The sequence below is a fragment of the Ornithorhynchus anatinus genome, chromosome 18, assembly GCF_004115215.2.
Source record: "Ornithorhynchus anatinus isolate Pmale09 chromosome 18, mOrnAna1.pri.v4, whole genome shotgun sequence".
NCBI classification, from domain to species: Eukaryota; Metazoa; Chordata; class Mammalia; order Monotremata; family Ornithorhynchidae; genus Ornithorhynchus; species Ornithorhynchus anatinus.
In genome coordinates, this window is record NC_041745.1 from 34,404,315 (window position 1) to 34,476,403 (window position 72,089).

Genomic DNA, 72,089 nt, shown 5'->3' on the forward strand with positions numbered 1-72,089 from the left:
TTGAATGCACTTTCCCAATAATTGCTATTGTCAGAACCATACATTTTTATTGTCCCTGGGGTGATTTAACTAATAGTGGGCAGGGAACTTGTCTACCAACTCTCTTGTCTGTTGGGGGGAGAGAGACAGGCTGGAAAGAGCAGGGGAACAAAGAGGGGAGGAGCGGAGGAAGGAGAAGAGAGTGCTTTCACATACTCAAAGTCAGGTCACAGAGGTGCTATATCTCTGAAGAGCTTCTAGGATGACAGCAGTAGCGAGTGCTTAAAGATTTGCTGGTACCCATATAAACACAATTCAATAAATGTGCCCAGCAACTAGTTCCCTGATTTTCAGGAATTTCTGCTGTTCCCATCAATGACACAAAGAGACTTGACCCGTTTTGGGGGTGGAGGGAGAGGGAAAGGACTGGCCACAAGTCAACACATTCCTGTCTAAGCTCAGACAGCCTTTCTATGGCTCACCCCAATGTCGGTTCAGAGCCTTCAACCCAAGGTGTAAGACACCACCAGGCCAGAATCATCCAGGAGGTATGTCCTCTGAGAGTTTCATCTCTGGAGAAGTAGGGGTCTGTTCAACTCTAAAAGCATATGGATCCTGCCTGACAACATGGCAGAGCTCACTTTCATAGCCACTATACAGGCAGTCAACTACAAACGATGCTAGCTCTTCAAGTATAAAACCAGTAGAGCATGCAAGAGTGAAAATGGTCACTAACCCAACAGACCCCTAAATCTTCCTCACACATCCCATTGGACCCCCCTAAAACTTGGGGAAGAAAAACCAGCCAAATCAATTCTCAATATTTCTTTCAACTATTTTTTAAACCCTGCCAAGGAAATCCAGCATTAAGAATCACCTAAACCCAGTCCTTGGAAATAAAGAATTTGAGGGAGCAAAAAGATGCTTACTAGAAAAAAGAATATTCCCAGGCATCAAAGAGTGGGACATTAATTACATTTACAAAAGGCAGGGTGCATAATATTTGTGGGATCACTTGAAACATGAATTACAGTCAAGGCGGAGGTTTTGCATGTGCAGAAGGCTGGGTTAATTATCAGCCTCAGAGAGTTAAATGACAGATGCGAACTTGAGAAATCCAGCCCCTTATCCTTGTGCCACTGATTCGCTGGGTGGCCTTTGACAACCCACATAACCTTTCTGAGCATTAGCTTCCTCCTGTGAAAATGATAGGATTAACAGTGATCTCTCAAAGATGTTTGGGGAAAGAATGAACCAAATCAGATCATATCCTATACAGAACTTTACCGATACTTATAGAGACACACACTTTCCTTTTACCAAAAAGGAAATATTTCCAAAGAGAATAATTTGAAGAAAGTCAAGTCACTATCTTTCCCTTTACTCCTCTCTTTGCTAGGTTCTATAACTAGTGCCTCCAAAAATCTGAAAATAAATGGTTTTGATGAATCTCCTTCTCAGGGTGCCATTAACATTTCCGCATCTCATCTCGAAAGGGTAATAGTTTGGAATCTTAAAATAACAGCAGCTGTGCCTGCCGCAGCAGAGTTGAATCTCTCCCCTAAGAAAATATCACCTTGGTGGGAAGGCAAAGAGTGACCGTTCCTCTCCAGGAAAATTGCTTTTTCTTAATTGGGTCCATCTAGAAAGGCCTGGAACCACACGGACTCTCTTTACCAAGTAAAATCTTTGTCCTTATTATTTGCAAGACAATGCATCTGATTCCTCAGCTCCTACACTCCATGGAACCGTCCTTGACATCAATGAGCATTATGCATGTGAACGGGCTGTAGGAGAGGGCTCATTATCTCTATCCCAAGTGGAGAGAAATGCAATAATAGTTCTTTTCTTTTCTTCAAGTTTTAACCACAATGGGAAACGCAAAGAACTAAGCCCTTGGCATGGAAAAGGCAAACCTTTCTTAATTAGCCAAGGTGGCACCAAGGTTTTGGGGGAGGGGAAGGAAAAGTGGTCCACACTGTTGACCATCCCTTTCTCCTGGAAACATTATCCAACCTTGACTTCACCTACGTTTTCCTCTCCTGATTCTCCTCCTGTCTCTGTCTCGGTATCATTTTGGGGTTCCTCCTCTACTCCCCAGCCCCTGTGGGTGTCCTTCGAGGTTCAGTTTTGGGTCCTCTTCTATTCTCCATCTGCACCCACTCCCTTGAAGAACTCATTCACTTCCATGGCTTCAATTACCACCTCTATGTAGATGATTGTCAAATCTACATCTCCAGTCCTGATCTCTCTCTCACTTCCGCCTGCCTTCAAGACACATCTACTTGGATGTCCTGCCATCACCTCAAACATGTCCAAATCTGAACTCCTTACCTTCCCATCCAAACCCTGTCCCCCCTCTGTCTCTCCCATTATATTAGCCAGTACTACCATCTTTCCTGTATCACAAGCCCATAATTGTGCCATTTTCCTTGACCCCTTTCTCTCTTATCCAATCCACATATTCAATCACTAAATCCTGTCAGCTCCATTGCACGTCACTAAAATCTGCCCTTTCCTCTCCATCCAAACTGCTACATGTTAATCCAAGTACTTATCCTATCCTACTTTGATTACTGTACCAACCTCCTTGCTGACCTCCCAGCCTCCTGCCTCTCCCCATTCTAGTCCATACTTGACTCTGCTGCCCAGACCATTTTTCTACATATGTTCAGTTGATGTTTCCCCACTCCTCAAGAACCTCCAGTGGTTGCCCACCCACCTCCGCATCCATCAGAAACTCTTCACTATGTCTTTAAAGCACTCAATCACCTTGCCCCCTCCTACCTCACCTCACTACCTTTCTACAACCCAGCCCACACATTTCGCTCCTCTAATGTCCACCTACTCATTGTATCGTGATCTTGTCTATCTCACCATGGACCTCTCACATGTCCTGCCTATGGCCTGGAATGCACTACCTTTTCATATGCAACAGACAATTACGCTTCCCCTCTTCACAGTCTTACTGGAGGCACATTTCCTCAAAAAGGCCTTTCCCAGCTAAGCTCACACTTCCTCTTTCCCCATTCCCTTCTGTGTTACCTCGACTTGCTCCCTTTACTCACTATCACCCCCACCAGCCCCACAGCACTTGTGTGTAGATCTGTAATTTAACATCTGTCTCCCCATCTCCTCTAGACTGTAAGCTCATTATGGGCAGAGAATGTAAGCTCCCAGTAAGGACTCGATAAATACCACTGATGGAAATAGCAATGATTGATCACCAATAGCTCCTGGAAATGTCTTGCTCCACAGTCACTGGAAAGAATACCAGCATAATACAATCTAGTACAGCCATGAATCTGAATCCTCTACTCAGCCCTACTCCAGTTTAATGTCAATGCAGACTATTAGAAAGTGGAAATTCCTTTTGGGTATAGAAAGATAAGTGACCCTTTGTGTTTCCTAGGATGATGGTAGGCTGGCATGGAGATTGGGTGTGATTGTTGCCTCTGAGAATGGAAAAACATACACAACCCTTTCTATAATTTATGCATGTCCAAATCACTGGAAGAATGAAATTGAAACTTCTGGTAGCAGAGTCATGAGAGATCCCTCTACATATTTGTGTTAAAGACTTCAGCTACCTGGTAACCAAATTGTTATCTCTCTCTTATCTGCCAATGCCGTCTAAGTAAAAAGGCAAAATAACACAAGACCACTTGTCTTTCACCATCATCATCCTGCACAGGACAAGTCCTTTTAAACCTAGCACTTGTTTCTTTAAGGACTATTACAACGATATAGGTGGGCAAGGCACTTTTTCAAAAGTCTCCCATTATATAAAAGTTCTGGGGCAAATCCAGCCAAACTATAATTCTCCCTACTGGGTATTATCAGTCTTACTACCTGAGCAATGAGCATGGTGCCCAGATAGCCTGGGAGTTTCAAACCTTAGAGCAGATAAAGTCAACTTGACCATAGGTATTGACAATCCAGTTATGTCAGATGCTCTGTTAGGAGGTTAAGGGGTTATCAGCAAGCACCCCAGTACTATAAGATTGGCTGCTGGCAGGACTCAAGATTATCTCCCTTCAACCTCTTCTCCCAAATCAGGGTCAAAGTCAATCAAGTTTACTCACACCAACTATGGACTGAGCCCCTTTTGGGACAGGTACTGTGTCCTCCAATGTGATTACCTTTCATCTTCTCAAGTACACATAATAAGCACTTATATCTTGATTATTATACGAGGAGTTTGCCATTTCAATTTCCACTTCCCATTCTCCTTGGTCCATTCCTCCAGGCAACAGGACCTGTGTGCTTAGATAACCCCCCACCCTCCATTACTTCAGACAGAACACAGTACTAGCAATTACGTCCTTCATAGGATCTCCCCAAAAGCTTCACTCACCTGAAGCTTGGACTGTCAGTTGGGTTCTTCCACAGGATGGAGTAGTAGCTGGGCCGTATTAGGAAGGCAGGCAGTCTAGTCCTCTGTTTTGTGAGATGATTCTTTGGCAGATAAGCCTGTTACACCTCTGGGCACATCAAGGGTGGTTTTCAAGGCTCAGTGAGCACTCAATAAATACCACTGATGGAACAGGGTAGTGATTTCCTTTAATCTCAGTGATTCCTGTGGAGAGAAGAGGAGCGGCCAAACAGTTCACAAACTATAGCTGGTTAATCAATGCTTCCCAAATTCATATTAAGATAAGAAAATTACCTAGTTCTATATTCTACCAGCCATTAATTTCATATCTCTTTCAGTTTCTTGGAGGAATTGGTAGGATAAGGCCTGCAGAATACACTATCTCAAAAATTCCAAATGAGCTTCAAATGGTAGGTAAAAAGAATTTAATGGCCCAAACTTCATTCTAATTAAAGATCAAAATGAACTTCATTAATGTGTCACAGACCAGGAGACAGGAAAAGTGCTTGATTTGTTCTATACAATGTAACTGCCCCTAGACTGTAAGCTCATTATGGGCAAGGAACGTGTCTGCTAATTCTGTTATACTGTAACAATAATAATAATAATAATGATGGTATTTAAGCATGTACTATGTGTCAAGCACTGTTCTAAGCGCTAGGGTAGATACAAGATAATCAGCTTGTCCCACGAAGGGCTCACAGTCTTAACCCCCATTTTACAGATGAGTTAACTGAGGCACAGAAAAGTTAAGTGACTGGTCCAAAGTCATAGGGGGAATTAGAGCCCACGACCTCTGACTCCCAGGCCCGGAACCTCTCCATTACTCTCCCAAGCACTTAGCACAGTGCTCTGCACATAGTAACCTCTTAATAAGCATGACTGATAGGTCAAGGTGTGCTCCTCCCAAGTCTCCCTGGGCAAGTGAAATGTAGGTTGCTGAATAAATATGACTCAACAGAAGAACATAATCTGGACCTCTTTAGAGTTCCTAGAAGACCCTCATCAAAATGGGTCTTTTGGGAGCAAGGCACACCGCTCCAGTTCAATCATATTTATTGAGCGCTTACTGTGTGCAGAGCACTGTACTAAGTGCTTGGAATGTACAATTCGGAAATGGATAGAGACAATTCCTGCCCAAAAACAGGCTCACAGTCTATACAATCACTCCTGTGATACTGTGGGGACTGGTAAGGTAAAGCAGCGTGGCCTAGTGCATAGTCAATGAACTTGGGAGGCAGAGAATCTGGGTTCTCATCCCTGATCTATTACTTGTCTGTTGTGTGACCTTGGGAAAATCACCTAACTGCTATGTGCCTCAGCTATCTCATCTGCAAAATGGGAATAAGACTGTGGTATTGTGTCCAAACTGATTAGCTTGTATCTATCCCAACACATAGTAAGCATTTAACAGATACCATAAAAACATCTTCTTAGGATAGTAGAGACTTGAAAGCAGTTTTCTAGATGACAGAATCCTCCAAAATTCCATTTGACCCACAAAATTTCTATTGGTTGTCCACATTTTTCCTAACTTCACCCTACTCCTCTTCCTTCTCCTTAGGAGACCTGGTTTCTAATCCTAGCTCCATCACTTGCCTGCTGTGTTACCTTGGGCAAGTCACCTATCATCTGTGCTTAGTTCACTCACCTGTAAAATGGTGATTAATAATTCCTGTTTTCCCTCCTACTTGGACCATGAGCTGAATGTGGAACATAGGACAAGGACTGTACCCAACCTGATTATCTTGTACATATTTCAGAGCTTGGCACATAAAAGGTGCTTAACAAATGCTACGATAATAATAGTATATTATTACTATTATTATTATTATACCTGTGGGCCACCACTGCAAGATGAACTTGGAATTGCTTGCGAAGAAATTTGGTGGTGGAAAGGTGATGTAATCTTTGGGTCCAAGGATTTCATGACCAGAAAACACTTGAAACCCAAGAATCTTCCTGAAGTCAAAAACCCTCAGAGTTCCCCCTCAGACATAGGTCCTCAAAGAAACCAACAAAAGGAAATGAAAAGAGTCACAAAATCACAAACATCATGTTAGTTTGCTGCCTGCTTTTCATGAAGTCATCCAGATTCCTTTAAATCCCTGATTTCATAGTTGGGGCATATTTTCAGACTTCCCTTTTTGGAGTGGCTCTATGTAAAAAGTTCTTTGTGAATGTTCAACAGCATTGCGTTTTTGCTCTTAGTAGAGAACAGTCTGTCTCTGACCCAGGAAATTTTTTCTAAATGACTTCTAAGGAGTAGGAGACTAATTCTATCAATCAACCATATTAATTGAGACCTTACTATGTGCAGAGCACTGTACTGAGTGCTTGGGAGAATACAACAGAATCATCAGACACTTTCTATGCCCATAATGAGCTTACGGTCTGTATGTCAACCATAAACAATTAATAAATCCACAACTGAGCCTGGAGAGAATGATATTTCTAGATCTATAATTTTCTTCCATGATAGATGCAAAGAGGTTTCAGTGGTGTGTTTTTTTCCCCAGTTCAATTCTGAAATATTTACCAAGTAGACAGGAAAGCAAAAGGCCTAGTGGAAAAAGCACAAGGCCTGGAAGTCAGGCAACCTGGGTTCTAATCCTGCCTTTGTTGCGTGTCTGCTGTGTGACCTTGGGCAAGTCACCTAACTTCTCAGATTCCTCATCAATAAAATGGGGATCAAATGCCTGTTCTCCCTCCCTCTTAGACTGTGAATCACTTGTGGGACAGGGACTCTGCCAATCGGATAATCTTGTATCTACTCAAAGGTCATAGGTTCTAGTCCTGGCACTGCCATTCGTCTGCTGGGTAGCCTTGGGCAAGTAGCTTCACTTAAGTGGGCCTTGGTTACCTCATCTGTAAAATGGAAATTAAGACTGTGAGCCCTATGCAGATCAGGGACTGTGTTCAACCCAATTTGCTTGTGGCCACCCCAGCACTTAGTACAGTGCCTGGCACATAGTAAGTACTTAAATACTATAATTATTATTATTAATGTAGTGTTTGGTAAATAAGCCCTTGGCACACTGCACATAATAATTACTATTATCATCCCAAGAAAAGCAAATAAAGCATCTGACCCTGAAAATCAGGCAGGAGGTAATCTGGGAATATGCCAATGAGGTATCCAGGCAGAGCCAGCAAGGATTCCTGAGAAAGAAAGCTTATCCCGGCCTGTTTGTTTTGCCTTCCTGAAAGATATGATTGTGTTTTCCAAGAGACGCTCAGCAGTTCATGGAACCTGTCAGCTTCTCACGGTGATTACTCATTCTCTCACAATTAGCCCTCACAGTGATAGCTCCTTGACAAAACAAGGTCAAATTTCCTTTTCTGCAATAGCTACGGCAGAGTTTCTTTTAGTGACAGGGAAAGTCGTCCCGGTGACTTTTAGAACAGCTTCTACAGAGGGGGGCCACTGGTGGTAGCCAGAATACCACCCACTGCTCACTAACAGTGAAGGTGATGATGTCATAGCTGTGGCTCAGTGGAAAGAGCCCGGGCTTGGGAGTTGGAGGTCATGGGTTCGAATCCCAGCTCTTCCACTTGTCAGCTGTGTGACTGTGGGCAAGTCACTCAACTTCTCTGTGCCTGTTACCTCAACTGGAAAATGGGGATGAAGACGGTGAGCCTCACAAGGGACAACATGATTACCCTGTATCTACCCCAGCACTTAGAACAGTGCTCTGCACATAGTAAGCGCTTAACAAATACCAACATTATTATATCCACATTCTGCACAGTAGTAGAACCCAGGGAAGCAGGGTGGCCTAAAGGATAAAGCATAGGTCTGGGAATCAGAGGACCGGGGTTCTAATCCCAGCTCCACCACTTGCCTGCTTTATAACCTTGGGCAAGTCACTTCACTTCACCTACGTTTCCTCAACTACAAAATGGGGATTTGATACCTGTTCTTCCTTCTATGTAGAATATGAGCCCCATGCGGGACAGGGATTGTATCCAGCCTGATTAAGTTGCATCTATCACAGCACTTAGAATAATGTTTGACCAGAGTAAGCACTTAAAAACCATTAGGAAAAAAAAACAAAACAAAACACTTGCTCCTGGTGAAACAACTTACCGCCTACTTGCTCCAGGTCTAAATGAACTCTGGCCCTGTTGAGTCTTGGAACCCAGTGGCAAGAGCGATGCTGAATATTTTAAACACAGACTTGTAAGATTCTGGAACATTTCCAGAAAAGAGAAAAGACCAGATAAAAATGCATTTGACTGCATGCCCTTTAACATTTTGATACCCCACTCACCCCAGCCTGACAGCACTTATGTAAATCAATAGTAATTAGATTGTAAGCCACACTTATGTAAATCAATCAATAGTAATTAGACTGTAAGCTCATTGTGGACAGGGAATGTGCCTACTTATTGTATCGCAATCTGCCAAGCACTTAGTTCAGGGCTCTATACTCACAGAAAGCACTCAGTACGTTCTTGGGAGAGCACACCGTAGCAAACACAATATTGTTATACTCTATTTCCCCTATCCATAATCTCTTTTCACGTCTGCATCTCCCTGAAGAATGTAAGCTCCTTGTAGGTAGGGAAATAACACCTACCAACTCTTGTTGCCTTGTACTTTCCCAAATGCTTAGTACAGTGCTCTGCACATACTCAGCATCCAATAAATACCATTGATGGATTTAAAAACTGGACTATACAGGGTCAAACTGGACAGCTGGCCACCCAATCTGTACATCCAGAATGTGCCAGAGAGGCTAGAATATAGGTGATAGTAGGCAAAGACTGGTTTTCAATAACTCAGCCCGACTTTAAATGCAGTATCTTAAAACACAATTGACCGTGTCTACAGCTTTAATAGGTTAGCTCATGCCGGAGCCTGCTCAGGGCAGACATATTTTACAACACATTTGAGGAATTTGGACAGGAATTAGAGGAGGGAGATTGGGTAATTGATGGAAGGTGCAGTGGGATCCACAGACACTTTATATAGAGGAGATCTGAGCACACTGGAAGGCACTTGCAAAAAGCGAAGGTGATGCTTACAGGGAATAAGAGTGACACAAAGGGTTTTTAGGATATGAAAGGGGATGAAGTCGGATGCACAGACCGAGGGCCTCCAGAGAGCAGGAAAATTTGGAGGAGGGGTGAGGACAAGATGGAGCTTTCTCTTGGTTGCACAAATGGAGAGAGATGAGGCAAAACACGAGGTTGTTCGGTCCATGTTTTCCCACTCCTTAAGAACCTCCAGTGGTTGTCTCCACATCAAACAGAAACTCCTTACCATCTGCTTTAAAGCACTCAGTCACCTTGCTCCCTACCTTACCTTGCTGCTCTTCTACTACAACCCAACTCTCACACTTTGCTCTTCTAACGCCAACCCATTCACTGTAGCTCAAGCTCGTCTGTCTCACTGCTGACCTCTTGCCACTTGCCTGCTGGGTGACCCTAGGCAAGTCACTTCACTTCTCTGTGCCTCTGTTACCTCATCAGAATGAGATTGTGAATCCCATGTGGGATATGGACTCATGTTCAACCTGATTAGCTTATATCTACCCCAGCGCTTAATACTGAGCCTGGCACATAGTAAGGACATAAATACCATAAAAAAGTTACTCAGGGACCAAGTTCCTTTTGATTTTCCATCATATAAGCACCTCTTTATGGCCTCCAACACCTGCTGCCTACCCCTCTGCCCACTGATATGGCCCAGGATAAGAGACAGTGTTGGGAGATCCTGGCATAGTAGCATGGTCATAGTATCTCCTGCCAATGGAATGCTACACAAGCAATATGGGCACCTCCCACAGGCTCCCCACTCATACACCCTCCATGTCATGGTATGGTGTATGTATGGGAACAGAATAAGCAAAATCTGTCCCAATGCCCACAATATTTTGTGTGCGATATTACTGAATGTGACTTTTACATATATCATTGAATGCTGCAGAATGCATCCACACGGTGTATACTCTGTAAATAACTATTACAACATAATACCAGCCAAATGCCTGCATAATAATGTTGGTATTTGTTAAGCACTCACTATGTGCAGAGCACTGTTCTAAATGCTGGGTTAGATACAGGGTAATCAGGTTGTCCCACATGAGGCTCACAGTTAATCCCCATTTTACAGATGAGGTAACTGAGGCACAGAGAAGTTAAGTGACTTGCCCACAGTCATACAGCTGACAAGTGGCAGAGCCAGGATTCAAACCCATGACTTCTGACTCCCAAGCCCGGGCTCTTTCCACTGAGCCACACTGCCTGCATGATTAGGTTGTCAAAAGATACAGTGGTAATGCCCAGTCCATAAGGAAATCTACTAAATGCTGTGTGTACATTTAATTCTTGTACTAATGGATTAAAGATTCATATGGAAGTAACCAGCATTTCCCCAGATGAAAAATCACAAAAATAAAAATGAAAAAGGAAACAAGTAATAATTATATTAAGGTTGGTATTTGTTAAATGCTTACTATGTGCCAAGCACTGTTCTAAGTGCTGGGGTAGATACAAGGTAGTCAGGTTGTCCCACGTAGGCTCACAGTCTTCATCCCCACTTTGCAGATGAAGTAACTGAGGCAACAGAGAAGTTAAGTGACTTGCCCAAGGTCACTCAGCTGAGTAGAGATTAGAACCCATGACCTCTGACTACCAAGCCCATGATCCTTCCACTAAGCCATGCCGCTTCTCTAAAGATCAATGGCCTGCACGGGAATCAAACCCACAACTTTGGCATTATCAGTACCATGCTCTCACCAACTAAGCTAAGTATCCACAGATCTGTGAATGTCAGGCTGGGTGCAGGTATTGAGCACTGCAGGAGGCAAAGAAACTTACTGGGAGTCTTATTAAAGGTTAGCAAATCTCTCTCTCTAACTTTCCATCTCTTTCTCCCTCACAAAATCTTCCAGACCTCTCTCATGAAAATGAACTACGGGTACAGGATTAGAAAACAATAGCAACCATCCCCTTGGAAGGCAAGCTTAACTCAAAAATTATATCCGCCAAATTATATAAAGACAAACCATTATTTTCGCCAAGAAATCATCAGTAAAGCTGTCCAAACAAGCCAGTGGATTTTCATTTTACATAATTCTTATTTGAAAACACCTTCATAAATATACTTAGCATATTTATTAAAAGAGATAAGAGCCGTTAAGAACCTCGAATCACAGCAACATTGGTTTAAGGGTATTTCTCTGTCACTCAGGGAGTTTTAAGTGCTTCCTGACAAAACTTTTCCTGCATTTGGAGCCCGTTTAAGGAAAAATGGAATAGCTCCAGTGATCCTCACTGGTGACAAACTCTACCATCAGCAAAAAGAAATAAAACACAGGCAAAATCAGCATAGAAATGAAATTCCATTACCCACTGATCCTATCACCAAATGGCCCTATTAATAGTTTCCAATAAAAAGCCTAGGACAGGGCCGCTGGCACAGCTTCTGTAAGGCAGTGAAAATAGTTCACCTAGGCCCAGAAACCATCTGAACTCTATTCAGGAGATTAGATTGAAACCAATTTTGTGCTTAAACAGAAGGTCCAACATCAGATCTTATCTGAGCTGACAAGATAGAGAGATAAATGGTATCAGAGGTGTCTAATAAGTCTAGGAGGACTAGGAACTTAGGACAGTCATCACACTAGGCTGTATACCTAGGAAATGACTGACAATGCTGAGATGGCCTTCCCTGGCGCTGGGATTCATTCACATATTTCAGTCATGAGTCTATGAACTCAAGGAGCTAGTCAGCTCACTCTGAAGCAGCCCCAAACTTCTCAAAATTCATTCCTCGGCCAGAAACTTGCAGTTAGTTTCAGAAGAGAACATTTTACCCCAAATAGTGTTTATGTATGAGTACATATCACATGAAAAAAAAAAATCTAACCTTGGCTTCACTGACACTGTCTTCTGGTTGTCCTCCTATGTCTCTGCCCACTCCTTAATCTCTTTCACAGTCTTCTCCTCTCCCTCCCTCTTTTTGGAGTCTCTCAAATTATGGAAGTCTCACAGCTCAGTTCTGGGTCCCCTTCTAATCTCCATCTCCCTTGGAGAACTCATTTGCTCACAGTATATGATTTTCAAATCTACCTCTCCAGTCCTGATTTCTCTCCTTTTCTGCAGTCCTGCATTTCCTCATGCCTTCAGGACATCTTTACTTGAATGTCCCTCAAACTTAACACGTCCAAAACTCTTCATGTTTCCACCCAAACCCTATCCTCCCTTGTCTTTTCCATCACTATAGATAGAACCACTTTCCTCCCAGTTTCACATGCCCAGAATCTTGCCATTATCCTCTTCTCACCTCCCATTCACTTGTCACCAAATTCTGTTGGTTCTACCTTCAAAATCTTTCTAAAATCCACCCTCTCCTCCCTAGAGCAAACTGCTACCATGCTGATTCAAGCACTTATATCCCATCTCAACTACTCCATCAGCCTCCTTGCTGAGCTCCCTGCCTGCTGCCTTTATTTTTACTTCAGATCATTTTCCTTAAAAAAAAAAAAAAAGTTAGTCCACATTTCCCAAATCCTCAAGGACCGCAAGTGTTGCCCAGTGGTTGTCCATCCACCTCTACTGAAAACTTCTTACCATTGGCTTAAAGCCCTCATCAACTCTCCCTGTCTTACCTCCCTGATTTCAAACTGCAGCCCAACCTGCACAGTTTGCTTCTCTGATGTCAACCTACTCGCTGTACATCAATTTCGTCTATCTCACCGATCCTTTGCTGGTGAGACATATGAACATATCTGCAATTTATTTGAATGTATTTCTCCCCCTCTAGACTGCAAACTCAGAGCAGGTAGGGAACGTGTCCAACTCTGTTGCACTGTACTCTCCCAAATGCTCAATACAGGGCTCTCCACACATTAATCCTCAATAAATACCACTGCTACACTATAAATTTCAATCCCAAAATGCTCCAAGAGTCCATTCTTAGCTGATCGAGCAAATTACCAGCTTGTCTCACCTGTTCATTTTCTCACTTTTTAGTCCGGTACTCTGCACACAGTAAGCTTTAATCGATAATGATGGTATTTTTTAAGAGTTTACTATGCTCCAGGTATTATATTAAGCACTGGGGTGGTTACAAGCAAATCGAGTTGGACACAGTCCCTGTCCCATGTGGGGCTCACAGTCTCAATTCCCATTTTACAGATGAGGTAACAGGTCCAGAGAAATAAAATGACTTACCCAAGGTCACACAGCAGACAAGTGTCAGACCTGGGATTAGAACCCATGACCTGACTCGCAGGCCTGTGTTCTATCCACTATGCCATGATGCCTATTACTACCACTGTAGAGAAAAAGTTGCAGGCACAGAAGGGCAAGACACCTGCTAATATTTACAATCGTTTAGAGATTTTCACTAGAGAGGTTATATTCATCTCTTAGCAATAAGTTCTGAGTCCTGGCATTCTCTCATCCATTGGCTGAGATGGCAGCCCGAAATATTCGCTCTGCTCATCTGAGCTGGGAGGCCAGCCACTCCAGAGAGATGCAGACATGACATTTTATCTCCATAACAAGGTTCCATGAGGCATGAAGTGGCTTAATCTCTCTCCTGGGATGCTTCCAAACCTCTTCCCACTGGCTCTGTGTGTGTGCTGATATCAATGCTACTCCCCTCCAATTTAGGCCAGTAGCTCCTTGGCAAGGAGGATGCTGCCATTTTCCTTTGCTCTTGCAGTTCTTTTGCTCGGAGCTATTTTAAAACAAAAAGCTCTGCTTCCAATTCCCGGTGTGAGACCCATTTGTCCTATGACACATTACCTGGCACCAGCAAACATCACGATACCTCCTCTGTGACAATTTCGAGCAACCACCCTGGGCTCCATATGAAGCCGGCAGCTGATTTAGGAACTCTTAGATTTCATCGGTATGTCTCCTTTCATAGGTGGTTATTGTTTAAGTAAACGTTTACCTTATCGTATTCCCCACCCCACCCCCATCCAATTTCAACGTATTTTGATTTGGGGGTAAAAGGAAAGAAAATTGCTGTATTAAAAGACTAGTATTTTCAGATCTTGTGATGTAAATTGCTAATCTAAAACCCAAAATATTGTTAGAGTGCCTTTATTTAATAGCTGGTGATTGCCCGCTGTAATTTGCAAGCTGTAGTTGCAGATGGTAATGTTTTCTCTCCTCTTTCAGCAGTGTAGTACAGTATTTCCTGCAGATTTGTGCAGACGTTCAACTACCAACTGTGAAGGGAAATACTCTGGAGAAGATTAATAATGTAGTTCTGGAACATAAAACCATTTTGGCAATGCACTAAAGTTTCAACCAAGGTAAGCCACTCCCTCTCCCACTAACACCACACCAATAGTAGTTGTAATAATAGTATTTATTAAGCTCTTACAGTGTGCAGAACACCATACTAAGAATCTGGGAAATAATGCACAATTGGAAAGTAAACCTAGTCCATTTCTCTGGGAGCCTCCTCAATGAGAGTGGTTAGAGAATCTGTCAATGGTCATGTCGGCTTAATCAGAGAATACAGTAGCGGCTGCAACTTCTGGGTGGTTTGTAAGAGAAGGAGGAAATGAGAACCAGAATCATTAGCAGGGGAACTGGGAGGCAGAGACAAATATATTAAACTGGCAAGATATGAGGAGCAGCGTGACCTGGTGGAAAGAGCACGGGCCCGGGTGCCAGAGGACCTGGGTTCTAATCCCAGCTCTGCCACTAGCCGCTGTGGGACTTTGGTCAAGTCACTTAACTCCTCTGTGTCTCAGTTTCCTCATCTGTAAAATTGGGATCAAATACCTGTCTGTTCTCCCTTGCCCTATAGTCTGTGAGCCCCCTTTGGGATAGGGACAGGGCCTTGTCTAACTGCATCTTTCCTGGCACTAAGCACAGAGTAATGATTAACCAATGACACAATTATTATTATCCAGCTCCTCACAGAACAATAACAGCAGCATCCCCAAGCAACTGCCATATGGCGTACTGGAAGGGGGTATAGGCGAACAGAGAGTCAGAACAGCAGCAGGCCTTAGGGAAACATCACCATGGCAGGCAGAGGAAGCTGGCAAGTGGCAATTGAGAGAGGGGTTGATTGAATGAAGGCTTCGGAAAGAAAGGGAGAGCAGGAAGCAGATTGGAAAACAGCAGAAAGCTCTATGGATGCAAACCACAACTAAGAACTCTCTTTATAGGTTCACAGAGCGGGGTAGGTAAGGTGTCAGTCATGAAATGATCCATGTAACCACAGCCATGATCATGGAGTCTCCCCATCAGCATCACCCTCAAATACCCCTAGTTCACCTATGTTCTATCAGTGAGGACTTGTGTGCAATGCACTGTAGAGGAAAACTCACAGTTTTTATCAATTCATGGACACAACTGGTTCTTCCAAGAACACGTCCCACGCCTTGTCAGAACATTCCCGAATCCTGCCGACTGTCTAAAATGTGTAACCAGAACGTGTTACGGCAGAATCGAGCACAGAAAGGCAGATGCAAAGTCCAAAGCCTTAGCTGCCTTACATAGCCTAATCCAGTCCTGAAAGGAAATCCATTGACCTGCTAAGGCTGCAGGTAACTTCATCGCCTGCCCTGACCTATTTCCAAAAGTCAGCTTTTAAACTGGGAGGGGGCAATAGGTCAATCATATTTATTAAGCACTTACTGTGTACAGAGCACTGTACTAAGCACTTGGGAGAGTGCAATATAGCAATTGGTAGACACCTTCGCTGCCCACAGGGAGTTTACGGTCTAGAGGTGGGGGGCAGGGAGGGAGCAAGATAGACTTTAATATAAATTATGGATACAGATAGAGAAGCAGTGTGGCTCAGTGGAAAGAGCCCGGGCTTGGGAGTCAGAGGTCATGGGTTCGAATCCCAACTCTGCCACTTGTCAGCTGTGTGACTGTGGGCAAGTCACTTGACTTCTCTGGGCCTCAGTTCCCTCATCTTTAACATGGGGATGAAGACTGTGAGCCTCACGTGGGACAACCTGATTACCCTGTATCTACCCCAGCGCTTAGAACAGTGCTCTGCACATAGTAAGCTCTTAAATACCAACATTATTATATGTGCTTAAGTAGTATGAGGCTGAGGAAGTGGGGAAAACACAAGTGCAAGGGTCACAAAGAAGAGAGTGGGAGAAGAGGAAGTGAGGGCTTAGAGAAGGCCTCTTGGAGGAGACGTACTTTTAATACCACTTTGAAGGCAGGCAGAGTTATCGTCTGTTACATACGGGCAGGGACTGTCTCTGTTACCGATTTGTACATTTCAAGTGCTTAGTACAGTGCTCTGCACATAGTAAGCCTTCAATAAATACTATTGAATGAATATGAAGAGGAAGGGCTCTCCAGGCTAGAGACAGGATATGGGCAAGAGGTCAACGGTGAGACAGGTGAGATCAATCTACAGTGAATACATTGGCACTAGTGGAGAGAAATGTGCAAGCTGGGTTGTAGTAGGAAATCAGGGAGGTAAGGTATGAAGGACAAAGGTGACAGTGCTATAAAGTCCAAGGTAAGGAGTTTCTCTCCGATATGTAGGTAGATGGGCAACTATTGAAGGTTCTTGAGAGTAATACGGACAAAGATTTTGTAGAAAAATGATCTGGGCAACGGAGTGAAATATGGACTGGTGTGAGGTAAGACAGGAAGCGGGAAGGTCTGCAAGGAGGCTGAAAACAGTAAATCAAGGAAGAATAGGATAAGTGTTTGGATTAACGTGGTAGCAGTTTGGATGGAGAAGAAAGGGCACGTTTCAGCGGTGTCACAGAGGTTGAATCGATAGGATTTGGTGACAGATCAAATATGTTTGGTGAATGAGAGAGATGAGGCGAGGATAACGGCAAGGTTATGGGCTTGTGAGACAGGTAGGATGGTGGTGCCCTCTACAGTGATGAGGAGAGTCATGGGGAGGTCTAGGGTTTGGGTGGGAAGATAAGAGACTCAGTTTTGGACATAATTGAGGTGGTGGGACATCCAATTAGAGATGGGCCTGAAGTCAGGATGAAATGTGAAGAGAAGGGGAGAGATCAGCGTTGGAGATGTAGATTTGAGAATCATCAGTTCTTGAACAGTGCTTGGCACATAGTAAGCACTTCAGAGATACCATAGCTATCCATATAGGGACGTTAAAGCCATGGGAGTGAATGAGTTCTCCAAGGGAGTGGGTGTAGATGGAGAATAGAAGGAGTCACAGAACTCCCACAGTTAGGAGATGGGAGACAGAGGAAGGACCATGAAAGTGACAGACCGAGCCACCAGAGAAACAGGAGGAGAATCAGGAGAGGGCAGTATGGGTGAAGCCAAGATTGAATAGCATTTCCAGGAGAAGGGGGGTGGTCAACAGTGTCAAAGACAGTTGAGAGGTTGTGGAGGACTAGAATGGAGTAGAGACTGTTGGATTTGCTGAGGAGAACACTGGTGACCTTTGAGAGGGCAGTTTCTGTGGAATGAAGGGAGCGGAAGCCAGATTGGAGGGGGTCAAGGAGAGAACCAGAGGAGAGGAAGTGGAGACAGCCGGTATAGAAAACTCGCTGAGCTTTGGGCCGTGGGGCAGATGCCTTAATGTCTCCAGTCACAAAATCCATTCAGAAATCATGGGCTGCTCCCACTGCCCCTCACAATCGCCGAGGTAGATGGGGAGGAGCAGATCAATCAGTGGCACCTATTTAGCACTTACTAGATGTAGAGCTCTGTACTAAGCGCTTGGGAGTATCCAATATAACAGAGTTGGTAGCCACATTCCATGCCCACGCCAAGCTTATGCCATAATAATAATAATAGTAGTAATAATTGTATTTGTTAAGGGCTTACTATGTGCCAGGCACAGTAGTGAGCGCTGGAGTAGACACAAGGTCGTAACAATATGTAGCACTCGGTGGCCCAACAGCAAGGGTCCCTCGCTAAAACACAGTGGCAGATAGCAGACAATTCTTGCATTCCCAATTAAAATCCCAAGGACTTTTTTTGAGAAAGTCGACTCAATCGTGAGTTCTGGCTCACTCATGAAGACTTTGCTATCTGCCACCGAAGAACAACTAGACCACTCGGGTAGCTGATTACGTAGCACATTTAACTAAAATTCTTTCTGTTACTTCAACCTGTTCAACTCCCAGTGTTTATTTGCCAGACAAATAAAGCCAGCATACCTCATCTATTTAGGAGCATTGCAGAAACCATTTAAATACAGTTATTCTGTAGTGCCATCTAGGGGATTGCAGATCAAGAGATAAAAAAAAAAAAAACCGCTTACCTGAAAAGAGACAAACAATAAGTAGAGAAATTTCCTTCATAGATACAGCCAGTAAGGGTCGGGGAATCATTTTATTTTACAACAGGAGTAACTGATCAAGGTCACACCTGGAGTTTGCATAAATGAAGAAAGATGCATTGTGGTACACCCTGGCTTTATAGCCTCATACTTCAAGAGTACAACCTTGGAAAAAAACAGTTTTCCTAATGAAATCAATGCCATGTCCTAAAACTGGATTTATCAGGATTTTTTTTTCCCCAAACTGAGTGGAACACGTGCCAACGTACTAATGAAATGCATGCAGCCTTTGGGGAACTTCAAGCAAGCAGAAAAAAAAAAAAGCCAAAAATGACACTTTTCAAACCTCAGCACTATTCAAGTTTTCCTTCAAACACTCCTAAAGTACTGTAGATGACATTGCATGGTAATTTCTCAACGCATCATTGAACAAATCAGTGGAATTAATTTCTTTCATTCTGAGTTGGTAATCAAAATGACTTATAATGCTTTTAATCACATTTGCATTATATTTTCCTTACACAACCAGATTATAAAGATTCTCTCTCTTCCTCTCAGGGAACAGTCCCAAAAGTGTTCACAACCTATAAGGGGACTGCAGAAAGATCAAAGAAAACTCCTCCCTCTTCCCCAAGCAGACAAAAGTTGAAATTAAAAGGAAAATCCAGGGACTGTTGGAAGAAAATATTTACCAAATGGATGAATGTTAAAGGGGACAATCATTGCACTATTCCCCCAAGATGGGTGGACTTTTGATCTGGCATTTCCTATATTATACTACTTATTGATTACCCCTAGACTGTAAGGGTCATTAATAATTGTGGTATTAAGTGCTTACTATCAGGTAATCAGGTCCCACTTGGTGCTCAGAGTCTAAGTAGGAGGGAGAAGGTAGAAGCAGGGTGGCTTTGTGGAAAGTGCCCAGGCTTGGGAGTCAGAGTCATGGGTTCTAATTCCGGCTCCGCCACTGGTCTGCTGTGTGACCTTGGGCAATTCACTTTACTCACTCAGTTCTCTCATCTGTAAAATGGGGATGAAGACTGTGAGCCCCATGTGGGGCCACCTGACTACCTTGTATTTACCCCAGGGCTTGGAACAGGGCTTGGCACATAGTAAGCACTTACCAAAAACCATCATTATCATTATTATTATTAATCAATCCTCATTTTGTGCATGAAGGAAGAGAAGCACAGTGAGGTTACGTAACTGGGATAAGGTCACGCAGCAAGTAGGTAGTGGACCCAGGATTAAGGCTTAGGTCCTCTGGCTCCCAAGATCACTATCCTTCCATTAGGCCTTGCTTGTTTCCCTTGTGGACAAGGAACATATTTACCAACTCTGTTGTATTGTACTCCTCCAAGCATGTAGTACAGTGTTCCACATACAGTAAACTCTCAATAAATACCTTTGATGGATTGACTGAGAACTCGCTTGATGCAATTCTCTGAACGAAGCACATGGAAAGTACAAGTTTGCATATCTATTGTACACAAAACAAACAGATACCCTTATAAGGTTTTTACATTCCAAAAGAAATACTCTCCCTACCACCAAGGAGCTTTCAAACATTTTGTTATGAAAGAGATCATTTTTAAGTTTCCAAACTTTAGAGCTCCTGAAATCTGATCCCAGGACAAATCAAAAGACCTTCTGCTAAATTTAAAAATACTTTTCATTTATTCACACAAGCTACAGACTGCACCTTAAAGGAAAGAGCACAAGCTGGAGAGTCAGAGAACATGGGTTCTAATCCCAGCTCTGCCAGCTGTCTGCTGTGTGACCTTGGGCAAGCCACTTAACCTCTCTGTGCCTGAGTTACCTTATCTGTAAAATGGGGATTAAGACTGTGAGCTCCACATGGAATAACCTGATTACCTTGTATCTACCCCAGTGCTTAGAACAGTGCTTGGAACATAGAAAGTGCTTAACAAATACCATAATTTTTATTACTAAGTTAAACTGAATGACTTTCCAAACTGAAGGTTCTTTTCTAATTACACTTATTTTCTTATCAAATCCATACCTGCTGATCTGAAGCCCTTTGCAAGAGTTTGGTCACTGGAGCCAAAGGATCTGGGTTCTGATTTTTCCTGCTCCACCACGTACCTGCTGTGAGGCAGTCACTAACTTCTCTGGGCCTCAGTTCCCTTGTCTGCAAAATGGAGATTCAATATCCATTCTTCCTCCTACACAGACCGTGAGCTCCACGCGGGACCTAATCAAATTACATCTCCCCCAGTGCTCAGTAGAATCTTTGTTACATAGTAATCGCTTAATATTACTCATTATTATTATCTATCCCTACTGGGAGATTAGGTGAATATCTGAATTGGTGCTCTGCATCATACAAATAGCCTTTGCTGGAGAGGAGCAAATCACCAAAAAATTGGGGGCAGGGTCAAAGAAAACAGACATGGTGGATTTTTATGTCTTCACCATCCAACAATGAAGTTACAAGTGGGAAATAACATTCAGACTGTCAGAGAAAATATGATTTGATGAAAGCCCTATATCAAAGAATCGAAGGTCTGGTTTCAATTCTTAATTCACCTTTGTGACATTTTAAGTAAGTAAAATCATTCTGGGCCTCAACTTTCCTCACCGACAAAATGGGCTACTCTAATACTGTGATCATCCCAATTTTGTAAAAAGTGTTTGTTTAATAGCATGACATAATGAACCAGAGATTATCCAATATGAGTCTGTCCACAATTTTAGCTCTCAGCAGCTAGTATTTTTTTTGTGACCTCGGAATTCAGTGTGCTTTTCTAAGCACTTAACTTTATACAAGAGGCTAAGATAGGCTCCAGGGAAATGTGAAGCCACTGGAGGAGAAAGACGATTTGAAGTTCCTTTATCCAGTATGTTCTGTAATCCAGCATGCCAGAGTTCAAGAAACTGGGTCAGGACCAGGTACCTGAAACTCCCTCTCACCCATAGCACTCTGTCAAACATCTCAATAGCAATTGCTGAGTTATCGCAACATTCCAATTATTCTCAGAAATATGAAGGCTTGTGATTCTCTTCCCTACAAGAAACAGTGAAGGGGAAATGTAAAAATTAACCTATCTGTGGCATTAGCTAATTAACTACAAATCCAAGCTTAACATTCTTCTAGAGTAAAGCCCTGTACTGCAGAGATAGGACACATCACAGAGCCCATGAGACAAGATAACTAAATGCACGCACGCGTCTGCACAGACACACACACACTATAATGTTCTCAGGGTGATCTCTTCAATCAGATTTGGTCAGCATCAGTATGAAGTCATTTAATGTTTCAGATTGGACTCAAGATTTGTTTCCACAGGCTATTCACTGTGAAGCCTGAGCAATACAATTAACTGTCCCATAATTTGGGAAGCTTTCTATTCTGTGGCATCTTTCACATGATGGAATTAATCACGCAGAAAACTAAAATGCAAAGATTAGAATTAATTACATTAAATAAGGGATAAAACAGAGAAATTGTTCTTTAGCAAAGTGACTAATTGAGGGACTTCCTTTGAGGTAATTAATAGCCCATCCATTTATTTCTAAGATTCAGTGCATCAGCCATATGGTGTTTGAAAAACCCTAAACTGACAGACCTTAGGAAGCAACCAACTAGTGACATTTTACCTAAGGGTTATAAAGATTTTAAGTAAAATCTCCTCAGTGCTCTTCATGTGGTGGTCACTCAAATAGCAGTTAAGTAATTGGGGATTAAGATGATAGTCAAGTGAAATACTGAGAAGTACCAGCTTTTCAAGTGCCACTCTGTATGAGAACTGGAACCCAAGCTAAATAAGCCATGAAAATAATAATAATGATGATGATGATGATTGTATTTGTTAAGCACTTACTATGTGCAAAGCAAACAATTCTTTTACTGGCACACCCAGATCACAGTCCATTTTGCAAAGGCAGTGAACAATAGGAGACAAGTTGCCCTCCTTAATGCCCACCCTTATATTGAAGGAGCAATTTACTCCCATAAATCTGACAGAAAAATTATTCTAGAAGTCAAGCAGCAGCATGGCCAAAGTGGAAAGAGCACTGGTCTGGGAGGCAGAAGATGTGGGTTCTAATCCCAACTCTGGCTCTTGCCTGCTGCGTGTCCTCGGGTAAATAATTTAACTTCTCTGTGCCTCAATTTTCTCAATTGTAAAGTGGAGGCCCAATGCCTGTTCCCTCTCTCTCTCTCTCTCTCTCCAGTGAGTCCCATGTGGGACAGGGGTTATGTTTGACTGATTGTCATGTAATACAGTTCTTGGTATATAGTTAACACTTTAACAAATACGACAATTATTATTACTAGGCCATCCTGCCCTTTCTTTAAAGCCACATCTGAAAAACATCCTTTAACCATTTACTGTTTTGGGGCAGCTTCTGGTAAAAGAGAAAAAAAGAAGTCAGTGAATTGAAGGGCTAGCCAAACTGTCAAACATATAATATGGCTATTCAGCTTTCCTATATGTAGACAAAAAAAAAAAAGTCATGGGTACCAGAACTCCCTAAATTCAGTCTTTTTGCCATCTATTTACTTTGTAGCTAGAATGTGTTAAGAAAGGTGTCACTGGACTGGAGCTAACTTTACTGAATTCATTGATTCTACTTTCTCCCTGTGGGCAGGGATTATCTCTCTCTATTGTTGTGTTGTATTTCCCAAGTGCTTAGTACAGTGTTCTGCGTACAGTAAGCGCTCAAAAAATTTGAATGAATCCATTTGTTGAATTTCCTCATTTTTTGGCTAAAACGTACCTGCAATTGTGCAATGCATCAACAACCTCTGGTACAATTTTCCATGGTTCATGGAGAAACCTTTTAGCAGACATGTACATTATGAAGTCATTAGAAACCCAGCACACCCCAACTCTTTCAGAAAAGCAGAGCTGAAAAAGTTAGCTACAGGAAAAGTTATCGCATAACTTAATCTGGGGCTATCCCTGTATCATGTGTTTGCCTTCTGTCAGCATGCCATTTCCACCAGAGACTTGAACTCTGGGGTTTCACTGACTCCTTGACTCCACTAAAGCTGATCCAAAAGATTCAGGGAATAAAGGAATTTAGAACAAGGACAATGATGTCCACGGTTGTTAGTAAGAATAAATGATGGTATTTGTTAAGCACTTACTATGTGTCGAGGACTGCTCTAAGCACTGGGGTAGATACAAGATCATCAGGTTGGACATAGTCCCGGTCCCACATGGCTTCACAGACTTAATCCCCATGTTATAGATGAGGTAACTGAGGCACAGAGAAGTTTAGTGATTTGCCCAAAGTCACATAGCCAACAAGTAGCGGTGCAGAGATTAAAACGTAGGTCCTTCTGACTCCCAGCTTCATTCTCTCCATTAGCCATGCTGTGAGTCAGATCAGCATCTTATGTGTTTCCAGAACACGGAAAAATACACTGTTTACACTCATCCATTGTAGCTGCAGGTTTTTCTTGGGGAAAAAAAAATTGGCTTAGCCTGTCACTGGGCTCTCGATAGCACAGGTAGCAAATTGTCATTACCACCCTCATCGAATGGTGTTAGCCAGGGTCAGCACTGCTAGACTAAACTTGTGGGCAGGGAATATGTTTATCGTTATATTGTACTCTCCCAAGAGCTTAGTACAATGTTCTGCACACAGGAAGCGCTCAGTTAAAACAACACAAGGATATACGATTAAATGAATGTTTGAAAAATGAGGCAAAAAGTTTGTTCACCCACATTCTTTCCTTCACACTTGGCAAGTGGAAAAGAGATGGATCTCTGGAAGCTGGAACATTTTTTGGCCACCAGAAAGGGAGCTTCCTTCCACAGTAGTGCGAAGAGGTCGTCCCCGGAAAGATGACTGGGAGAGGGGAGTGGCAGGAATGACTGGGTGGGGGCCAACTGGTACCACTTCCAATAACGCTTCCTTTGGACTACCAAAGAGAGATGGAGTAGCCCCATAATCCTCTCAAATGTGGAGGATGTAGGATTCTCTCTCTCTTGGGCTCTAGGTGCACTTCTTATTTCTTCCCCCATACAGTTTACTCCATAGCAAGGGCCACACAGTTGTTCTACTGTGTCAGTATAGGTGAGGAGAAATTACAATACTCAGTCAGATACAACTTGCAAAAGTTAAGGCAGTTTCCAAAAAGAAACAGAGTGACCAGTGGAAAGAGCATGGGCCTCGGAGGCAGATAATCTGGGTTCTAATCCCAGCTCCACTATTTATCTGCTAGCTGACCTAGGGAGAGTCACTTTACTTCTCTTTACCTCAGTTACCTCATTTGTAAAATGGGAATCGAGACTGTGAGCCCCACATGGGACATGGATTGTGTCCAATCTGATTAGTTTATATCTACCCCAGAGTTTAGTACCCTGCCTGGCACGTAGTAAGTGCTTAACAAATACCACAAAAATAAATTATTTTAAAAGGGGCCCAGCTTCCAAGTTTGTACTCACAAGAATCCAGTGTTGCATACAATTTGCTAAAATATAAGCATTTAACATTATTAAGGTATTTGTTAAGCACCTATTATTTAAAGCTAGGTAGATACAAGTTAATCAGGTCAGACACAGTCCCTGCCCAAATGGGGCTCCCAGTCTAAGTAGGAGGGGGAACAGGTATAAAATCCCCATTTTACAGTGGAGGAAATTCCGGTCCAGAGAATTAAATTGCCCAACATCACACAGCAAACAATTGGCAGGGCCAGGATTCAAATCCAGGTCCTCTGACTCCCAGGCCAGAGCTCTTTCCACTAGACCAGTCTGTTTAGGCATTTAACAGCCCAAGGTTTGAAAATGACTCTTCCAATTGAGACATCCTCTCCATGCCTGTGGGTTGGATTGAAAAAGACCTGTGAGTTATTGGCAATCCATTCCATTCTTCTCTCCAATGTTTGGGGCTGCACCTTACGGGGCTTTCAAATATTTGCTTTATTCTCTCTACTTGTATCTGCCTTCAGGATACCATCTACTCAGTAGCTGTTTGGTCATCCTCTTATCATCCATTCTCTTCCGAGTCATTCTCTTAGAGTCAAGAGTCAGCAGTGCCTGGGAGTGAGAAGGATGTGGGTTCTAATTCCACTCCACCACATGTCTGCTGTGAGACCTTATGCAAGTCACAACTTCTCTGTGCCTCACTTCCCTCATCTGCAAAATGGGGATTAAGACTGCAAGGTGGGACATTGTGTCCAACTAGATTATTTTATATCAACCCCAGTACTTAGTACAGTGCCTAGCACATAGTAAGTGCTTATCAAATACCAATGGGGAAAAAAAAAGTTTAGGTGAGTGTGTTCTTGTAAATTAATCTGGCTATTTAATGCTGAGGAGAAAAATAACCTAAAATCCAGGTCTATATAATACTTTGAAAATAAAACATACTAATAATAATAATTGTGGCATTTCTTAAGTGCCTATTATGTGATAGGCACTCTACTAAGTGTTGAACTAGATACAAGATAATCTGGTTGGATACAATCACTGTCCCAAATGGGGTTCCCCAGTCTCAATCCAAATTTAGCAGATGAGGTAACTGAGTCCCAGAGAAATGAAGTTACTTGCTCAAAGTCACAGAGCAGACAATTGGTGGAGCTGGAATTAGAACCCAGGTCCTTCTGACTCCCAGGCCTGAGCTCTCCACTAGGCCACACTGCATCATTCCATATTTCATCCTTTAACTTCTGATCGATAACACTGTATGCAAAGCACAAAAAAAAAATAAGTCAGTTAACAGACTATCACCTCAGTCTCATACCCATTGAAAGCCAAGTATCAAATATTGAATTATCATCAGTATTGAACCAGGGTTGTCATCTAGTGCACGTATTCCTATGTAATATTTTAAAATTCTAAACTTAACTAATGCTTAGGATCACCATTTCCCAGAAGTGTGTACTATTTTAGACATTATTAGCCTTTTCTAATGATTCTTCTCAGCCTGGATTTTTAGTGTTTTTTAATTGCATATTTTATGATATTTTAATTTTATGTTTATTCATTATTAATCATCTTTATTATATTTTGTCTGTGCAGCATCTTGAGCAGGGAAGGGAGTGCTTTACAAATAAGAATATTAATTTATATGCCTTAAAAATAATAATTAGGCTTTTAATAAAATGACTTGGTTTAACGAGTCTCCCCGGAACCCAGATCTCCACCCTTAAATGAATTGATGGGACAGGTTATGAATCTCATTATATTCTGTAGCTTACTTCTGCATGGCAGAAGTTCAAATGGCAATAATAAACATATTTATCCAGCCACAGGTCCCTGACCCCAAGGGGAGCTGTGCCCCAGGACGCTTATGACACTGTCGAAATCCACCTTCACCCACTAGTGTGGCTAAGTCTTCCATCACAAAGATAAGCACAGCGTCACTAGTACCCAACTGGGGGTCAAAAGCCACTGCCTATCAGGGAGGGTTGGGATGCTTCCTCTGCACAATGTCCTCAGCTCTGAAGAAACACTCTACTTACCTCTTTCCTCAGTGTCTGACTGGTGACCATTCCAAGTGAACTATTAATGAGGACTAAGACTTAGCAATGCTAGGCTGTCTTTCATCTGAGCCCGCCTTAACACTTTACAAACATTAATTAAGCCTCTCCGCTCTCCTCGGCGCAAGACAAACACTGTGGGGCCGGTTTTTAGATGGGGAAACTGAAGGACAAGAACAGCGATAACGTGCTTTCTGCAAGGTTACACAACTAGGAAGCAGAGGGAGAAATAGCAAGACAAGTCCTAATCCCAGCCACCACGAGTCATTGCTTGTTTTAGAGATTTCTGATCCATCCCCGGTTATCTGGCTGCCTCTCATCACGAGGAGGAAGTTATTTCCTTTAAATAAACACATTATTTAAAGATCAGGTTTAATGCCTCCTTTAAACGGACTGCAATTTGACTGTCTAATATCAACGCTCATTTTAAAGTTCACAAATGGAACTTTTGCACTGACTTTGCTTCGTCTTCTTGGGAGCGGATTCAACTGTGGAAACGGAAATTAGCTCGGTCACCTAATACACATTTTAAAATAGCATTATCACCACAGCTCTGTGGCATATCAGTTCCTGCCAGTTCCCATAAACAGCGCCCTTGTTAATCTTTGGAATATACAGTCTCTAGAACTCCTTCTCAGAAAACAATACCAAACAGTCTGGGATCACAATTCCGTGAAGATATATATTTTTCTCTATCAGTTCCAATGATCCCATTCAGGTTATCCCTTGCATTCTATTCCACTGGCGTTTTCCAAATGCACATTCAGTAATAAAGGCCCTGCAGCTACTCTCCTTTTGTAGCTATTATGATTTTCTGGTCTCATTTAACAAAGGAAGACAATTAAGCTAAGAAAATGTCTTTTATTGGAGTTCAACATCATAGATGAGAACAGAGGTTGAGTTCACCAACAATATTGCATTGTAGTCCCCCAAATGCTTTCCACTCAAGGTAAGCACTCAGTAAATAGCATTGATTGAATAATGATAATTAATGATATTTGTTAAGCAGTATGCGCTAAGCACTGGTGTAGATACAAGATTCAGTCATTCATTCAATCGTATTTATTGAGCGCTTACTGGGTGAAAGATGATCGGGTCAGGTATAGTCCATGTCCCACAGAGGGCTTACAATCTAAGTAGAACAGAGAACATTTTGCAAATGAAGAAACAGAAGAGTTAAGCAACTTCCCCTAAGTTACGCAGCAGGCAAGTAGAGAGGCAAGATTAGAACCAGATCTTCTGATTTCCAGGCCCATAGTCTTTTGCACTAGGCCATGCTGATTCTTAGCTCAGACAAAACTGACCACATCCACTCAGCCCTGACTTGCTACATTGTAAAGTGACGTGAGCAAAGAGGTAAGGAAAGGAGATGTGGAGTGTTCAGTAAATGAAGGTACATTTTTGTCCTCCATTGTTCAAAGGCAACATTAAAGGACTATTTTACAAAATTCTGGACTATATTCCTATTGTTTTTCTCAGTGTTATAATGAAAGATGATAATCAGCAGCTTTTACACACCACCTCGTGGCCCCTGATCATCAGGAAATTGTCCAAATTGCAGTTCACTGAGCATCTTTCACCATCCAAGTTGCCTAAGGTCCGAATGAGCCATTGATTATTTAGCTTCAAAGAAAACTCATCCAAGCCATAGGAAGAGGCAACCTATTTTTTCAGGGGTTGGATTATTTTTTAAAAATTATATTTCTTAAACAAATACTATGTGCCAGGCACGTACTAAGCAATGGGATAGATACAAGATAATCAAATTGGATACAGGCCATGATCTACATAGGGTTCACAGGTTTAATACCCATTTTACAGAGGAGGTAACTGAGGCACAGTGAAGTTAAGTGGCTTGCCCAAAGTCACACAGCAGACAAGCAGCAAAGCCTGGATAAGAACCCAGTTCCTGACTCTCAGGCCTGTGCTCTACCCAGTAGGCCATGCTGCTTCTAAAAAGCAAATGCACTAAATCAGCCAAACCACTAGAATCATCATCAAATTAAAAAGATAACTTCAGAGATCAGCTAGTAATACTTACTTTCCAGTAAAAACTTCATTTGAACCATCCTGGTCACATGATAATCTCTACTGGTTTTCAAACACCCCTTAATCTCGTGTGTGTTATGCCACCAAAAATGGAAGTTCATAGGCAACAGGGACCCAGCCACTTGCGTGCTTTGAGTTGATTGCAATAAATCTTCTGTAAATGAAAATACCAACCTGGAGTGAACTTTGTATGTGCCATATTTGACTATAGGGAGGATTTGGATATTCTGTAACGGGGATCACATCTCCAGGCCCTAACACTGGGGAGAGGTACAGAGAAATCTGCCACCACTTCCTGGATAGAAAATGTGATCTAGAACTTTGTCTCCTTAGCCTTGCTATCTGTCCTGGAAGGATGGAACTGGGCAAGTATTGGGTCTCATATTCTGTTCACAAAATGGGGTCCAGATGGCAGTTAAAAATCAGTTCTGGGTGCCTCAGTAATAATAATTGTGGTACTTAAGTGTTTACTATACTATAAGTACTATACTAAGCACTGGAGAAGTTACAAGATGACAGGGTCCCCCAGGAAACTCACAGCTTAAGTAGAAGGGAGAACAGGTTTTGCATTCCCATTTGTCATATGAGGAAACTGAGGCACAGACTAGTTAAATGACTGTCCAAGGTCACACAGTGACAAGTGCAGACCTGGAATTAGAACCCAGGACCTCTGACTCTCGGGTCTATGTTCTCTCCACTAGGTCATGTTGCTTCTCAGTGAGAGGGGTTGCCTTGAGGGAAAGAATGTCAAAGTCTCAGCTGGCTCTGAAAGCATCACTAAGTCAGAAAATGAACACCAGGAATCTCATTTCATCATATCTGAACTAAAACATGGAGAGGTGGGAATGAGAGGGAACCTTTCATTCAATAGTATTTATTGAGCGCTTACTATGTGCAGAGCACTGTACTAAGCGCTTGGGATGAACAAGTCGGCAACAGATAGAGACAGTCCCTGCCGTTTGACGGGCTTACAGTCTAATCGGGGGAGACGGACAGACAAGAACAATGGCACTAAACAGCGTCAAGGGGAAGAACATCTCGTAAAAACAATGGCAACTAAATAGAATCAAGGCGATGTACAATTCATTAACAAAATAAATAGGGTAACGAAAATATATACAGTTGAGCGGACGGGTACAGTGCTGTGGGGATGGGAAGGGAGAGGTGGAGGAGCAGAGGGAAAAGGGGAAAATGAGGCTTTAGCTGCGGAGAGGTAAAGGGGGGATGGCAGAGGGAGTAGAGGGGGAAGAGGAGCTCAGTCTGGGAACGCCTCTTGGAGGAGGTGATTTTTAAGTAAGGTTTTGAAGAGGGAAAGAGAATCAGTTTGGCGGAGGTGAGGAGGGAGGGCGTTCCAGGACCGCAGGAGGGCGTGACCCGGGGGTCGACGGCGGGATAGGCGAGACCGAGGGACGGCGAGGAGGTGGGCGGCGGAGGAGCAGAGCGTGCGGGGTGGGCGGTAGAAAGAGAGAAGGGAGGAGAGGTAGGAAGGGGCAAGGTGATGGAGAGCCTTGAAGCCTAGAGTGAGGAGTTTTTGTTTGGAGCGGAGGTCGATAGGCAACCACTGGAGTTGTTTAAGAAGGGGAGTGACATGCCCAGATCGTTTCTGCAGGAAGATGAGCCGGGCAGCGGAGTGAAGAATAGACCGGAGCGGGGCGAGAGAGGAGGAAGGGAGGTCAGAGAGAAGGCTGACACAGTAGTCTAGCCGGGATATAACGAGAGCCCGTAATAGTAAGGTAGCCGTCTGGGTGGAGAGGAAAGGGCGGATCTTGGCGATATTGTAGAGGTGAAACCGGCAGGTCTTGGTAACGGATAGGATGTGTGGGGTGAACGAGAGGGACGAGTCAAGGATGACACCGAGATCGCGGGCCTGCGGGACGGGAAGGATGGTCGTGCCATCCACGGTGATGGAGAAGTCTGGGAGCGGACCGGGCTTGGGAGGGAAGATGAGGAGCTCAGTCTTGCTCATGTTGAGTTTTAGGTGGCGGGCCGACATCCAGGTGGAGACGTCCCGGAGGCAGGAGGAGATGCGAGCCTGAAGGGAGGGGGAGAGGACAGGGGCGGAGATGTAGATCTGCGTGTCATCTGCGTAGAGATGGTAGTCAAAGCCGTGAGAGCGGATGAGTTCACCGAGGGAGTGAGTGTAAATGGAGAACAGAAGAGGGCCAAGAACTGACCCTTGAGGAACTCCAACAGTTAAAGGATGGGAGGGGGAGGAGGCTCCAGCGTAGGAGACCAAGAATGATCGGCCAGAGAGGTAAGAGGAGAACCAGGAGAGGACAGAGTCCGTGAAGCCAAGGTGAGATAAGGTATGGAGGAGGAGGGGATGGTCGACAGTGTCAAAGGCAGCAGAGAGGTCAAGGAGGATCAGAATGGAGTAGGAGCCATTGGATTTGGCAAGAAGGAGGTCATGGGTGACAGAGAGAGCAGTCTCGGTAGAGTGGAGGGGACGGAAGCCAGATTGGAGGGGGTCTAGGAGAGAATGGGAGTTAAGGAATTCTAGGCATCGATTGTAGACGACTCGTTCTAAGATTTTGGAAAGGAAGGGTAGTAGGGAGATAGGACGATAACTGGAGGGGGAAGTGGGGTCAAGAGCAGGTTTTTTTAGGATGGGGGAGACGTGGGCGTGTTTGAAGGCAGAGGGGAAGGAGCCCTTGGAGATTGAGTGGTTAAAAATAGAAGTTAAGGAAGGGAGGAGGGCAGGGGCGATGGTTTTAAGAAGGTGAGAGGGAATGGGGTCCGAGGCGCAGGTGGAGGGGGTGGCACTTGCGAGGAGGGAGCTTGGGTTTAATCCAAAATTCACCTTACTTGGAGATTTTCCAATCAAAGGTGACTGAGTGAAGGAAATAACTGGGCAATGTGTAGGTTTCCTGCCCTCTCATTTGCTCTGTAGTGACCAGAGCTTTCTCTCCTCAGTAGCATTTGAAGGATTGCCCAGGAGCAGCACTGCTCATTCTTCACTGGAAGCAACTTGGGTCTGAACAACCAAGTTAAGTCCCCATCACTCAGTCTCATTGGGGAGTAATTACTATTACATTGGGGAGTAATTCAATTTGAAACGAGAGTCCAATTTCCGACGGTGTTTGAAGTATGTGACTGTTCCAAAAATCTAGTTTAAGGAATTTTTTAAACCTTGACAAGGTCCCTTCAAGAAATACTACTCTTCATTTAGGCAAGACATGAAAAAATCTAGCTACCCGAGCCACATTAACAGCAAAATGAAAGCTATTCAACAAGTTTCTTGAGTCACCCTCAATCACCCAGAAATGCACTGAACACAGACGCAAAGGGAGACCGTGACCCCTCACACATCATGACACAACTCTCTTACCAAATGTGCTCTAATCAAAGGTAATGTTCAAGAAGCCATAGATCTTTTAATTTATTCTGAAGATGGGCCCACTTACACTAACAAAATGTTTCCATCACCATTTCCAGGGAAGAGACTCATTCTCTATCTTAATCTGAATTTCTTAAACTCCACTGACATTTCTCCATCAACTGGCATGCAGCCTCGCTTCATCAGGGATCTCCCTCTGAAGATGATTGCTTTCACCCCTCTGTAGATGGAAAACAGAGCTATTTTTTGTCAGTTTAACCTGGAGAAAGGAAATATGCTTACCCTGCAGTCAGGTTGAGATTAGTTCAGTCCCACAGTAGTATTTGAGTACAGTGCTTAGCACTTGGATAAGTACACTAGGATTAGTAGAAACAATCCCAGCTCTTGATGAGTTTGCAATCTAGTTGATATCAGAATGCAAGTGAGGCTGAAACTCATAATAATAACAATGGCACTTGGAAAGCATTTCCTTTATGCCAAATACTGTTCTAAGCACTGGGGTAGATACAAACTAATCAGGTTGGGCCCAGTCCCTGTCCCACAATGGACTCACAGTTCTAATCCCCATTTTACAGATAAGGTAACTGAGGCCCAGAGAAGTGAAGTGACCTGCCCCAGACATGTGGAGGAGTTGGGATTAGAACCCAGGACCTTCTGACCCCCAGGCCCAGGCTCTATCCACTAGGCCATGCTGCTTCCCAAAAGCAGAATAGGAAGACTAGGAACTAGGCAGTGAGATAAGGCAAGGGATGTAAATTTTGAAAAGGAACATCAAGAGGAAGAAGAAGGCAGGGTGGTGTCAAGGAAAGGAAGATGGCAACCCAGGTGAGGCACTCTTTGATGATAAGATTTAACTCAGAAATGGGGTGGGTTGTTTACCTGTCCCCATTCTCACAGCCTTGCAGTGGAACCTCCAAACATACAGCAGAGTGGAAGCCAGGTTTTGGGTTCAGGGAGGGAGTCCAGGAACGCAGAAAGCTCCTCAATCTCTAGGAAGGATCAGGGGAGATATGATGAGGGTTTACATGCAGATGTATGTACATCAGAAGGGTTTGGTCTAGCTGTGCAGGAAAGAGGCCCTATTTATTTCTCAGATTTCTAAAGCAACAAAATGCATTTCTAGTGTATACTATTTCTGATATTAATTACTATATTAATTATGATACTGTAGATACATACAGTGTATAAGGACAGGGCTAAGCCATTGGGTAAATACAAGATAATCAGATCCCCCACAATAAAGGAGGGAGGGAGATCAGGGATCTTACTGCTGTTTTATTCCCCTAACCATAAAGGGATTTTATTCCCCTCTCTCTCCCTCAAAACTGCGACTCTGCTGATCAAAACACTTGTCATATCCCACTTTTACTAATGCATTAGGCTCCTGGCTGACCTTCTTGCCTCCTGTCTATCCCCACTCCGGTCCATACTTCACTTTGCTGCCTGGATCATTTTTCTTAAAAAAAAAAAAAAAAAAGTTCAGTTCATAGCTTCCTTTTCCTCAATAACTACCAGGGGTTCCACATCCACCCCCACATCAAACAAATTCCTTACCATGGGCTTTAAAGCACTCAACCAGCTTGTCTGCTCACATCTTACCTCGCTGATATCCTACTTCAACCAAGTCTGCACACCTCACTCCTCTAATGCCAACTTACTCACTGTACCTCCATCTTGTCCAAACTGCCACTGACCTGTTGCACACATCTACCCAGTGACTTGACCTCAGACTCCCTCCCCCTCTATAAAAACAGAACACCGCACTTCCCACCTTCAAAGCCTTATTAAAACCATCTCTCCCTCAAATGACCTTCTCCTATATTTCCCCTTTTTCACTCCTTAATAATAATAATAATAATGTTGGTATTTGTTAAGCGCTTACTATGTGCCGAGCACTGTTCTAAGCGCTGGGGTAGACATAGGGGAATCAGGTTGTCCCATGTGGGGCTCACAGTCTTAATCCCCATTTTACAGATGAGGGAACTGAGGCACAGAGAAGTTAAGTGACTTGCCCACAGTCACACAGCCGACAAGTGGCAGAGCTGGGATTCGAACTCATGAGCCCTGACTCCAAAGCCCGTGCTCTTTCCACTGCGCCACACTGCTTCTCTGCTTCCTTCTGCCTCATCCATGCATTTGGATCTGTACCCTTAAAGCACTTATTATTCAGCCCACCCTCAGACCACAGCATTAATGTAAATATTCATATCTCCTCCTCTAGACTGTAAGTTCCTTGTGGGCAGGGAATGTGTCTACCAAAGCAGTTGTATTGTACTCTCCCAAGTGCTTAGTACAGTGTTCTGTACAGATAAGCATTCAAATACCACTGATTAATTTTACTTATAAGGAAAGTGGCAGCACAGAGGTTAAGTGACTTGCCCAAGGTCACCCAGCAGGCCAGTTCATAGCGGTCATTGCAACTGGCTGCCCCCTCTCTAATAGCAAAGATGCAATAGCATATGTTGACCACCCAAGACTACACAGAGCATCCAACAACAAAATCCCTGCCTTCAGCGCTTATGTATATATCTGTAATTTATTTGTATTAATATCTGTATTCCCATCTAGACTTTAAGCTCATTGTGGGCAGGGAACATGTCTGTTGTCATATTGTGTTCTCCCGAAAACTTCATACAGTGCCCTGCACACAGTACACACATTCAATAAATACGATTGAATGAATATACTCCAAACTTCAATGGACAACAATCTTGACAAACAGGATCTATTGCCACTTCTGTTTGGAATCTTTGAAATGCAAAAAGTACCCCATGGTACCACAGGCTAAAGTCTTTTTCTGAAGGGGACCTAAACATTCTCTCTTGAAACACAATGGGATGCTGCTCAAAGACTCAGTGAAATTAGAGGACACTGCTGAAAATATGGGAATTGAGAGGACTCCAGTAGACAAGGCAAACAGCGATGAAGAAAAAGTCACGTAGTGACCTGCCAGGCACGATAAATCTGAATTTGAAGCTAAGGATTAGGAGGAACCAGTGAAACAATTTTATGTTTAGAGAAACAATTTTATGTTTAGAGTTACCCTCAAACATGCCTATGACAGTAAATCTAAAGAAAAATATCTAGAAAAGCAAAGACAATTTGAAAATTTTAAAAACTGATTTTTTTTTTTGACAACTACTTATTAACCTGGTGGCAGTGTATCTTGGGAAAAGAGCATGGGCTAGGGGGTCAGGAAATTCAAATTCTACTCCTAGCTCTGCCATTGGCTTACTGAATAATCTTGGGATAGTCAACCTTTCTGGGCCTCAATTTTCTCACCTGTAAAACAAGGTTGCATTAGTTGCTCTTCCTATCTCTTAGAATGAGAGAGGACTGTGTGGGACATGGATTCTTTCTGACCAGATTTTTAATTCTTCAAGCATAAGGGGTCTTTAAAACTAATTAGCCTTCAAAACTGTGAATTTTATAAATACATATATATGTGTGTGCGCATGCAATAGGAGGGGTTAGTTACATAGATCATGTGCATATTTTGCTGCTTCATAGGCTTGCATGGCAAATAATGAAGTTTGAATTTTTTTCATTTACTCTGGCGGTTGTTCTTTGGTGAGTCACTTTAGGGCTGAAAGGGAACACCTCTATATCAAATGAAACCTAGGTGAGTCATCAAGTGCAATGTCTCTACAAGGAGGAATCCACAAATGGAAGCTACTGAAATTTAATCTCTGGAAGCACGTGCGCACACACAGACATGTTTAGACTGTGAGGCCGTCATTGGGAAGGGATTATCTATCTGTTGCCGAACTGTACATTGCAAGTACTTAGTACAGTGCTCTGTAAGCACTCAAATACTATTGAATGAATGCAGACACACACACGCCCACACACCCACGCACGTCCCACCCCCTTAATTTGTACAGGGAGAAATGCCCATGGTGAAGATATCCACACTTACATCTCTAATATCTTGGTGAATAGAAAAATCAGTGCAGGGAATCTGGAGGAACAGAAATTCTTCTCCTTCTGGAATTGAGTAGTGTTGGGAAGTGAAGAGTACTAGCATGCTAAGGTACACAACCCTGGCCTAAGTTAGGTTAAGGTGTAGCTGGTTGACCCAAGGAAGGCACATGTCTTAAAGCATTACTGGTCACAGATAGAAAGGCTAAGCTCTTGCAAGCCCAAATTTAGGCCTGCACCCAGAGAGAAAGAGTAGAAGGGAGAGAGGCAGAGGTAGAGAGAGACGAGGTGGGGGCGGGGATGGGTGGGTGGAGAAAAACTGAAGGGACAGAGAGGAAAGAGGGACAGAAAGAGAGAAAATGGTACATTTATACCACCATTTCTCGGCTAGAAAAATGAAATCACTTCCCTTTTCTCTGTGGCCACCACAGCATGGCAATCTGCCTTCACTGTTTCAAAACTATGATGACCTAATTCTCTCAATTTTGAACACAGTGCTCCCTCATCTCTTGAGTTTTGGTCAGATTTCTGCTTCTAACAATTCCACAGAAGAGCATCTATCAACTTTACCTGATGATATTATCAGAACTACTCTGATAATATCCTCACACTCAAAGGATTCCAGTAGTTACCTTACCATCACTTTGTAGCCTTGGAGAGAGAAGGTCAAACTTATTAACTATCTCTTCCTTATTTCTAAATTGAATGGACCTGAAGATGAAAGACATAGATAACTAATATGAGAGCCTATGAAGCAACTCAAGACCAATGCTTCCTGGAAATTCACAAAGCCCAGGTCAGATATTTCAGGTGCTTCTGTAAACTCACATTTTATTTTTAACTTGTCAGCAATTTTAGTGGTATAAACTTTCTTCGCCCTGGCTTTCTTACAAGGAGGCTCGTTTGTGAACAGCTCATGCAATCAATATATTGCAAACCAAGAGGCTAAGGATTCCTGTCTGAAGTTTTGCATGTTCCGTGTTCCCAGAAATATTGATGAAACTGCACTCAGCTTTCTTTGGCTCATTAATTGGAGTTTCCTTGACATCACTGCTACCCAACCTGGGCTCAAATCATTTCCGTTGGTCTGCCTGCCTTTTCTGTGTTGCCCCAGTTAGAGAGGCAAGTTTTGAGGAGACTTTCGGAAACCAAGAGTTCGCAAATGTCTGATGTTTGTGATACACAGTAAGCATATGGATGGCAGGACAGTCAAGAGGATGAGGTGATAGCACTGTCGTTTTTACAATCCCTTCTGCTTTAAATGGGTTCGTTCACTTTTGGAGGATGGCCAGATCATGGACGTTTTTCTCATTAGAATGGAGAGTGTGAGAGAGGGCCGAGTCAGCACGCATTCACCCACTCGATGGGGAGACATGAATGGATACTTGCCTGAAAGTCACTCTGCTCAGATTCTACTGGTTTTACTAAGGTGGTCAGATCCTATCATATTGGAAAAGCAAACCCTTTCTTTTTTTTCCTGCATTATAATGCTCTGGTGGTGGGGAATTTAAGTACCAACCCTACCCTAACCCTCCTCCTACAGAGTTCTATTTGCCTTAAGCCCAGTGAACCTCATGCCTAGGTGAAAATGAGGGTGGGAGAACTGTTCCTTCCTGCCTGGAGCCTGAGGAAATCTACAATGTCTTTGTGGCCTCCACCACCTTTTAATTGCCTATTTCATTCCTCAGCTCTGCATCTCACAGCTGAAGAGCTGAAAGAAAAGAGAAGAAAAGAAAAGAGAAGAAAAGAAAAAAAAGGAAGTAAGAAAAAAGAAAAGAAAAAACACTAGACTCAGTAACATCATTTCTGTCTGTGAAAAATGCTTTTTCCCCTCAATCATGCAAAAGGAGATGCTGATGGAAAATACTCCTGGGACTGATTTTGTCCCCTTATAAGGAGGAGACCAGTCAGTGAGGCCGCTTGGTACTTTGAAATTATTCCCTATCCGTCCTTCAATGCGTACCGTTTCCAACTAACCTAAACTTGATGGAAAATCACAGTCTGAATGATTTTCCAAGTCAGAGATTATTAAAACTCAGTGTGGGCTCATAGAACATGAGCACTTCATACTGACAGGACAGGTGTTGGTGTCTACGCTTGAAAACAAAACCAAATGCAAAGATGCCATGGGGTTGCTCCAAATCACCACTTGTATTTGGGAAGCCCAATTAGAGGTTAAATCCAAGACATGGCGATGCCCTTCAACAGGCAGCCAGAAAAGAAACTCAATCGTGTCTTTGGACCAATAAGATGGGAAAGCTACAGCGTGGCTCAGTGGAAAGAGCCCGGGCTTGGGAGTCAGAGGTCTTGGGTTCAAATCCCGGATCTGCCACTTGTCAGCTGTGTGACTTTGGGCAAGTCACTTCACTTCTCTGTGCCTCAGTTCCCTCATCTAAAATAGGGATTAACTGTGAGCCTCACATGGGACAACTTGATTACCCTGTATCTACCCCAGCGCTTAGAACAGTGCTCTGCACATAGTAAGTGCTTAACAAATACCAACATTATTATTATTACATTCAGAATAGGGACTTTAGGAGGGAAGGAAACAGTCATGACAAGGCCAACAGGGAGAGAAAATAGCCACCTGTGTGAGTCCAAACCCAGAAATGAGCTCAGGATCATATTTCTTGCCTTATTGGTCCCCTTCTTAGGCATCACCCTGTCCTTGCCCCACTTACTACTACTAGTAATGGATTATACTAAATATTTACTATACCCCAAGTGCTGGAGATAGAATATAATCAGATCAGACAGTTCCTGACCCACCTTGGACTCCCAGTTTAAGAGGTTGGGAGAATAGGCATTTCATCTCCATTTTACAGATGAGAACTCTGTGGCATAGAGAAGTCAAATGACTTACCCAAAAGTCACACAGTAGGCTAACAGAGGGGTCAGAACTAGAACTCAGGTCCCCTGATTACCAGTCTTGTGCTCTCTCCACCAGGCTACGCTCACTCACTCCTTTTACAAGATCCTACAGGAAAAGGCATTCAGAGCCGACCCCACGCTTTGTCAATGAAAACTGGGCCTTTTGATTCCTTCTTTCTGGGATTTAGGATGAAGCTTGACCAACCCAATCCTGGGAGGATTGGGAGACCTCAGCATGAGAACATCTGCGGGTGGTGGGCCACCAGAAGCGAGGATAGCTGGCCTACTCAGCTAGCCAAGCATCTTCAAATCTGCTCCTTCATCCACCTAATCCCAGAAATCCTCAGGTCACCCAGGGGCTCTTTGCATCTCCACATAGACAGGGGCAAGGACCATTTAACCACCAATTAATATTTCTTGGATTACAAGTGGTACCTTATCAGCTCTCTCCAGGCACCATTTTCTAATGGTCACTGGAATTCCAGTTTGGCAGCTGATGTTGTGTAGAGGATGGGAAATCTTCAAAGGAAATACTTTCCCTCTCTCTCCTTCCTCTTCCAAGTTAGTGAGCGCTCAGGACCGGCAACTTGGAAACTTGGATTCTAATCCTAGTTTGAACACGTTTGCTGTGTAACCTTGAACAGTTCACTGAACTTCTCTGGGCCTCAGTTTCCTCATTTGTAAAACAGGGCCTAAATACCTGTTCTCCCTCTCCCTTAGACTGTGATTCCCAGGTGGGGTAGGGACTGAGGCCCAGAGAAATGAAGTGACTTGCCCAAGGTCACACAAAAGGCACGTGGCGGAGCCAGGATTTGACACTAATCTCACCTCCTTCAAGAGGCCTTCCCAGACTGAGCTCCTCTTCTCCCTCTACCACCCCCCCTTCACCTTTCCACAGCTAAACCCTCTTTTCCCCCTTTCCCTCTGCTCCTCCCCCTCTCCCTTCCCATCCCCTCAGCACTGTACTCGTCCGCTCAACTGTATATACTTCCATTACCCTATTTATTTTGTTAATGAAATGTACATCGCCTTGATTCTATTTAGTTGCCATTGTTTTTACAAGATGTTCTTCCCCTTGACTCTATTTATTGCCATTGTTCTTGTCTGTCCGTCTCCCCCGATTAGACTGTAAGCCCGTCAAATGGCAGGGACTGTCTCTATCTGTTGCCAACTTGTTCATTCCAAGCACTTAGTACAGTGCTCTGCACATAGTAAGCACTCAATAAATAAATACTATTGAATACACTAGGTCCTTTTGATTCCTGGGCCTGTGCTCTATCCACTAAGCCATGCTGCTCGGGCCCCAGGGTCTAAAATGAATCTGGGGTAGGGAAAGAGGAATTACAATGAGACTCATTATGTGTAAAGTGGAAGGAAATGGAAAATGGGACATCAATTATTAAGGCATTCTAGTGATTGTGGGCAAATGCTATGGGAGAGAGCTAGTGGCAGCTGCTTAAAGGTTTGGTAGGATTTTTTGCAGGGGGAGAGGTGAGAGTCTGGGTTTTAAGAATTTTTTTTTTCCTTTGGTTTCCTGAATTTAAATGTAAATGTCAGTTTCCAAGTGTTTTGGGTGGGTCAGTCCAATAACACTGGGGCCTTTAATTGAAACTTGCATAAGACTACAAGGTTTGGTCCTAGTTGTGCAGAAACATTCAGATAACCCATTTCAATTCTAGGCGGTATAGTGCTCCCTGGTGACTGTGCAGAAAGTCAATGCTGGAAAAGTTAAGTACTCTCATTACCCATTCCATGGATCTACGCGGAATGTAAAAGGCTTCTGCTCAGCTCAAAAGGAAGAGGAGAGTTGGTTAAGGAGAAGGCAGAAAAAAGGATGTAGGGAAAAACAACAATGGAGCTGAACTTAGCCCCCAAAGTAAAGCGCATCTTTTAGCTCAGTGATCATCCAATTTATGACCGTCATTATCTGTGAGGTAGAATTTCCTTTATCCAGTTGCATATCCTCGTAAGCCTTCCAGAATGTCAAGAGGGAGAGCTGAACTGCTGTAGTGATTAACAACCAACCAATCCCGGCCAATGAATCCTGTGGAGAGTCCCTCAGTGGGCTAGGTCAGTCAGCACAATGCTGAATCCCCTTGGACTTGGAAGGAGGGAGCAACTTTATTTGCCAAGCATTTTATAGTGAGATAATAATCATGGTATTTAAGCACCTATTATGTGTCAAACACTGTTCTAAGCCCTGGAGTAGATACCAACGTAAATCAGGTCAGACACAGTCCCTGTCCCACACAGGACTCACAGTCTGAGTAGGAGGGAGAACAGGTATTGAATCCCAATTTTTCAGTTGAGGAAACAGGCACAGAGAAGTGTCTTGCGCAAGGTCCGTGACAGACAAGCTGCAGAGCAAGGATTAGAACTCTGACTCCCAGCCCGGTGCTCTCTCTATTAGACCATGCTGCTTGTTTGTTGTTTCTGTGGCAATCTTGTGAAGTGATCAGCATTCCCTTAATTATTCTCCAGAAAAAAATAAAAAAATAACAAGGTCCCAGTTACAGAGGTAGAAATAAAAATGTGCCTAAACACCGTACAGGCTGAATGGAGAGCAGAAAGTGGACCTAAGGGACCCTGTGTTTGAATGACACTTTAGTTCGTCTGTCCTTATGAAGGGGGATTTCTTTCCAAACAATCCAGAGATCTAGCGGCACACCATCCAAAAATAACAGCAGGTTCAAAGAGATTTGGACAAATTCAAAAAAAAGTTCATAAAGGATTACTAGAAGGAAAGTTAAGGATGATTAGTAGTCCATCATTAACCATGAGGATGGATGCCCAGCAGAGAGCGACTATCAGAGAACTCCTTTATTAATCAGTGGTATTTCCTGAGCACTTACTGCATGCAGAGCACTGTACTAAGTGCTTGGGAGAATACAACAGTTGGTAGACACGTTCCCTACCCACAACAAGCTTACAGTCTCTCAGACACAGAAACCTGGGCTGCGTAATGGCCTTGCTAATGGTCTAAGGTAAAACTCAATTTTCGAAATACCTGGAATACCACAGGGATATCCCCATGACCACTCAAAAGGCAAGAATACTTCATTTCCAAAGTGTTGGCTATTTGTTTCACCTCTGCCCAGACACTCAACATGTGTGTTCCATAGCTGTACCCCCCCCAAAAAATCATCCTCAGTGTAAAGTCACTGGCATCTCCCTCATGGAGTCCAGTAAATACGAGTGAGGGGAATCCAATTCCTTCAGCTTAAATCCCAGACTGTCACATCTCCCAAGAGGAAAGATCCCTACCCAACACAGACAATTTTAGCCAAGATTACACCCTCCATGCCACCTGCCCCCCATGATACCTCAGAAAATCTGATTTTAACTCTCCATTCAGTATTCTGCTGAAAGAGTCTGGGCCTCTTTTTTTTTTTTTTTTTGAATCGAAGAACCACTTGTGAAAACACACCAGCGTTTCAGCCTACTGCCGAAACCCTCAAGAGAGCAGCCTATTTGAAATCCAGAAACATAGGCTATCCCATTTGTACCTTTTCTATTGACATTTCTGACCTCCCTGAAAGGTAGAAATTAAGTTTTGCAATAAAATGATTTTCCAGGCTCAGATTGGAAGGTGATACTTGTATTAGGAGACGGGGCACCTAAACGCCCTCCTCGCTCACTAGCATGACCTCCCCTGAAATCTCTAGGATCTCAATGAGATTTCATGCCAGCGTCTGGAGGCTGGGGCTGAGCCAGGCCACAATTTCAGTCAGTGATACAGTAGATGAAACTCCAACTTGACAGCACCATGATTAAATAACTCCAGTGTGTTTAGCTGCAGTTTTGAATAGAGAACAAAAAGTAAACAAAGGTTTTCAGCAATGTAATCTACTCCTGTAAAGATGGAGTGAACTGGCTACTACTTCAGCAATTATGTGTGAATTGAGGGAAGATAGGGAGGAGCCAGAAAATAGGTTGAGAGAGGTAGAGTTCTCCCATCTGGAATCGACAAACTCTCAGCTGGCCATGCCACAGGGTAGCTCTGAAACTCCTGGGATGCACTTTTTTACTTAAAGTTTTGTTAAGTACTTCCTTAAGCAAGTTATATGAGAAAGAACTGATCAATCACTAGAATATACTGAGCTCTTACTTTGGGGAGTCCACTGTACTAAGGGGTTGGGAGAGTGCAAGATATTTGCTAGGCACTATACCTACCCTCAAGGAGCTTAAAGTCTGAAAGGGGAAACAGAACTTAAAGGTAAGGGAAGCAACCGAGCATAAGATCAGTACTGCCTAGTGGAAAGACCATGGGCCAGGCAGAGGACCTGGGTTCTAATCCTAGCTCCACCACAAGCCTGCTGCATGACCTTGGGCAAGTCACAACTTTTCTGAGCCCTAGTTACCTCATCTGTATAATGGGTATTCAATACCTGTTCTCCTTCCTATTAAGACTTTGAGCGCTGTGTGGGCCAGGGACTCTCTCTGACCTGATCATGTTCAATCTTTCCCAGGGCTTGGAACAGTACTTGACATAAAGCACTGCCTAGTACATAGTAAGTGCTTAAATATTATTATTATTATAAATTCTGGGGAAGGGAGAGAATGCCCAAGTGCTTATGGGGTGAGAGGGATGACAATGCAGCCCTGGAAGGCTATCTGGAGGAGATATGATTGCAGTAGGGTCCTGGTAAGGTTCAGAACCAGTACTGAGTAAAGCCAAGCTGCAGAGAAAGGGATGAGGTGGCAACCATGATGTCCAGGACCTTTGTCAGTGGTGGTCTCAGCGTATGGGATGAAAATCCTGAGACCCATCCAAACTCCCATACCAACTTTATACTACAATTATATCAGTCATAGTTACTGAGTGCTTACTGTATGCAGAACAATGTACTAAACACTAGGGAGAGTAGACACATTCCCTCCCCACAGTGAGCTTACAGTCAAGAGTGGAGGACAGACGTTAATATAAATAAATTATAGTTACAAACGGAAATACTGTGGGGCTGATGGAGGGTGAATACAGGGTGGAAATACAAGTGCAAGGATGACCAGGAGGAGAGTGAGAGGAGAAAAGAGGACTAAGTTGGGCAAGACCTCTTGGAGGAGGTGTGCTTTTAATAAAATTTTGAAGGTGGAGAAAGTGATCGTTTGTCAGATAAGAAGCTGAAGGGCATTCCAGGCCAGAGGCATGACATGAACAAGGAGTCAACGGTGAAATAGACAAGATTGAGGTACAATGAGTAGCTTGCCAACAGAGGAGGGAAGTGTTCAAGCTGGGTGGTAGTAGGAAGTCAGGGAGGTAAGGTAGGAGGAGGCAAGGTTATTGAATATTTTAAAGCTTAAGGAGGGAATTTCTGTTTGATCAGGAGGTGGACTGGCAACCACTGGAGGTCCTTGAGGACTGGGGAAACATGGACTGAATGATTCTGTAGAAAAATTACCTGAGCAGCAGAGTGAACTATGGATTAAAGTTGGGAGAGACAAGAGACAGGGCTGGCTTAGCCCACTGACCTACACTTAATAAATTACTATTATGTACACTGATGGCCATGAGGGAAGAGGAAGGATGGTTTATAACAGTGTTCTAAGACGTAAGGTTTTGGTTGAATGGAATGGTCTAACACAGACGGTTTGATTTTACCCTGGCAGCCCAAGAAGCTAGTGGTCCTCTGTATCTTAGAGAAAGGTAGTAGTTACAGCATTTTGAGTAGGGAGGCAGCAAGGCCTAGTGGATAGAGCACGGGCCTGGAAATCAGAAGGAGCCAGGTTCCAACCCCAACTCCATCACTTGTGTGCTGTGTGATCTTGGGCAAGTAGCTTCACTTCTCTGCTATCTTCACTTCTCTGCTATCTGTAAAAGGGAGATTAAGATTGAGTCCCATGAGGGACAGGGGCTGTGCCCAACCTAATTTGCTTGCAACCACCCCATCGCTTAGAACAGTGCCTGGCACATAGTAAGCTCTTAACACAATTATTATTATTAAGGACTTAGTACAATAGAATCAGAAAACACATGCTCTGACCATGTTAACAAAGTGTTTTAAACTCTCTCCAACATGCCTCAGGAGCACTGTATTTTTTTTTGAAGCACCTTTGCACTGAAGATGTAGATAAAGTGGATGAGAAACAGAGGAGAGAGACAGAAACTATTAGCAGCATAGCATCATCAACAAATTGGACCTATGCTATCGAAATACTCAGAAGACAAATGCCAAAGGAAAAGAACTATGGTCTAGAGAGTCTGTTAAGAGGATGCTTAAGAAAGGAGATGTATCGAAGAGCAGATCATTCATTTTAGGGGGCACAGGAGAACAGTGGCCCAGGGGAGAAGTGACATTGGGGATGTTATACTCTCAGCTGCCCATGAAGCACATAGGGCATCTCAATACACTGCTGGGCCCTGCTAAATGTGCCCCTATCTCGACCCCCAAGTGATGACCTTGACCCAGCCTAGCCCAGCTCATCCCAATTGCATCCACTCCCTCCTGATTCTGTCCCCAGGCAAACAACACTGCTAAAAGAAACTTCTGTTACCTTGCCCCCCAAGATGCTTCCTGGAGAATGTACTAGTAATGGATCCACAGGCACAGTAAATTAAGCAGATTCCCAAGGAGGGAAAATTCCATCCTTAATTCTACATCCCAGAACACAAACACAGAGGCTATGGTAAGCCTCGCTACACTAGCGGAAGGGGAATTTCTGTTTCAGTTGGGATAGCTTTAACCCTAAACGTATCCTTTTCAAGACAGATTGGGTACCCCTTCATTTATTACTTTTCTAAGTTGTATATCTCTACCCACTATGGCATTTATTATTAAGTGTTTACTATGTGTTAAGGGCTAGGATAAAGATATGTTTCCTTTGACCAGTCGAGTCTTAGTCTGAAGTTTCAGACTATAAACTTCTCAAATGATAGCTGCAACGAGTTACACCCTAACCACATTTTCATGTTTCCTGTGGCCTGTCATTCCTTGAATCACAAAGGTTAGTGATAAAATAATACTTCCTTGTAAAAGATCCAATTAGTTGGAACAAGCTGAATGGAGTCGTCATTGATTGTTCAGAGGCTTGAAAATTGACTTGGTAAATCTCCACATGTAACGCTGTGATTTTACACAAATTATTTTAGTTTTTCACCTTAATCCGGCAAGTAGTCCAGCAAAGTTTTGCAAGGTGTTTTTTATTCTCCTTATTACATTATTAAAAATCAGATCCACAAATCCCAAAGTGAACCAACTTTGGGGAAGCAGAATGGCCTTGTGGAATGAGCACAGGACCGGATGTCCGGAGGCTGCTGGCCTGCTGTGTCATCTTGGACCAAATAACTTAAATTCTTTGTGCCTCAGACCCCTCATCTGTAAAATGCAGATGCTATACCTATTCTCCCTTCTTCTGAGACCATGCACCCCATTTAGTGTCAATAATGGTATTTATTAAGTGTGCCAGGAACTGTAGTAAGCACTGGGTTAATCCAGTCAGAGTCCCGGTCCCATACTGGACTCGAAGTCTAAGCAGGGTAGAAACAGGAATAAAATCCTCTGCTTCCGAGCTTACTGTATTGCGTTTACACAGTGTCTGTCCATCAGTTGGTGGTATTTATTGAGCACTTACTATGCAGAGAGCACTGTACTGTGCTTGGGAACATACAACACAATTGGAAGATGTGATCCCTGACAGAAAGGGATCAGACTCTAAACGGGGAGACAGACACTGAAGTGGATTAGGGATAAGGGAATTAATAGATTATAAGAATATTTACATCAGTACTGTGGAGCAGGGGGTGAATAACAAAGTATATAAAGGGCACATAGCCACAGTCATAGGTCAAGGGGGAAGGCCAAAAGGGGAAATAAAGGGCTTAAGCTGGGAGGGCTTAGCACATAGTAAGAGCTTAAGTGACAGGAACATTTTCGTTTAAAAGATTGCATTATTTAAAGCCCTGCACCCAGTCAGAAAATTGGCAGCTTGGAAGTCTTGTTTCTGACTTCTCTGACTTTCATTGCTTCCTCACGCAGTGCTCCCACTGCCCCGCTCCCAGCTCGTGGCTGGCTAATGAGCGTGCTCTATCTGCCAGGAGAAAAAGTGCAGTGGTCGGGAAGTACAGGAAGGAATCTTAGGTGATGTCTGCATGTTTCCAAATGTCAATCTGAAACTTCATGGATTTTCTTTGTTTGGTTAGTGTCTTTCTACAGATGGATTGCAGGGAATGTAAAGAAGAGTGCCAGTGAGAGGCATTCATTTCTGAACTCACTGTTTTTACCAGCTTGGAAGCAGGAGCGGATTTGAAAGTGCACTGGTGCTTAAACAGGACTGAAGACTACTCTTATTTGTATTCCCCTGCCGTGCGCACACACAAGAAGACATACAGATGATTAAGAACCCCTTTTCAGAATCAGCAAAGCATATGAATTGTCAGTTACCCGGAAGATGGAGTTTATATAGACCAGCCTGGATCCAGCAGGCCCTTCACACAACCAAGGTCTTTGGCATCTTAGGTTCAATATTGCCACTGAACTCTTCAACCTAAGCAGAATGTCATACTATGTTGCAAGGACAAACGAAGATAGACAGCCAAATCAAGTAAGTGGGCATGCAGGCTGAACTGAAGGAAATATTGAAGTTTCTGACTTCTTCAGGGGTTGTGAACTCTGGATTTTCCACAGGCGACATGTATGACTTCTAAAGCAGTTTCAACAAAACCACCTGCCATACACAACATTTCATGGCCCGTCAAAGTCACCAGTGGGTTCTACATCACTCCAAAAACTGCTACCGTAGACAATGGAGAAAACAAACCAGTGCTTAAGGCTGGGTACCAAATGCAAAACCTACCCAAGGGGCAATCTCTTGAGTTTAGTAGTTACATCTCCCTACATTAATAAAAATGTCACTAGGGGGACCAATTTTTTTTTAGGACATTTGTGTAGCACTTTATGTCTTTCAAGCACTGTATTAAGTGTTGGGGTGGATACACAGTCCGCCACGTACCTCCCAGTCAACTCCCATTTTATAGTTGAGGTAGACATAGAGGAAGTGAAGTGATTTGCCCAAGGTTACACAGCACACAAGTAAAGGAGTCAGGATTAGAACACAGGTCCTTTATGACTCCAGGCCCTTGCTCTATCCACTAGGCCACTCTGCTTCTCACGGTAATGTGAACGTACATGCTGTTTAAATGGAAATCTGGGTATTTAGCTCAACAATCCAGCATGAGAGTGGGAGAGAGCAATTGAAGGTATTACTGAGCACTTAATGTGCACTGCATTGTACTGAGTGCTGGGGACAGTTTATTAAAACAAAGTAGGTAGACATGGTCCATGCCCACAAGGAATTTACATTCCAAAGAAACGATGCAACACAAGGCTCAGAGGTTGAGTTCTTGGATAAATAATAGAGCACAGACATAATGAACTTGCTGAACTACTCATAATTTTTATATGAAAGCAAAGGTGATACCAGGCAATGTTATTTAAAAAGAAGATGGCAATAATTTTCTGAAGACAGAACGAGTTTACGTGATACCACTCAGGAAAATATAGGCCTCTCATGAAGACATAAATATTCTTGTACCCTAAGACTGTAAATTCACTGGGGCAGGGAACATGTCTACCAACTCTGTCATTCTTATACTGTTCTCTCCCTAACACTTAGTACAGTGCTCTACACACAGTCAGCACTCAGTAAATACAAATGATTACCTTGAGGGCAAAGTCTGTTTCACTTCTGTTGAACAATAATAATAATAACAAGTGTGGTAATCGTTAAACCAATTACCATGTGCTAATATGGTATTAAGACTTGGGTAGTTAAAAGATTATCAGGTCCCACATGGGGCTCACACTCTAGGAGGCAAAACGGGTACTGAATCCTTATTTTGCAGATAAGGGAACTGAGGAGAAGTTGAGTGACTTGTCCAAAGTCACACAGCAGGTATGTGTCAGATTCGGGATTAGAACACAGGTCCTCTAATCCCCCGGCCTGTGTGCTCTTTCCACTAGGCACACTGTTTCTGAAGGTTAATGTTCCCAAGTGACTAGTTCACTACACCCAGTAAGTGCAGAGTCAGTGTTATAAGAGCTTGACTTTGGGATTTTGGGAGTCATTGGAAAACTGAATCCATAAGCCCAGCACAAAAAGGACTGTTGAAACATTATACTTCCGTGATTTATGCCCCCAGCCAGGATACTATCTAAATGCAGCTGGCACTCAATTAATTTTGTTGACATGAATTAGTGAACAAATACACGACTAAGATATTATTGAAAAGATCACCAGGCAAGGGATGCATGTGGTGGTACTCTCAGCAAGCCAGACAAGGAAGAGCGGGAGCCTGCAGATCTACAGATGATATCACCAGAACGAAACAAGCAAGGCTCCAGAGCTAACCTTATTTCTTTCTGAATCTTAGATCTTCCTTTCTGGATCAACACAGCCTACTATCAAAATGACAAGTTCTAGGGAAGATGATAAAGCCAGGTGAACCTTCATACCCAATGGAGGTAGAGTCCCATTTATCAGAGTTTAATTGAAAACATCGCTCTTCCAGTGCCAACCCTCCCCATCTCCTCGACCCCTACTCAGAGATACCAAAACTGGGCTGAACCCTCATCACTTCAGCCCTCTGGGCACTGATCTCCCTCTGTACTTCCCACTGGAATATACAAAGCATTCCCCTATCTTTTATATGGAAGGGAGTGAGCGTTACAAAAAGCGTCATCTTCAGACAGTTTTAAACTGTCACACATTACAAATTTCAATTGCACTACATCATGCATTTGATAAAGTTGGAGGCCCTGTAGCTATTTCAGGCTTCCCTTTTTATTGCGTTCAAATGATAGAAGAAAAATGCTCATTCATTCCATGAGATTTATTGAGCACTTTACTGTGTGCAGAACACTGTACTAAGCCCTTGGGAAAGTACAATATAGCAATAACCTGAGATTCCTTTCTATGTCCTCAAGCAGGAGAATGATCCCGAACTTTTGGTTGATGACATTATGACTTTTGGAGTTTATAATACTAGCAATAGGTTCCACTGCCCTTCCTGGGTTATGCCTGTTCCCTAATAACGTACCAAATCTAAGCAAAAGTAATCAAATTTCCCTCTACTTGGGCTGGAGGTTGAGATTCAATAAAAAGTTGAAACCTGCAGGGAACTAGATGACCAGTTTACTGTGCGGGAGTCTAATTTTTTGATTTCTGCTGCAGGTAGGCAAACAAAATATTTAAATTAACTCTACCCACAAAATGCCTGGGGTTGAATAGCCCTGCAGAAACATGAAGCACCCCAAATGAAGTGTTTCACATGTTAGTTTCATCTCACTTCCTTGCTCATTTCCCCAAACTGCCTGCAGAAGGGAAAGATAATCAGCATCTCCACAGCTGTGGACAATTCATAAGGAGACAGTTAGCTCCTCTTAAGCAACGTCAATTCATTTTCAGATTTCTGCAGAATACACGGAGCTGACCTAAATCTCATCATTATGGCTGCTTGTTCTCTCTCTAGTTGTACGTTCCTCTCATTACCATATGGTTTTGCTTCTGATTTCTCATTCCCAGACTGATGCGTGGAGGTTGGATGGGGACAGACACGCATGCATTTATTCAACACTCGCCTCACCTCAGTCACCTACAATCTAAGATGCCACAGTGGAGATGCCATCAATTATAGAAGGGAGGAGGAGCCGGAGTCCGGCTTCTTACAATCGACTGCCAAGGTACGCTTCGCAGTTTAAAGTCGTCCTCCTTTTAATCCTGAGGATTAGGTGTGCATTTAGTTGGAGAGAACAGAGGTATGTGTGCATCCTGACAGTGATGGAAAGCCACCTGAAACCAGCGACAAGTCAGGAAGCTGGTTAGTGGCTGATAGCCTCAATAAAACCCATCTAATGCAATTTGGCAAGTGTGATTTCATGCTTTACATGACAGACCACCGCCCCCCACCCTCCCATCAGCCTGACAGAAATCTGCATCAATTTATCAGGCTAAAACCGTTTTTCCAAGTTTCCCGCTAGTTGTTACCTCATATCCTCTAGCACCTGGGTTGTGAGTCAGGTATTAAATGAAGAAGAAACATGTTCTCTTCTCCGATCTAAAAGAAATACACTCCCTTAAACACATTGGCCTTTTGAAAAGAGTATGGTCCTGGGAGTGACCCTGGCTCTGCCGTGTGACCTTGGGCAAGTCACTTCAATTCTCTGTGCCAGTTACCTCATCTGTAAAATGGGAATGATATCTGATCTCCCTCCCAAATAAAAGACTGTGAGCCCCATCTGGCACAGGTACTGTGCCTAGCCTGACTTTCTTGTATCTACCTCCAAAGCCTTGGCACACAGTAAGTCCTTAAATACTATTAATAATAAAAAAACTACACACACTATACAATCAGTTATCCTGACACCCTGAGAGTAATCCTGAGTTGGGTCAGAATCCTTTTCATCTCTCCTCTGCTATTCAGATACCCTGACCTCAGGTGATGGCTGGCCATGGCTTGGACCAGTGGGTGGATAGTGCCCGGCACTGAGTCACTGAAAGCGAGCAGGACGACCCAGGATAACTCCATTGTGGAACAGTTCTCATGGGTCTGTACAGGACTCAGTGTTAATTCCAGTCAGACACTGATATTTATTGAGCACTTACTGTGTGCAAAGCACTGTACTAATAATAATTATGTTGGCATTTGTTAAGCACTTTCTATGTGCAGAGCACTGTTCTAAGCACTGGGGGAGATACAGGGTAATCAGGTTGTCCTATTGAGGCTCTCAGTCTTAATCCCCATTTTACAGATGAGATCACTGAGGCACAGAGAAGTGAAGTGACTTGCCCACAGTCACACAGCTCACAAGTGGCAGATATGGGATTTGAACCCACAACCTCTGACTCCCAAGCCTGGGCTCTTTCCACTGAGCCATGCTGCTTCTTTAAGTGCTTGGGAGAGCATACTACAATAGAGTTGGTAGACATGACCTTCAAGAAGCTAATCTAGTCTGGGAGACAGATATGAAAGTAAATTATAGATTGGGGAAGCAATTTATAGGCCCAGGCACTAATGCTCCGCCAACTCTCCAGACAAACCGTATGGCCTAGCTTAACCCAGTTTTCTTCAGGTAAAAAATACCACCAAAACAATGCCGTTACCTACAAGCGTCAGTTTAAAAGATCTTCCCTATCTACAGCTGCTCCTCTCTCCCAGAAACTTGATCGATTCCTCCACTCACCTTTCTCCAAAAGACAATCCCCTTTTAAGGCTCTCTGAAGATCCCAAGCCATAGAGAGGAGGCCATATGCATAGATGTTAGCTTACAATCCTTGGATCCAAGTGTTTTCACCAGAGGCCTTCCAATCAACCTTATATCCTCCAAGTGAGCTGGGCTCATGGAAGTTCATTTCTGGGTGTCCAAGAATTCAGCTTACCTCCACTCTGCCTCACTGTTAATGGTTCACTGTTAACCACTGTAACCACTGTTAATGGTTGGCTGAGAAGGGCCAGGGAAAGAAGGGAGACAAGGGGAGAACAGGAAGGAAGACATGTCCATCTGATCATTTTTTCTGCCTGAAGCAGAGAAAGCCCATACTAGTTACCTTCCATCAAGTCTTATTATGTGTCAACTGCTGCTTTAAGTGCTAAGGAAGACATATGATGAACAGGTTGGACAGAGTCCCTGTCCTACGTGAGGCTCACATTCTAAAGAACAGAGAACTGGTATTGAATCCCCACTTTGCAGTTGAGGAAAGAGGCACAGAGAAGTTCAATGATTTGCCAAAGATCCCACAGCAGACAAGTGGCAGAGCTATGTGTCCCATGTTCTCTGACTCCCCAGGCCCATACTCTTTCCACTAGACCATGCTGCTTCTCATCTGTAAAATGTGGATCAAAGATCTAGTTCTCCCTTCTAGACTGTGAACCCATGTGGGATAGGGACTCTGTTCCATCTCCTTATAATGTATCTACACCAGTGGGTGACATATAGTAAGAAATTAAATACAATTATAATTATTGAAGATTACAATGGACAGTGAGATCTTATCCAAGTGTGGGGACCTGCCTGAAAAGACAAAAGTCAAAGTCTACCTTTTCTACCATGGATAACAAAAGTCACCATTGCCACACTGGGCTCCTTTAATAATAATAATGTTGGTATTTGTTAAGCGCTTACTATGTGCCGAGCACTGTTCTATGCACTGGGGGAAGATAGAGGGTAATCAGGTTCTCCCACTTGGGCCTCACAGTCTCCATTTTACACATGAGGTAACCGAGGCACCGAGAAGTGACTTGCCCAAAGTCACACAGCTGACAGGTGACGGAGCCGGGATTAGAACCCTCGACCTCTGACTCCTAAGCCCATGCTCTTTCCACTGAGCCACGCTGCTTCTCTAGAGTCTGCCTCCGTGATCGAATCATTCTGGGGAGAGCAGCTAACCCCATCTTTTCCTGCCCACTAGGCTGGTCCATCTGCTTGCATTGTCCCTTAAATCTCTCTCTCTCTCTCATTGTTTGAGATTGGTAGTTAGCCTGTCTTTAAATCACTGATTCTGCCCTCGCAGTTATAAATAACTGCTGAATTTGAGTCACTCTTTTCTGTTTCGGGGGAAAGCTGTAGGAGGGTCCTCTCCAAAGAATTTTGGGCTAGAATTATCATTTGATCCCGATCACTAATATCCCATCATGCTTCTTTGTATTTTAGCATGCCTTAGCTAAATATACACCCAACGGAGCAAAAAATATAACCACTTAGTGCCTGATTTGAAATATTTGGACACTTATAATTTGAATCCCATTGTTACTTCAAGTTGACTTCCCCATTGCGTGAAGATTGCTTTTTACATTCCTATTTACATATTATTTGCATACCAGTAAATACCACTGATTGATTGATTACATCCCCTTATTTGTTAGACTTTTCCTTTGCAGTGTCCCTTCTATTTTAGCAGGCCACCCTGAAATACCTGGAAGCAAGCTGCACAATTAACTTCTTTTCCATGGCAGGGAGATACAACTCTAACACAAACATGGACATGTCTCAGAGAGCTACATAAGCAAATATTTTTATGTCTTTCACCCCCATCTCAAGAATAAGCTTTTATTTCTCTAATGCTTCAGAGTATTGTACCTACTGCATGCTCTGTTGGTACTATAGGGATTTATTTATGTCTCCCCCTATAAACGGTAAGCTCACCGAAGGCAGGAGACCCGTCTAACAACTCTGTTATATTGTACTCTCCCAAGCTCTGCATTCAGTAAGAGCTCAATAAATACAACTGAATGATTGGAAAAGCCAGTTGTTCCCTCCTTAATATTTGCATGGCTGCCAAGCAGGGCAGTCATCACACAGTTCCTCCAGTCATTCTGTTGGAGGCAGAACACTAGACTGGATGGATCATTCACATGACCCAGGAGTGGCATGGCTGAGTGATGGTCAGGCTATTTGCTCAACTGGACTACTTAGGAAACCAAGGAAAGTAGACAGGTTAATCTAAATATTTTTACCCACTCAGATTAGGAACCCTAATCCTTCCTGGTGAAATAGTCTCATGTGCCATCCAATGGCATTAACTCCCTCATAACTGATGCAAATCAATGGTATTTATTGAGCAATGACTGAATACTGAGCACTGAATTAAGAAACGAGTACAGAGTTAGAAGACAAGTTCCCTGCCTATAAAGAGCTGTACATTTATCTTCCCCATCATCAATCTTTCAAAAATTAAATCTGAAATTGCCATTCAAGTAAAAACCTGCCGAGATTTCAGTCCTCATTCACGCCTTCCCATATATAAGGATCCAGTTAGAGACCTTAATACTTGGGCCGTGATTTAGGATCACTCACAGTATTGTAGGAATAGATAAGAAGGTAATTCACATGGAAAGTCAAGTTTTTCTCAATTAGTTTTAATCTGGAAAGAACATCGAGTGACTCGAAAATAAGATGAATTCTGCTCTCTGCCGCAGTAACTATCATTCCTGCAAGTTCAGAATGTGGATGCCAGGAGAAGAAGATTTTGGATGCTGAATCTGACTTTGCATACATTTTGCTCATAAAATCTGCTCCTTTGCTCCTGCCCACCCCTCTCCTCCCTCCACTGAACATAACCTGTTTAGAGACCACCCCTTTTGCAAGTCTCCGCCGGGATTTGTAATAATCAAAAATGTTTCATATTGCATATTAATCAGAGAAAGTTATTAGACCATTGAAGGACTATATCCTTCTATACGTTCCTGTTCTAGGGTGTCATTTCCTTTTTTTAGTATTAGAATTACCACTGTATTTGTTAAGTGCTCACTATGTGCCAAGCACTTAGAAATGTTGGGGATAGCTAGAGGTTAATCAGGTCGGACACAGTTTTTGTCCCACAGGGGGCTCACAGTTTAAGTAGGGGGTAGAATAGACATTGAATCTCCATTTCACAGATGAGGAAACAGACACAGAGAAGATAAGTGAGTTGCCCAAGGTCGCACAGCAGACCAGTGGCAGAGCAAGGTTAGAATCCAGGTCCTCGGACTCCCAGGCCTATGCTGCTCTTTCCACTAGGACATGCTGCTCCTCCATTTTCATTAGACGATCCCTCTACATTTCTTCCTAAATAGGGGTGGAGGGAAGAGATGAGAGGAGCAAAACTGTGGAACTGTGATCTTCTGGACAACACAATTTCTCCTCTACTCATGTCGCCTTGAGATTTTAGCCTAAACCCCATCCCTTACACAGACCATTTGGAGATACTGCAGAAATAGTTAAAAAGCATATTTCTGATTCCAGCCCAAGATAAACAATTAACAGACACCCACTCCCATGCCAATATGATGGTTGAACCGTACGTAAGCATGAGGTACTCCTTCCCTGTGGTAAATTAGACTCTTTCTGCATGAATGCATTAAATCGCCATCGTTAATAATCATCCAAGCATGGAACTGACAGGAAAAGATTTGCAGGTTATGACTATCACACCAACCTCATTTGTTCATTGATTTATTAAAATTTCATGACGAGGACAATAAAAATTTGAGCGAGGCCAGAATTCATGGAGTTTAACCCTTACTCTCCTAGAGATTCTTAGCAAAATGAAATGACTTCATATTTTCCCCAAGGTTTTTTCCTCCTCCTCCCAGGAAATGAGCAGGAGAGAGATTAACAGAACCAGACAACAGGACATTTAGAAACTGTTTTAAAAAAATATAATCCCTAAGGGGACCCGGGAGCTGAAAGAAGTGTTAAGCTTTTCGACTTAATGTCATTCACTGTTCCAATCCTGCCCGAAGCCGTTACTGGCTTAAAGTCAGGGTCTGACATCAAATAAATTTGGTCCTAGTGACTGTCTGGTCTCCGGGACTCAGGTCACTTGGAAAAATCCCATCTCAGCAGAGACGCTGGTTGGTGATCTGGTCTTTGAGAGCAAAAATGAGGAAGAATTGCTAATCATTCCTTTGTTTCTCCATCCAGCCACCTCTAGCACTTAGGCATTTATTCATACCCATCCCCAGCACTTGTGTTTATATTTTTCAACAATTCTACAGTCACTTATTCAGGTAACTATGTGTTTACTCATCTTCCTCCATTAGAGTCCAAACACCTTGTGGGCGGGTGGGAAACGTGCCTTGTGTGCCAGAAGTAATCAGTTGTATTTATTGAGCACTTATTGTGCGCAGATCACTGTACTGTTTGGGAGAGTACAATATAACAGAGTTGGTAGACATGTTGCATGCCCACAAACTTTACCACTCAGCACAGTGGATCACACTGAGTGGGCCCTCATTTAATATCATTATAACTACAATAACAGCATTGTCTTTTTTGATCCCCACTCTGAGCCCCGCCTTGAAGTTTTACCAGTCTGATCACGCCACTAGCCCTCTAGCTACTTAAGGTCCCAGGCCCAAGTTGGATCCTGTGACTTCGAGTCCACAAAATTCTCAGAGCAAATACAGTACCGTGAAAGGAGCTGTAGTATCCCACTGAGCTGGATTTTTTTTGTTGCTGTTTTAACTAAATATTAAAGATAAACTCTTGGGTCAGAGAATCTAAAGCCTTTTCCTCTTGCCCTGAATAAAATGCCTACAACCAAACAGGCATGAGTTTTGTCTCTCTAGAGGCACATGGAAGTGTTTTCACAAAGCCAGATTCTGCAATTCCTCATTGACTTGGAAATTGCCTGATGTTGGGTCACATTTCACAATGTAGTGTGTCACTGATTCATGATGGAATGCCCTCTATTATTCATCTTCATGAAGAGTGATGGATTCAGCTCCAGTATCAACCAGATGTGGCTTAGCAGACATGGAGGACCTAAGTAGGGGGCGGTCTCACAGAGTTGTAGAGGGTGGAGGGTGAGGAGAGAGATAATAGACTGGATGGTAATGGGTGAGGCAGATCCAGTAGAGTAGGAGTCACCTCTGTGGGTTCAGAGTATGGGCCAGGCTGGAGCCTGACAGATCTACAAAGACTGCCAATTTTCTGGGGGGCAAAGAAGAAAAAAGGGGAGAAAACTGAGGGAGAAGCAGTGTGGAGAAGCAGTGTGACCTGAGTTCTAATCCCAACTTTGCCAAATGTTTACTGTGTGGCATTGGGCAAGTCACTTTGCTTCTCTGAGCCTCAGTTACCTCATCTGATAAATGGGGTTAAGACTGTGAGCCCCACGTGGGACACAGACTTTGACCAACCTGATTAGCTCATATCTACGGCAGTGCTTAGTACAGGGTCTGGCAAATAGTAAATGCTTAAAGACCATTAAAAAAAAAAGTCAGAAACAGGAAAAGAGATAAAAGGAGCCAAATCCCCACCCTGACGGGGCAGAGGGAGTGAGTAGTCAATTGGTCAGCCAAATCATATTCATTGAGCACTTACTGTCGTCAGAGCACTTGGAGTACAGTATGACAACAGACATGGCAGACCAAAATATACCTGCAAGAGGATATATGCATCCACCTACCACTCAAATCCAAATGGATGCATAGAAATATTAACAAAACCAAATCTATATGCCAGACACTATCTTATATAAACACATGCACACACACAGACATATGGACAAAAAAGTGTATTCAGCCAGACTCTCACAGACACACACACACAATGCTATGACCATTGCCATTATTGGGCCAGTAGACTGTAAACTTGCCAAGTAACTACTGCATTGTACTCTCCCAAGCAGTTAGAACAGTGCTCTTGCACACAGGAAGTGTTCAATACCCTTGAGAACAAGAGTCATCTAGTCCAGTCCTTTGTCCTACAGTGACACCAAGATGCTTAAAGGATTTATGTGCCAGTTGCCCTCCTGACCCCCATGGACAAAGTTAAAAAAGAACTAGGGGGGTGGTCCCAGTTTTTACTGGGTCTCGGCCAGTTTTCATTACAGAACCCTATTCTCACCAGAGTTGGAAGCCTCCACTGGAGAGATGCATAATGGAATTTATTAAGTGCTTACTATGGGCAAAGCCCTGGGGGAAAAACAAGATTGGATCAGTCTCCTTCCCACATGGGGATCACAATCTAAGAGGGAGGGAGATCCAATACCTGACGTTCATTTTACCAATGAAAGGAATGGGGGCAAATCACTTACCCTCTCTGTCCAAGATCACACAACAGTCCAGCTGAAGAGCTGGTAATTGATTAAAGGGCCGCTTGTTTCAGAACTATGCTGTTGCCACTAGACCATACAACATTCCCCAAGCATTAACTCTTTTGGCCCACAATGGAGACTAGACTGCCACCTGAAGAATCGTGGCACTGTCCACCTGAGCCAGAAAGAAGCGAGGTGGCCCAGTGGGAAGAGGATGGGCCAGGAAGTCAGGGATCTTGGGTTCAAGTCCCAGCTCTACCACTTGCCTGCTGTATGACTTAGGACAAGTCACAACTTCTCTGGCCCTCAGTTTCCTCACCTGCGGAATGGGGATTCAATACCTCTTCTCCCTCCTACTTAGACTTTGAGATCTGTATGAAACAGACTGTAACCAACCAGTTTATTTATAGCCACCTTAGTTCTTAGACCAGTGCTTGGCACATGGTAAGCACTTAAATACCACAATTATTACTATTAGATTTAAATTTTTGTAAGACTAGAAACCAAAACATCTTCCAACTGTTGTATTCTACTCTCCCAAGTGCTTAGTACAGTGCTCTGCACAAAGTATGTGCTCAATAAACGTGACTGATTATAAAAAGATAGCATTTCCCCTCCACAGAAACCAAGCTTCAATTTAATCACTTGTTGATTTTCAGATTAAGGGTAAGAGAGCCAGGCCTGGGTTCATTAGTAAATTCTGCTTCTGAAAAAAATTCAGAAAAAATTCTCCGCATCCTCAGAGCTGCTGAGAACAGAGAAATGTCGGCACTTCCCTTGCAGATGAGACCCAATTTTCTAATTCTGTTCCCAGAAATCTAGTAGGTGGAGCAGCATTTTGTGATTTACAGTCAATTGCAGAAACTACTCTTGCCCCAGAAAAGAAATGCAAGAATCTTTATCTCTGTTTCTCAGAACAGCATAATTTAGGAAGCAGATCTCCCTCCTCTCAGAGGAGTTCAACCTAGGAACAGTAATCAGAAAAGGTTTGGATAAGTGTTACATAAGGGATTATCAGAGGCGTGTTGGATGGCTCACCTTAACCCTAAGGATGAATGTCAAGGAAAGCAACCACCTCAGAGAGCTTCTCTAAGCACTCTGGGGTTAATGGCCAATAAATACACAGTAGCGGACTGGACAGAGCATTGGTCTTCCTCGGTACTAACAGGGTGCCTGGTCTTGATTTGTGGAAATTAAATGTTAATAATCAATAAAAATGCTTAAAGGAAAGAATTAGAACAAGTGCAGACCTTACTCCTTAAATGATTAAGTAACTGCACCTTTTTTTCACCCCACTCCACCCTACTGCACTTTTGCACGACATCCATAATTTCTTAATTTATACATATTACTGTCTGTCTCCCCCGTAGACTATAAGCTCGATACCGGCAGGGAACATGTCTACCAACTGCTATACTGTACTCACCCAGGTGTTTAGTACAGTGCTCTGCACACAGTAAGCACTCATTAAATACAGTCGATCGATTACACTCATTACAATATGGAATGTGTTAACACTTGAAGGTCTGTCTAAAGGCTTTCTCCTGTCTTCACTGGATATTCACCCTACCCTCTGCCCCCTAGCCCTTATTTACCTAGCTTTACACTGCTATTTCCCCTACCTGCAATCAGTGTCTTTTACTGAGCACTCACTGTGTTCCAAGAACTGTACAAAGCACTTGGGAGAGTACAACAGAGTTAATAGTCACGTTCCCTGCCCACAAGGAGTTTATTCAATCACCTTGTCTCCTCCTACCTCACCACTCTAGTACAACCCAGCCCGCACACTTCATTCCTCTAATGCTAAATGTACCTGAGTCTTGTCTCTCTCACTGCTGACCTCTAGCATATGCCCCGTCTCTGGCCTGGATAGACCACCCTCCTCATATCCAACAGACGATTACTCTCCCCCCCAATTCGAAGGCACATCTCCCCCAAGGCTTAGTCAGAGAAACTCTCTTTTCTTTTTCTATAACTTTCTTCTGTGTCGCCCTGCCTTGCTCCCTTTTCTCAATCCACTCCTCCCAGCCCTACAGCAATTACGTACATGCTTGTAATTTATATTATTGTCCGTCTCCCCCACTAGACCGTAAGCTGATTGTGGGCAGGGAATGGGTGCTATATTCTTGCATTTCACTCTCCCAAGCACCTAGTACAGTGTTCTGCAGACAGTAAACGTTTAATAAGAATGACTAATTTCTGAATCCCTATCTAGACTTCTAAATTCCTTATGGGAAAGAGTTGTCAATTAACTCCATTGTGTGGTTCTCTCCCAAAAGCCTAGTAGACTACTCTGCACACAATAAGCACTGCAAGACCATTAACTGATAATAGAGCATTCTCTGTCCACAGCACACTTGGTTTATGTTCCCTGATTTATTTCTGAGTTTATAAAATGCCACTTATTTTTAGGATTAATTTATGGCTAAAGAACCCAGAAGAGATTATTAATTTTGATAAAAGTTTATATGGGGTCCATACTGGGCTAGACCTGGTGTATGGTACATAAGAAATGTATGCTCTCTGCTATGGACAGGGTTTTATTCAGAACAACAAAAGATTTTGAGGTACATGAGATTTGGTTGGATCTTGTTTACCTGTCTAATTGGGCATATGCCAGGAGACAATACTAGAGAATAGAAATGGGGTCAGGAAATGGAGAATCAGGACAGGGAAATTAGTGTAGCTGTGAAGAAAAAATGAGACCCTAAAGGATGCTGGGAGGAGTATAGACGACATTTTGTCTTATCCAGTGTGGAATGGATAAAAAGAAAATTGTGTTGTCTCCCATATTCTCTTGGTTGCAGCTTTTTCCAGTGAGGCTGGGAAATGTAAGCTTATCACCAAGGAACATATCTACCAACCTTCTGTTGTGTGTAGTATTTCTATGAGAATGTATGCCATTGAGAAGCAGCACGGCATAGTGGATAGAGCACAGGCCTGAGAGTCAGAAGGTCATAGGTTCTAATCCCAGCTTGGCCACTTGTCTGCTGGGTGACCTTGGGCAAGTCACTTCACTTTGCCTCAGTTACCTCATCTGTAAAATGGAGATCGAGACTTCACTTCTCTGGGCCTCAGTTACCTCATCTATAAAATGGGGTTTGAGACTATGAGCCCCACATGGGACAGGGACTGTGTCCAACCCGATTTGCTTGTAATCAACCCCAGCACTTAGTACAGTGCCCGGCACATAGTTAAGCACTTAAATACTATCATTATTTTAATTATACATAACTTCAGTTCTCTTCAGGCTTGTCAGCCCTTGGCTGTGACACCTGGATTGGGTCTACTACAGAAAGGACATTCAGTTTCTAGAATAGTTTCACCAAGGTCACCTAACTTAAAAGTTAGCAACGATGGAGTTGCTTCAGCATCATTAGAGCCACATTCAGGGCAATACAATTCCACTGAGCAGGACATGAGAGGAGAATAAATGTCCTGATTATATATTACCTGCTCCACTGCTTAGCACAGTGCTTGAAACAAAGTAAGCACTTAATACTTTTAAAAAAAAGACAAGATATCCAGGCAGCTGCTGTAAGGTAAACTAAAAGGGCACACATGCATGTATACAGATACACAGCAAGGGGAGAATAAAGATATGAAGACAGTGAGGCACAGTCTCAAGCAATATGACAGAGCATTAGCAGGGGACTATTGCAAAAGACAGACCGGACAAACAGCAGTAGAGGTTGCTGTCTGACCAAAGCCTTCAGGAAAATTAGGATACCAAGAGGCAAGACCTAAAGACCTGCCCTATGGGTCAAATCTATTAGTGTAGCAGGGATCTATCCTAAAGTGTAAACAATCCAACACCCTTTTTTTAACCTTGCTTCAAATGCGTCAGCCACACTTCACCAGGGAGGATTTTATAGTACATAGCGCCATCTTTATAAACAAATGACAGCTCTATATGTATATAAATGCAATTACTTGAGTGCTTAATAGTCCACCTTCAAAGTCACATACCATCTAGTGCTGAATCTGAAAAGAGAAGTCATCTAGAGAGTCATTAGGACAGGAGTAGGCAAGTATATCCGAGGAAAGGAAATCTTTCCTGGACGCAAAACAGCATGGGATATAAAGTCTATAAGAAAAAACATTGTTTTGAAACTTTGAAGTTGCCAGAATATTTTGGATTTGTTCCTCCTCTACCCTAAACACTCGTGATGAGCTAGGTCTGATTACAGTTATCTACATCGTCATGGGTTCGAATCCTGGTTCTGCCACTTGTCAGCTGTGCGACTGTGGGCAAGTCACTAAACTTCTCTGTGCCTCAGTTACCTCATCTGTAAAATGGGGATGAAGACTGTGAGCCTCATGTGGGACAATGTGATTACCCTGTATCTACCCCAGCGCTTAGACAATGCTCTGCACATAGTAAGCACTTGAATATCAACATTATTATTATTACATCGACATCCCCTCTGTATTACTTAATATTGACCAGTCCCCCAAATAGCCAACCCTTGGGGAAGCCTTGGCCAGCAGAACCATCCAGCAACTTAGAAGACAAACATGCTGTGGCCTTCCAGTTCCCAGCATCGCCGTCCAACTGTCCGTATTTTTGTTTCAGCCCATTTTTCAGTTCCCACAGCTAGCCAGCCTGAATTCTGAAAGAAAAACTTCAGGCGCGCTGGGTCCTGATTTCTGAAAATCAAGCATATCGAGCCAGCTGGAATAGCCTGCTCACCCAACTGCTCGCTTCAGATTTGCCCTCATTATTTTTCAAATGCAGCAACAGCCTTAACGAGGGATGCATGTGGAAACGGACCACTTGATCATGAGGGAATCAGCTCTGGTATGTGCGTGCCACGGCCAGGGGTTAGGTTAGCTAGACCAGGCCCCTTTCCTACTGACATATTGACAAGCATCAGGATGTCAGCCTAGCTCAGAGTCCTAATTCTCACCACTCTATCAGGATGAAAAATATCCTCGTGGTCAGGCTGGAGAGCACGGAGCTTCGAACAGAGTTAAGGATCATGCTCTATCATGTCTTCAGAGGCTCCAACTGAGTAGAATTTCAATTAGGACAAATCAGGTTTAGTTTGCCCTGGTAGCCCACAGGCAACCTATAGTCCACTATACCTGGGGATTTTCCGCTGGAAATAAAAGCTAAGCCAAGGGAGGGGGCAGGAGTGGATTGCTGGTCAACCTTCCCCATAGGAATTCATGCTATTAAACTGAAAACATGCAAACTGCATCTTCACGGGCCCTGGGCTTTATTATAAACCTACTGAGCCATAACAGTTTGAGATAAATAAATCTGGATGCAAGGTTGTTGGAGTCAGAAGAAGTTAGAGGAAGGAAGAAAATCAGGCTCAAGAAGGAAAGACCAGATAAACACACTAACATTCTAGGTATTGTGATCCTACTATGCCACTAGATTGTTACAAATTTCAAATATTTGAAGTTGTCACAAGGGGATATCCCAGTTACTTAATGAATTCCAGAGAAATGCTCAAACCAGCCTTGGGGCAGACTGATCTTGTCCTCACAAGATAAGGCAACTGGACAATATTTCCTACTCACTTCCCTCACAAGAAAAAGGGGCCAGTATCCCTTTTGTCAGTTTTCACATTCCCCAGGAGTCTGGCTGTATCCAACTTCCTCCCCTCTGCCACCATCCTTCCATATGCCAAGCCCTCCTAGAAAGTCACCTCCTCTGGGTGGTATTCCCTAATTAATCCCCCATCTTCCTGATACGCTTATCAGTCCTTTCAGGACACTTGTGTAGAACCAGTAATATTTATTAAGTTCACACTCGGTGCAGTATGCTGTACTGTATTCTTGTGAAATACTGAAAAAAATAGTGACATCTTCCACGTGCATGAGATGCTTACCTAATATGGAGGGCAGACCTAAAAAATATTTATGGCTAATGTAGTCAAAATAAATGAATCAATGTTATGTAGAGAGCACTTACATAGAGTGCTTTCTGTATGCAGAACACGGTACTACACACCTGGAAGAGTACAATCAACGGAGCTGGTAGACACATTTACTGCCCATAAGCAGCAAGGCTCAGTGGAAAGAGCCCAGGCTTGGGAGTCAGAGGTCAAGGATTCGAATCCCAGCTCTGCCACTTGTCAGCTGTGTGACTGTGGGCAAGTCACTTAACTTCTCTGTGCCTCAGTTCCCTCATCTGTAAAATGGGGATTAAGACTGTGAGCCCCACGTGGGACAACCTGATTCCCCTATGTCTACCCCAGCGCTTAGAACAGTGCTCGGCACATAGTAAGCACTTAACAAATACCAACTTAACTTCTCTGTGCCTTAGTTACCTCATCTGTAAAATGGGGATTAACTGTGAGCCTCACCTGGAACAACCTGATTACCCTGTATCTCCCCCCCAGCGCTTAGAACAGTGCTCTGCACATAGTAAGCACTTAACAAATAACATTATTATTATTATTATTGTAAGGAGTTTATGGTCTGGAGGGGGAAACATATTAAATTAAATTAAATTTCAGATATACACAGAAGTAAATGCCTAAAATGCACAGATCCAAGTGCATAGATGATACAGGTGGGAGGACTGGTGAAAAATGAGGGCTTAGTCAGAGAAGTCCTCTTGTAGGAGATGTGAGTGTAGGAGGGCTTTGAAGGTGGAGAGAGTGGAGGTATGTTGGATATGATGGGAGAAGGGAGTTCCAAGACAGATGGAGGATGTGGGCAGTGGGTTGGTGGCGAGTTAGAGGTACAGTGAGTAGGTTGACAATAGCAGAGAGCAGTGTACCAGCTGGGTTGTAGTAGGAATTCAAAGAGTTAAGGTAGGAGAGAGAGAGATGATTAAGCTCAGTGGGACAAGGCACATGTCTACCAACTATTATATTGTACTTTCCCAAGCACTTAGTACATTGAGCTGCACACAGTAAGTGCTCAATAAATACCACTGAAAGAGAGTAAGGAGTTTCTATTTGATGCAGAAGTGGAAGGGCAACCACTGGAGGTTCTTTAGGAGAGCAAAGTACTGACTGAGAAAAAAACAAATGGTCCAGGCAGCAGAGTCAAAGGCCGGAGTAGCGACAGACATAAGGGTAGGAGGAGACTGATGCAGTAATCAAGGTGAGATTCGATGAGTGCTTGACTCAGCCTAGTGGCAGTATGGATGGAGAACAAAGTGTGGATTTTAGAGATGTAATGAAGGTAGACAGTATGGTTATAGATTGAGTGCCACTGGCAGGGCCGCACACAAAACAGGGGACAGGAGACAACCCCCAAGAAGACCCCAACCCCAGAGCAACTCCACATTCTCACTTTCTGTGTGTGTGCGCATCACACCCACACACCCACATATACACACCCCCTCCCCCCACCCTTTAGCTTGCTCAGGCTGAGGGCCAGGAGCTGAAATAATTCCGTATACTACTTTTATGTGGTTTTTACTTATTTTGCTTACCAGTGTATCTACCTTTATATCTTCTTCATATTTATATATTTTCATCCACTTCCCTCAATTTTATCAATGGTACTTTATAAAAGAACACACAAAGCTTCATACTCTCACAGTCTCCTGCCCCTCCTCTGCCATTTCCCCTGCTCTCCCTTGCCCCCGGGAAGTTGGGGGGGTTTTTTGTTGTTTTGTTTTTTTTTTAAAAAAAAAAAAAAACTTGTGGGACAACGTTTAGAGTCTCCAGGCATGAAGGTGGAGAAATTACCACAGCAAAGAGAGGAGCTACTAGGGGAGGGAGGGGAAGAGCTGTAGGATAATGCCATATTCCAAAATCCTATTTATTTTACCAATAGCAACACATTTCTCTAAGAGCAAAGAGGCAAACTAAAACTAAAGTTGCTCTATTTTTTATCCCAGTAGAGTGGTATTCCCGGAGAGTCTCTCTCAAAGTTACACTAGCTCAGTCCTTCTTGCATAGGAAGAAAATATTTTGTCACAGGGGTCTGTTAAATGTTCCCATCCATCTTACAACAATTCACCATGTCATGTTCTTATATCTTCCAAGACACAAAACTCACCCCAGGAGAGTGGACAGATTTTTTTTTTTTTTAACGAATCACAACTGATGAGTTCACAGAAGAAACTTAGGCCTTCAGAGAGAAATTCCAGAACTGAAAGTACACGCTGAAACTTTTAGTTCTTGCTCAGGGATTTTTCCTTTCCCCAAAGTCAAAGTCTGTGACCCAAGTTACTCCAGTCAAAAAACGGCCCAGACTGCTAGCAAACTTTATCAGAGTCTTTCATCAGAAACAAGGCTCTGCCCCCAAGTGTGGAAGCAATTATCTAAATAAGCTTTGTTTGCCTGCATTATCTGGAAAAATCAAACTGGATCTGTTGGCCAAAACTGCAGGCAATTGAGTGTAATGGCCTTTTCGCTTTGACTCTTTAGACCAGAGCACTGGATTGTATTACTCCACATTAGCATCTCAAGGCATCACACCTGCACTGGGTGGGGAACGGAGTGGAAATGGGACAAAAGGGAACAGCTGCTCTAGAGTTGAGCTGAAAGGGAACAATCAGAGCCAGATTAGATAAAAGAAATCTCAAGACCTGAATTCAATATGTCTCAAACTGAACTTTCATTGTCCCACTTAAACCCACTCCAAACTTTCCAGTTTCTGTCAGTAACACCAATCATACTCAAATCGGGAAGCACTATGGCCCAATGGAAAAAGCTCAGGCCTAGAGGTCAGAGGACTTGAGTTCTAATCTAAGATATAATAATGATGTTTGTTAAGTGCTTACTATGTGCCAAGCACTGTACTAAGCAATGGGGTAGATACTGGAGAAGCAGCGTGGCTCAGTGGAAAGAACCCGGGCTTGGGAGTCAGAGGTCGTGGGTTCGAATCCCACATCTGCCACTTGTCAGCTGTGTGACTGTGGGCAAGTCACTTCACTTCTCTGTGCCTCAGTTACCTCATCTGTAAAATGGGGATTAACTGTGGGTCTCATGTGGGACAACCTGATTACCCTACATCTCCCCCAGTGCTTACAACAGTGCTCTGCACATAGTAAGCGCTTAAATACCAACATTATTATTATTAAGCTGGACACAGTCCCTGTCCCACATAGGGTTCACAGTTTAAGTAGGAGGGAGAAAAGGCTTTAAATTCCCCATTTCACAGATGAGGAAATTGAGGCACAGAAAAGTGACTGGCCTAAGATCTTACAATGTGCAACTGGCAGAACCAAAATTAGACTCCTAGACCCGTGCTCTTTCTGCTAGAGTACGTTGCTCTTCAGCCTATGAGCCCCATTTAGAAAGTGACCAAGTCCAACCTAATATCTGACCCAGTGTTTAGAACAGTACTTAACACATAGTAAGCACTTAAATGCCACACAAAAACGTATAAGCCAGTAGATAACACTAGCTAGTATCTGCAGGGGAGAGAGAGAGGTTGACTGCCATACCCTTACTTAGATTGTAAACCCCATTTGAGACAGGGACTGTGTCCAACTCGTGCCTACCCCAGCACTTAGGAAAGTGTTTGACATATAGCAAGTGCATAACAAATACCATAAACCAAATATAAAGACAGCCCTTTTCCCATCACCTAAAGTGTTACCAACCTGCTCCAAGTTCCTGTCACATAGTTCAAGTATTTCTATCAGCCTCCTTACTGACCTCCCCACCTCCATCACCTACACAGATTCTTTTCTGGAAAAGTTACCTGGCACATATCTCTCAAGGTCTCAAAGACTTCAGTACTTACTCAACTAGAGGAGCAACAGGACTTAGTGAAAAGAGCACAGGACTGAGAGTCAGGAAACCAGAATTCTAATTCCCACTCCAACACTTCCCTGCCTTTTGACCCTGGCAAGCCACTTACCTTATCTGTCCTGGTTTCCTCATCTAGGAAATGGGGATTAAATGCCTGCTCCCACTTAGGCTACAAAGCTGATTGCATGGTAACTACACAAGCACTTAACAGTGAGCACTTAAATTCCCTTATTATCACCTCCTTCCACATCAAAGAAAACCTCCTTACCATTGACTTCAAGCCTCTCATCTGCCTTCTCCGTTTTATTTCTTTCTTCCTCTCAGTAGCACATAAACTGCTCTTCTCTGTCTCCCCACTGTTACCTCTGCCATCTCCCCCTCCCTCACCCTGTATCCGAGAGCTGTTAAAAAAAAACCTCGTGCTTTGACCGGTTTCCACCTGATTGAATGGGTCTCACCTGTGAGAGGTGGGAGGGGCGGGGAAAACTTTTGTGGATTTTAGAACCTTGATAGGCTGCTGGCCGCAAGGGTGTCCCAGCTGTGCATTTTACTTTGTAAATACTTATAAATTATGTTACAAATGGCATTTATCCATATAAATAACTGTCTCCTCCCTAGACTGTAAACTCATTCTGGACAGGGAATGTGTCTGCTAATTCTGTTGCATTGTTCTCTCCCAAGCACTTAGTTCAGTGGTCTGCACAGAGTAAGTACTCAATAAATATGACTGATTAATAAAGATTATGCATCCAATTACTTACCCTCTTTTTTCTACACCCTATTTTACTTCCCACTCCCCACCACCTTTGTACCCCTCAAAACTCTGTTTTCCCTTCACCCCAGCCCTTGCGCTCCCAACCATCATTCCTTTCCTGCCACGCTCTTCTCCCTTATCATACTGCCGTGTTCTACGGAACACAAAAGCAGGATAGCCTACTAGATAGAACATGGCCCTGAGAACCAAAAGGACCTTAGTTCTGAACCGGGCTCTGCCATTTGTCTGCCGTGTGCTTTTGGGCAAGTCACTGCATTTCTCTGGGCCTCAGTTACCTAATCTGCAAAATGGGGATTAAGAGTGTGAGCCCCATGTGGGTTATGAACTGTATCCAACCTGATAGCCTGTATCTAGCTCAGCTTTTAGAACAGCGCCTGGTATATAGTAAATGCTTAACAAATACCATGAAAAAATCACCCACTTCATCATGAGCAAATGACACTTCAGCTTTGACTTGTTCCTTGCCTGCTAACTCTTTCTCCTTCCTATCATCCCATTACTAAAATGTGATTTTCAGCGAATGACACTGTCTCCCCTGCCACATACTCTATCTCAGAATCCAGGAGGGAGAAAATATATTTAATCCCATTTTACTGTTGGGGAAATTGAGGTAAAGAGAAGTTGCCTAGTGAGGTAAAGTTAATTGCCTAAGGTCACAGACCAGGCAAGCACTTGGATTTGCTCCTTTTTTTCACCGCTTCCTCAGCCCCACAGCACTTATGTACATGTCTGGTAATTCATTTATTTATATTACTGTTTGTCTCCTCTCTACACTTTAAGCAAGTTAGGTTATGTTGGTCTCTCCCAAGTGTTTAGCACACTACTCTGCACACAGTAAGTGCTCAGTAAATACAATTGATTGATTTATTTACAGAAGCGGAGCCAGAATTAAAACCTGGATCTCCTGACTCCTGGTCCTGTGCTCATTCCATCAGACCTCACTGCCTTGGACCGGATGGTTCTAAAAAGTTCTAAATAGCAGATTCTTCTCTGGCCTGGGGTCACAAAGAGGCATATTCCTCTAACCAGGCCTGAAAAATTGGCAGTTTATATGTGGTGGGGTTTCCCATTTCTTACTGCCCTCATGTTCCTCTCTGGCTTGCCCTGTCTCAGTAATAATAATAATAATGGTACTCGTTAACTGCCAAGCACTGTTTTAAGCCCTGGGGTAGATAAAAGGTAATTGGGTAGAATGCTGGAAGGTCCAGAGCAGGTAGTAGGGGGATCAGCCAACAGATTCAGGAGGATGGCAGCGCAGTGCCTGGGCTTTACTTTGTAGCTGGGTGAGTGGATCGGAACCTCACCTGACTCAATCAGTCAATCAATCAGTGGTATTTATTGAGCTCTTACTGAGTGCACAGACTGTACTAAGTGCTTGTGAGAGTACAGTAGACAGAATTCCCATTGTACAGATGAGGTACCTGAGGCACAGAGAAATTAAGTGGCTTGCCCAAGGTCACACAGCAGGCAAGTGATAGAGGAGGGATTGGAACCCATGACCTCTGACTCCCAAGCCCGTGCTCTTGCCACTGAGCCACGCTGCTTCTGTCTCAACAGACCACAGTCTGAATGTGGTGGCTCAACTGGGTGACAAGTTGCCGACGTGAGTCTCCTATTCCCATCAGGCAGAACTCTCGGAATTGCAATGCCAACAGTCGCCAGGGCCTGGCCTCGGACTTGGGAAGAGTCCTGCCTCATTTCTCCGGCTCACTCTCCCTTCTGCGTCATCTATGCACTGGATTCGTGACATTCGGACATTCGATATTCGCCCCAACCCCACCGCACTTATGTATGATCTTTAAATTATTTATTATAAATGACTCATTTATTCACCCTAATGTCTGCCTCCTTCTCTAGACTGTGAACTCATTATGGGCAGAGAACGTGTCTGGTAATTCTATTGTACTCTCCCGAGCACTGAGAAAAGTGCCCTGCATCTAGTAAGCTCTCAATAAATACCATCGATTGATTGATCAATCGATTGCAGAGCCCCAGGAGAGAAACACGGGTTGGGCCAGTAAGAGTCTTCAGGTTTCCAGCCCTGGGAAAATGTTACCACTGGATGCTGATCCTCCACTCTTCGAACATGCCAAAACACCACAGGAAAAGGGAGAAAATCATCATTTATTCTTCTCCCCTTTGGGCCAAAGTGACTTCAGCGGTCCCCAGGGTAAGTGACTGGCCACTGACCCTCTAGATTGTAAGCTCTTTGCGTGTGGGAAGGGAATGTGTCTGTTCACTGTTATATCATACTCTCAGTCATTCATTCATTCAATCATATTTATCAAGCGCTTACTGTGTGCAGAGCACTATATTAAGCACTTGGGAAAGTGCAATATAACGGCAGACACATTCCCTGCCCACAGCGAGCTACTCTCTCAAGTGCTCAGTACAGCTTTCTGCACACAGTAAGCGCTCAATAAAAAAAGACTGAATGAATGAACAGAAAGACAGCCCTATGGCCACCTCCAGGGCCACGGTAGAGATTTACAGACCCACATGGTCTCATTATCTGTCCCTCCTAGGCAGGCAACTGTGACCACCGGATTATCTCATTTTCTACCTCAGTGCTTAGTACAGTGATTGGCACACAGTAAGCCCTTCACAAATATGACAAATTCCACATTTAAATGGGTTTCAAATTGGGGTGGTCAGCCCAGGACCTTAGAACTCCAAAAGCGTCCCAGCCACACAGCCTCGAAACAGCAGACCTCCAGCCACAAGCCACAGACAAGGATGGTATAACTGCACCCTGGGGAGAGACAGTACTCTAACTAATCCCGCCTGACCTCGGGGGCTCGATCATGTTTCTCAGAGGCAGACTTCCTCAACCCTCTCTTTGAGGCGGAATTAGACTCTCCTCTTAGACTGTGGGCCTCCTAAGGGACAGACACCATGTCTAACATTC

At 43.4% G+C, this 72,089-nt stretch overlaps 1 long non-coding RNA gene across 1 annotated transcript; it reads left to right on the top strand.

Annotated features, from left to right (window-relative positions):
• Positions 1 to 14,505: 14,505 nt before the first annotated feature.
• LOC114818221 lies at positions 14,506 to 48,176 on the top strand. Its single transcript, XR_003766063.2, has 3 exons — positions 14,506 to 14,637; positions 38,038 to 38,109; positions 47,358 to 48,176. It is a non-coding gene; the product is annotated as an uncharacterized LOC114818221 (long non-coding RNA).
• Positions 48,177 to 72,089: the final 23,913 nt, after the last annotated feature.